This window comes from Saccopteryx bilineata, chromosome 3 (genome assembly GCF_036850765.1).
Source record: "Saccopteryx bilineata isolate mSacBil1 chromosome 3, mSacBil1_pri_phased_curated, whole genome shotgun sequence".
Taxonomy (NCBI): domain Eukaryota; kingdom Metazoa; phylum Chordata; class Mammalia; order Chiroptera; family Emballonuridae; genus Saccopteryx; species Saccopteryx bilineata.
This window is the reverse complement of record NC_089492.1, coordinates 63,678,789-63,747,164: the sequence shown is the minus strand read 5'-3', so window position 1 is coordinate 63,747,164 and position 68,376 is coordinate 63,678,789. Positions and strand designations below refer to the sequence as shown.

Sequence of the window (68,376 nt, the reverse complement as noted above, 5' to 3'; positions counted from 1 at the left end):
GCTCTCTTTTAGTTTTCACTTGCTCTGGCATATGCCAGCCGTCATATTGTGAGCTACCCATTGGAGAGGCCTACCCAGCAAGGAACTGGGGGGGGCCTCTGGCCAATAGCCAACAAAGAACTAAGACCCTATATCCACCAGTCTGTGAGAAATTAAATCCTGCTAGCAACCATGTGAGTGAAGTTGGAAAAAGATCTTCTCCTGTGCCTGACCTGTGGTGGCGCAGCAGGATAAAGCATCAACCTGGAACACTGAGGTCGCTGGTTCGAAACCCTGGGCTTACCGGGCTTACCTGGTCAAGGCACATATGGGAGTTGATGCTTCCTGCTCCCCCCCCCTCTTTCGCCCCCCCTCCTCTCTGAAAAAAAATTGAATAAATAGTCTTTAAAAAAAAAAAAAGCAAGCCTGGAAATGCTGAGGTCGCTGGTTCGAAACCCTGGGCTTGCCTGGTCAAGGCACATGTGGGAGTTGATGCTTCCAGCTCCTCCCCACTTTCTCTCTCTGTCTCTCTCTCCTCTCTCTCTCCCTCTCTGTCTCTCTCTCTCCCTTTCTCTGTCCTCTCTAAAATGAATAAAATTAAAAAAAAAACCCAAAAAAAGATCTTCTCGCACTTGAGCCTTCAAATGACTGCAGCCTGAAAGACACCTTGATGCAGTAGTGTAATAGACCCTGAGCCAATGATATCCAGCTAAACTGAGCACAGATTCCTCACACACAGATTTGAGGTGATAAATGATTGTGGCAAACTACTATGCTTTTTAGTACTTTGTTAGGAAACAATGAATAACTAATATAATTTCTGTCTCTGCCACAAGGTCAATGGTTCTTAAATTTACTTTGGAACATATTTAAAAATACATATGTCCAAGCCCCTTCCCAGAACTATGCTTGTTCTGCATAGTTAACTTTGGAAACTATTGTAGAAAGCTACAGGCAAACCATTTGGGAATTTTAGAAGAAAATATATATTATTTTCTTTTTTGTGTATTTGATCCTGGAGTTCTTTACCTAAATTAATGACTCAGATTTCTTGGCAGAATCCAGGATGGCTGTAACTTAATCTTCTGGTTGGAGTATTTATGAAATAGAAGAGAAGAATTAGAGCTTTCACTCGCTTTGTGGCCTTGGAAAAAACACCTTGACCTTTCCATGCTTCCAATTGCTAACAGGAAATTAAAGAATTATAATGCCATTATTTAAGCAAAATATTCATTCACTATTAAGTGATATTAGGCTGGTATATGAGGTGATCAAGGCCCTTGTGGGTCAGTTTTTTTGTAAAAAGGTCAGGCTCCATTTGTTCATGTTGGTAGACAGTGAAGCATAATTCTGTTGTAGAAAGAATGCGGGCTTCTAAGTCAGACAGACCCATATTCAAAATATGCCTCTGCTACTTACCAGCTCTGTGGCCTTGGGAAAACCAATCAGACTCCCTGGGTCTCAGTTTCGTGATGTGTACAGTGGGGAAAATAGCCACCTCAAAGCGTAGTCTGAGGACTGATATAAAATACTAAAGGCAATGCCTGACTTATATCACAGGTCCCTGTAAATAATAGCCATAGGGAGATACAGTCAGATCATGCGGTTGTGATCCAATGGTAGTAAAGTAGAGGACAGACAAATATCCACAAGTATCCATCAGCCTGTTTCTCATGTTAGGTTTAAGAACAGTCCCACTTGGTAAGATAGGTAATAACCTGCAAGTCTTACACAGTATCTTCCTTGGAAATCCAGACCCTTTCTTTCTAGTTCTGTTTTCCCTTCAGCTCTGATTTCCTGTCTATAGGAAATATAACACACTGGAATGGGCCTCAAGTGGTCCTGAGTTAGAATCCAGGAAATCCTACCTGGTAAAAGACCATTGGGTAGAACAGTAAAGTGCCCATGTGAGGGGTGCTTTAAGACAAGGCATGACTGAATGTGTCTGGGAGAGGTTCAACTACAGGACAACTGGTCAAAACTAATTGGTGGGCCAACTTCATTTCAAATGAAGTGAAAATTCAGAGATGCAGCTAAATGCCTAGTCATTCAGATCCATTGGTTTCAGACTGATCACTATTAAAGGCAGATATTGGGGGAGATAACGTTCAAAATCCTGTTCAAATCTACTTTAGTCATATAAATCTCAGTGCAAATGGATGCTTTTACCGTAGTGCCCAGTGGAAAATTGCTGAGTTATTTTGATTTAATCATACAGTATTGGGTATGTTTGGTTGTTCTGAACGTTGAAACTATTTTTTTTCTTCTCAGATCAGCATACAAAGGGATCTGATGTATATCCAAAAAGATGTATATCCAAATAAGTGAAAATATCAGTGCCTTCCAGCGATTGTGACATTTCTTTCCATAAACCAGTTCTTGGGATATATATACTCTGACTTGCAGAACTCTTTTTTTTTTTAATGCTTTTAAATTAGGTTTTATTAATTTTAATTTATTGTGTTTACATGGATTCAAGTATCCCACTGAATATAACACCCTCACCCCCCGCCTCATGTCCCTATTTATACCCCTTTGCCCCCTCCCCCTAACTCTCTCCCCCTTTTCCTTTGGGATTTGCTGTCCTGTTATCTAAATCTCTGTGTTATGTATCTATATATATAATTTCACTAATCCCTTCACCTTCTCTGATCCAACCCCTCATCCCCCTTCCTTCTGACAGCTGTCCCTCTGCTCCCTGTGACCCTGCCTCTGCCTCTATTCCGTCCCTCAGTTCATTATATTCCATATATAAGTGAGATCATATGATATTTCTCTTTCTCTGCCTGGCTTATTTCACTTAGCATAATAATCTCCAGGTTCATCCATGCTGTCATAAAAGGTAAGATTTCCTTATTTTTCATGGCTGCATAGTATTCCATAGGTTTTATTTTTGAAATTGTAAGTATGGAAAATGTCAAACACACTAAAGTTAAAAAGCATATTCAATGAATCCTTATATATCCATCATACATCTTCAACAATCATTAACTCATAGCTACTGGTTTTATCCATACCCTTTCCAGGCCTCTTTGATTCTCCTTGTTGGTTTTGGAGATGTTGGGGAGTGAACCAAGGGGCCTCATACAGGTAAGCTCTTTGATTCTTTTGAAGCCAATCTCAGGCATGTCATTTCAACCATAAATATTTCAGCGTGTATCACTAAAAGTTAAAGAGTCTTTTAAAAAAAACATAACCATAATGGCATTATCAGGCCTAAAACATTGATTATTATTTCTTAATATCATCAATTCAGAGTTCAAATTTACCTGGTGTCTCATTTGTTTTTTACAGTTGATTTCTTTGAATCAGAATCTTTTTTTTTTTTTTCTTTTTTTTTTTTTTGTATTTTTCTGAAGTTGGAAACGGGGAGGCAGTCAGACAGACTCCTGCATGCGCCTGACCGGGATCCACCCGGCATGCCCATCAGGAGGCGATGCTCTGCCCATCTGGGGCGTCGCTCTGTTGCAACCAGATCCACTCTAGCGCCTGGGGCAGAGGCCAAGGAGCCATCCCCAGCGCCCAGGCCATCTTTTGCTCCAATGGGGCCTTGGCTGCGGGAGGGGAAGAGAGAGACAGAGAGGAAGGAGAGGGGGAGGGGTGGAGAAGCAGATGGGTGCCTCTCCTATGTGCCCTGGCCGGGAATCGAACCTGGGACTTCTGCACGCCAGGCCGACGCTCTACCACTGAGCCAACCGTCCTGGGCTGAATCAGAATCTTTAAAAGAGCCTCATATGACATTCGGTGAATATGTATCTGAAATATATTTAACTCCACATAACCCCCACCCCTACATTTTTGTTTTGTTTTGTTTTGGAGAAGAAACTGAAATTTTTGTCCTGTATAAATTTCTGCTGATTACATTCCTAAAGTGACATTTAACAAATTCCTTTTTCTCCTTTTCTTTTCTGTAAACTGGTAGTTAGATATAAAGTTAGATATTCAGGTTCAATTTCTGACTAGACTACTCCATAGCTAGTGGTATGTGCTTCCCTCAAAAGCTACACAACGTTCATGTATTTCTCTTCTTTGTAACATTAATGGCTATTTGTGATCATTGCCTACATCCATGATTTCATTTAAGGTTTTGCAAAATGGGGACAGTCTATCATTCTTATTAGCTAATTGGTTACCTTTAAGAATATAAAGAAAAGCAGTATGAGGTCTTCTTTTTTAATATATACCAGCTTTCAGAATTATCTCATATCAACTATTTTGTTTCCCTGAAGTGTAGCACATATAAGAAAAATAAGTTTGTTTGGTTTAATTTGTTTTACCAGTTTTCAGGAAGATGAGTTGGTTCCTTCAAATTATCTAAAGATGTTTCTTTTCTTTATTTTCCCCCAGGTTCAGTAAGCACTTATATATTTTAGCATCATAGCCTGGCCAGGCAGTGGTGCAGTGGATAGAGTGTCAGACTGGGACACAGAGGACCAAAGTTCGTAACCCCGAGTTTGCCGACTTGAGTGCAGGCTCACCCAGCTTGAGCATGGGATTATAGACATGAACTCATGGTTGCTGGCTTGAGCAAGGGGTCACTCAATCTGTTGTAGCCCCCCCTCCTGTCAAGGCACATATGAGAAAGCTATCAATGAACAACTAAGGAGCCGCAATGAAGAATTGAGGCTTTCATCTCTTTCCCTTCCTGCCTGTCTGTCCCTATGTGTCCCTCTCTCTGTCTCTCTCACAAAAATAAATAAATAAATTTTAGCATTATAAATTAGCTTTTATCAGCTCTTTCCTGGTAGCAGATTCTTATACAGAGAGACATGGGACTAAATATATATTTATGGACTATCTTCTAGGCACTGGGCTAGGTGCTCTTACACTATTTTATTTTTTTAAATTTCTACAGCAGTCCTGGAAGGCAGGTACCATGGTCTCTTTTTTAGAGGAGACTGAGGTCCTCAGCAGCAAAGTGACTAGTACAGAGTCATACAGCCAGCAGTGGTCAAACTCAGACTTGTCTGACCCACATGGCACCATGTAGCTGTTTTGAATGAGGTCCCACAGACACTGAGTCACTACATAGGGCTCACTGGTTACCCTGCCAGCTTCCTATCTTACCTCTTATCTTATATCCTCTTGGGGCATTACTGTTTCATGACTCCAAGTTTGTCACTCTCATACTTGAAAAGCAGTTCCCTGATCCTGCTAAATACCCCTCTGCCTTATAGCTTAACACATAGATTTTTGTTGAATGAATTTTATTACATTCACATAAATGATTTTACTTAATTTGAATTTATCATATTATGTATAAAACTATATTTATACCACCCAGTAAAGTTAATTTATCTTTAACTTTTCTTTGTGTGGTGAGCTCCTAGTCTCTCAGGTCCTATCCTACACATTCAGGTAATATATGCTGAAAACTTAGAGTGTATCTTTATATATTCCATATTCATACAATCCCATGTAAAGTCATATCCTTACTTAAATTTGTGTAAGATGTGATTTGTTATTGTTTTTAAAAATCAGATCATAACATACCAGTACATACTTTTAAGCACCTTACTTTTATCACTCAACACTGGAAATTCCTCAATGTCTCTTCCTATAGCTCTAATTTCCTTTTCTTTCTTTTTTTCTTTTCTAACAGAGAGAGAGAAGGAGAGAGGGACAGATAGGAACAGACAGGCAGGAAGGAAGAGAGATTAGAAGCATCAATTCTTCATTGTGGCTCCTTAGTCTCCTTAGTTGTTCAGTGATTGCTTTCTCATATGTGCCTTGACCAGAGGGCTGCCAATAGATTAAGTGAACCCTTGCTCAAGCCAGCGACATTGGGCTCAAGCCAAAGACCTTGGACTTCAAGCCAGTAACCTTTGGGCTCAAGCCAGCGACCACTGGGTCATGTTTATGACCTCATGCTCAAGCCAACTACCCTGCACTCAAGCTGGTGAGCCCATGCTCAAGCTGGCGACCTTGGGGTTTTGAACCTGGGTCCTCTGCATTCCAGTCTGATGCTCTATTCATTGGACCACTAACTTCCTTTTCTTAATGGCTTTCTAGTATACTTTTCATAGTGGTCTGTGGCCTCTAGATACATCATCATTTATTAAAACATTCCACTATTGCTATGATTATTTGATGTTGGTTTTTGTTGGGGTTTTTAGTTTGTTTGCCAATATGAAAAATGCTGCAATAAACATCTCTATTCTTATTTTTTATATAAACTGGTGCTTTTTATGTCTATGTTTTAGATGATTGAGAATGGGATTTCTGGGACAAAAGATATATTATTTTTTATAATAGATTTTGCTGGATTTCTAAAAGGTTTAATACTTTACATTTCCTAAGCAATATCTGAGGATTCTCATTCTACTCATTATTTCTGCCAGCAACCTTGTACCATATTGATTTTTGCTAGTCTGATCAGCATCAAGTGATTATTCTCAGTGTTATATTAATTTACATTCCTTATTACAAGTGAGTTTAAGTGTCTTTTCATGTTTATTGGCCATATGGATTTTCTCTTGATTAAATACCAATTTATATTTTTTGCCCAATTTCTATAGGGTTATTTCCTTCTTGATAATTTGTAATTGATTTTTGAATGTTACTTTACCAACAGAGCACAAAGAATAAGGAGGCTTTGGCTAAAAGTAAGTGATAAAGATTTTTTTAAGTGTTTTAGGATTTGCAAATCATAACACAACTAGAAAATACTCAGAATGTTTTGAAGAAGTAAGGAAAGCTGAGAGTTCTTATAATAAAAAGTACATTCTTGAGAAGACTCAGTCCTGCATGCTAAGCCCCTAGATAGGTCTGACATGGAAGACCAGGGGTTTAGTTAATGGATATGAGGCACTCTAGATGTGTAAACATTCTTTCCTATATTCTTTGGAGGATTATCAGAGGGTTATTTATAGGATATATATAAAATCTGCCTAAAGTTAGAATCATTTCCACATGACTCAGTCTATTTGGTTTTAGTAATTTAGCAGGTTGACAATAGTGACTATTTTATTCTTCACTCTTTTCTTCACTTTTTATCTACCCACTGAGTTGCAGATTTACCTCAAACCCACTTTCTTTTTTTTTCAAACCCACTTTCTATTGACATTGCTTCTGCATTTGTTTTGCCATACCTCCCCCCAAAATGCTTTGAAACAAGTCAGATATGCAGATTTATTATTTTTTTAACTTCTGCATTTCCAGTCTTGTTTAAGGTCTCCCCTACTTCTTATAGTGTGTAGTAACCAAGATTTTCTGAAAGGATTTTTCAAAAAAAAATTATTGATTGATATGAGAGAATGAAAGAGAGAAACATCAATTTGTTGTTTCACTTATTTATGCATTCATTGGTTGATTCTTGTATGTGTTCTGACCAGGGATCAAATCTGCAACCTTGGCATATCTGGACATGCTCTAACCCGGTGGTTGGCAAATTCATTAGTTAACAGAGCCAAATATCAATAGTACAACAATTGAAATTTCTTTTGAGAGCCAAAATTTTTAAACTTAAACTATATAGGTATGTATGTACATTGTTATTAACTTAATTAGAGTACTCCTAAACTGGCCTTTGCTAAACAGTCAAAGGGCCAAAGAGTTACATGTGGCTTGCGAACCGTGGTTTGCTGACCAAGGTTCTAACTAACTGAGCTACCTACCTGGCCAGCACTGAAAGGATCTTTTATATTTTATTTTCTACACTTGAGTTTTTAATCCATCTGGAATTTATTTGGTAAATGATGGACATGAATACAATTTTTTCATCCATGTGAATAGCCAGGGCTTCTATTTATAATTATTTCTTGTCCTTTAAAAATTTATATTTTGATGTGTTTTTTTTGTTTTGGTTTGGATTTTTTGTATATTTTGTTTTGTTTTTTTGTATATTTCTGAAGTTGGAAACGGGGAGGCAGTCAGACAGACTCCCGCATGCACCCGACCGGGATCTCCACCCAGTATGCCCACCAGGGGGCAATGCTCTGCCCATCTGGGGCGTTGCTCTGTTTGCGACCAGAGCCATTCTAGCGCCTAAGGCAGAGGCCATGGAGCCATCCTCAGTGCCCAGGCCAATTTTGCTCCAATGGAGCCTCAGCTGCAGGAGGGGAAGCGAGAGACAGAGAGGAAGGAGAGGGGAAGGGTGGAGAAGCAGATGGGCGCTTCTTCTGTGTGCCCTGGCTGGGAATCGAACCCGGGACTCCTGCACACCAGGTCGACAGTCTACCACTGAGCCAACTGGCCAGGGCTTGTGTTTTTAAGTATTAAGATGATGGTATAGGTATAGAGTTTATGAATAAATAAATATATATACATATATCAGAGCTAAATGTGCAAAAATCTTTTACGCTGAAAGTAGTTCCTTTTTTTTTTTTTTTTTTTTCTTTTCTGAAGCTGGAAACGGGGAGAGACAGTCAGACAGACTCTCGCATGCGCCCAACGGGGATCCACCCGGCACACCCACCAGGGGGCGATGCTCTGCCCCTCCGGGGTGTCGCTCTGTTGCGACCAGAGCCACTCTAGCGCCTGGGGCAGAGGCCAAGGAGCCATCCCCAGCGCCCGGGCCATCTTTGCTCCAATGGAGCCTCAGTTGCGGGAGGGGAAGAGAGAGACAGAGAGGAAGGAGAGGGGGAGGGGTGGAGAAGCAGATGGGCGCTTCTCCTGTGTGCCCTGGCCGGGAATCGAACCTGGGACTTCTGCACGCCAGGCTGACGCTCCACCACTGAGCCAACCGGCCAGGGCCTGAAAGTAGTTCTTGATCAAAAAATTTTGGAAATCATTGCATTAGGCCATGAGGGTAGTAATTATGGTTTATCTTATCTTTGAATTCATTGCTAAGACTGTCTCTGGCACATGGTGTTTCAAAAATGGTTGTTAGATAATTGAATGAATGAAACTGCCATTATCTGATTCATGAGTCTTAAGCAACAGTCATTGAAAAACTTGACATTCCAGCTCTGTCCTGTGGCAAGATATATGAGGCTAAGAATGAGCAATGACTCATAATGGCGAGTAGTATAACTTCACTGGTATCAAGTTCATGAAGTTTTAATCTGAGACTATAAATCCTAAAACCTTAAAGACTTCCCTGTGGCTTATAATCCATACATGCTTATGAAACTGGTAATTACTTTTTTGTAACTACATCCCCTGCTTTTTAATGGCAGTCATCTACTCTCTATAATGGCAGTTGGCTAGGAAAAATATCTATACTTTGATGACAGAAGTGTGATTAAATTTTAGATTGTGAGCTTCTAAAAGACAAAAACTCTATTGCACATATATTCTGGACAGTGCCACAAATCTAAGTCATCAATTAGTTGTTGGGAAAATACCAAATGTCTTTTCTCTTTCTAATGTACAAATTAATCTTCACAAAAATAGCAAGTTTACTTTCTTGAGTTAATGAGTTGTTTTCAAGAACAATACTGAATGAACTTTCATTTACTTAATGAAATGGGTTTTGTTTCATCTGACTGTACCCTTTGGACTTGTACTTTTTACAGCTTTCTACACTTATGATTTCCTTTTCCTTTTTTTTTTTTTTTTTTTTTGCAGTTCCAGGAGTTGGTTGTCTGGTTGATTGTTAACAAATGAAGCTGATATTTCTATTGCTGTGTATTATGCATTGTCTCTTTTTTCTTTGTATTTTAGACTCAGTGTTCACTTACAACCACTCCCTCTTGTGATTTTGGGAAACAGAAACCATGCCAGACTTGTTTTTGCTATTGGTCAAATAGTGTAAAATAGACCTTTTCTACCTTATTTTGCTCCTATTTACTTCTCGAGTTTATTAGAAGGGGGAGAAGGATAATCAAGAATTAGGGAAGGCAAGGAAATCTGAGCAAAAATAAATGTATGGGTTTCTTTTAATTGAATTATTGGAGTGACACTAGTTAACAAAATTATACAGGTTTCAGCTACCCAATTGTACACCGTATTGTGTATTCACTGCCCTTCAAGTCAAGTCTTCCACCATCACCATTTATCTCCCATATACTCACCTCGATCTTACACCCCACCCCATTTTTTAAATTCACTTACAGACAAATTAAAGCACTCTGTGGACTTGGCGCTGCTAGGAAGACAGTGGACATTAGCAAGAAATGAACAAAATTCAAGAACTGTCTAATATAGTGCTAATGTTATAGGAAAAAACAAAATTTTTTTAAAGATTATGAATTAAGACTCACAGAAGATGCTTTGGCCTGATAGCTTGGTTTGTTAGAGAATCATCTTGATACACTAAGGTTGTGGGTTGATCCCCAGTCAGGGCACATGCAGGAACAGATCAATGTTTCTGTCTCTCTCTCTCTTTTCCTCTCTCTCAAATCAATAAATAATTAAAAAGAAAAAGACTCACAGAAGTGAATCAGACATTATTAAACTGCTTTATTAGAACTAAAAGTTGCTACCGGGGGGAAGCATTCGATTTGAATTTCTTTTTTTAGGTTTGTACATATTTTATTTTTTATTTATTGAATTTATTGGGGTGACGTTGGTTAATAAAATTATATAGGTATAATTATATAGTACATCGTTGTGTGTGTATATGTGTGTGTGTACATATGACCAACTTTTTTACAATGAAAAAGACAAAAATAGGCCCTGGCCGGTTGGCTCAGTGGTAGAGCGTCGGCCTGGCGTGCAGAGGTCCCGGGTTCGATTCCCCGCCAGGGCACACAGGAGAGGCGCCCATCTGCTTCTCCACCCCTCCCCCTCTCCTTCCTCTCTGTCTCTCTCTTCCCCTCCCGCAGCGAGGCTCCATTGGAGCAAAGATGGCCCGGGCGTTGGGGATGGCTCCTTGGCCTCTGCCCCAGGCGCTGGAGTGGCTCTGGTCGCAAAAGAGCAACGCCCTGGAGGGGCAGAGCATCGCCCCCTGGTGGGCAGAGTGTCGCCTCCTGGTGGGCAGGCCAGGTGGATCCCGGTCGGGCGCATGCGGGAGTCTGTCTGACTGTCTCTCCCCGTTTCCAGCTTCAGAAAAATACAAAAAAAAAAAAAAAGACAAAAATAAATTGAACAATATCGTAAATAAAAGAAACATTTTAATCATTGCAACAATAATGCACTATAATATGATAAATGAATAACAAAAATAATATTTTATATTGTAATTATGCTTACATGCCTATTAATTTTTAATAGTAATTGTAAGAAAAAGTACTCATTTAGATACAAATATGTCACATCACACGCAATGGATAGACTCTGCATCGATGGAATACGGACATTTACAGATTAGTCTGCCAATATAAGAAAGGAGGACACGGCCTGACCAGGCGGTGGTGCAGTGGATAGAGCATCGGACTGGGATGCAGAGGACCCAGGTTCAAGACCCTAAGGTCACCAGCTTCAGCACGGGCTCATCTGGTTTGAGCAAAAGCTCACCAGCTTGAACCCAAGGTCGTTGGCTCGAGCAAGGGGTTACTTGGTCTGCTGTAGCCCCAGGGTCAAGGCACATATGAGAAAGCAATCAATGAACAACTAAGGTGTCACAACGAAAAACTGATGATTGATGCTTCTCATCTCTCTCCATTCCTGTCTGTCTGTCCCTATCTATCCCTCTCTCTGACTCTGTTAAAAAAACAAACAACAAAAAAAGGAGTACACGTAGGACACTTTTCGAGGGAGGACGGAACTTGCAAAAGGACTGTCCTCCCTAAAGGAGGATGATTGGTCACGTTAATATATATATATATATATATATATATATATATATATTTTTTTTTTTTTTTTTTTTTTTTTTTTTTAAATTTATTGATTTTAGAGAGGAAGGGAGAGAGACATTAATCAGTTTCTGTTTGTGCCGTGACGGGGGATAGAACCAGCAACCTTTGCGTTTCCTACCATGCTTTAACAAACAAAGCTATCCGGCCAGGTCCCATCATCTGTATATTTTATTATGTGTTCATCACGCAAAGTCAAGTATCCTTCCGTTGCCATTTATGCCCCCTTACCCTCTTCTGCGTGAATTTCAAGCGGGAAGTTCCTCCAGCACTGGAACTCTGGGAATTGTAGTCGCCAAAGGAGGAAGATTTCTCAGTTGGAATCAACTTTCTTGTGCTTAGCAAAACGAGAGGCGTTTAGTCCCATCCAGGTTCCTGGGTTCTCATTGGATCCTTCCGTTCAACACTTAGAGCATTTCCCTAGGTCACCAATGAACGATTTAATACAAGAAAGCCTTCGCGGATTGGATGTTTTATCCTCGTGTTGCAATGGTATCCAGCCAATCAGAGTACAGTACCGTCAGAGGTGTCAGGGTCATGGGGGTGAATGTGTAGAACCTTTTTCAGCTGGCGCCCTCGCTCTTTGCCTCCGAGAGTAAGGCTGGTGGTTTGCTGTCTCCGAGGCCGCGGCTGCGGTCGGAGGACCTGCTCTGCGCCTCCGGGTCCTTCTGCCTCATCCGTCGACGTGGCCCTGATGGTGCGGCAGGCCCCGGTCTCCTGAAGCTCTGCAGCGGTATGTAGGTCCTGGGGCCGCAGACAAAGCAGTGGAGCCGGGAAGGGCGCCGAGGGCGGACCCTGCACCCAGTCGGCGAATGGGCCTGGGCCGGGGCGCTCTGCTCGCCTTCTTTCCAGTCCCGGTAGTGCGTCCCACCGGACTTATGAAAGTGCTTGCTCCTGTATGCTCTGGAAAAATGTTAGCTTTATTCATTTCCTCTCCGTCCCCCCGCGTGTCCCGATTTTTACGAACCCTTCCATTATTAATTATCTCACTTCATCTCACCAGGTGGTTCTTTGGTAACTTTCTATTAGTTTTGTGCATCTGCATGTCTACCCTAAGCAGAATGACGTGGTTGTGTTTTGTGTCTTTCCAGAGAGACCGGTGTTCACATCTGTGTATTTAAAAAACCGTTCTTGGGGGCATGTGTGCTGTTAGTTAGCAACTCCTTTCGAGGTACTGTACTGATATGTGAGGGTGCTTTCAGGAAATGTCCCCAAATCTGACTGAATAGAAGCCCCCCAGCATCGAGCATTGTTCTTGTTTGGTAGTTGCTGGTACTCTATTACATCATCTTAAGTTTTTATTTTCTTTGACCTATTCTGTGAGGAAGCTGAGGATTGAAGGAGGTAACCCAATTAAAAAAAATTGTTAAAATTTATTGATTGATTTTAGGGAGAGGGAGAGAAACATCGATTTGTTTTTCCACTCAACTATGCATTCATTGGTTGATTCTGGTATGTGCCCTGACCTGGGATGGAACCTGCAACCTTGGCATGTGGGGAGGATGCTCTAATCTGTTGAGCTCTAACCGAGCTAGGGCACCCAATAGTTATTTGGTAGTAAGGGGAAAGCCAGATCTGATCTCTTTATGATGTTTTTTAAAAACTCGCCTAATCGACTAGGTTGTGTGTGTGCCTTCAGTTGTTCTTAGTATATAAGAGCTTAATAATTCTTTGAGTCATACTGTAAATCTTGGCTGAAAGAAAAAAAATCAGAAATCTGCCCGGCTGGCTGGGTAGTGCAGTTGGTTAGCGCATCCTCCAGATACACCAAGGTTGCAGGTTTGACCCCTGGTCAAGGCACATACAGGAGTCAACCAAAGAATGCATAACTAAATGGAACAACAAATCCATGTTTCTTTCTCCCTTCCTCTCCCTCTAATATCAATATATTAAAAAAAAAAATTATCTGCCCAATTACAGGTGTTTCACATCTATCACCTAACTCCTAGCTTCTCGAAGTGTGGTTTCCTGACCAGCATAGCCTTACCCTGGGATTTTGTTGAAAATGCAGTATTTCAGGCCTCACCCCACCTACTAAATCAGAAACTGCTTTTTAACAAAGATCTCTCAGGTGATCAGAGTACTTGTTAAAGTTTGAGGCGTATCCATTGTCTTATAATGATTTGCCCAAATTGAACCAGAAAGCGAAAATAAAGGGTATGCTATATGTCCATTTGTATTCTAATAAGACTGTACTCATAAAGAGTTTCGTTTTGTTTTTACATTTTTATCACTTGCTAGTGAGGATATCATTTAAATTTTTTTAAAAAATTATTGCTTTTAGAGCAAAAGGAAGGGGAAAAAGAGAACGGGAGAAAGAGATTGAAAGAAAGAAACATCAATTTGTTGTTCCACTTTTTTTTTCTTTTGTATTTTTCTGAAATGAGAGACGGGAAGGCAGAGAGACAGACTCTCCTGCATGCGCCCGACCAGGGTCCACCAGGCAAGCCCACTAGGGGGCAATGCCATGCCCATCTGGGGCATTGCTCTGTTGCAACTGGAGCCATTCTAGCGCCTGAGGCGGAGGCCATGGAGCCATCCTCAGCTCCCGGGCCAACTTTGTTGCAGTGGAGCCTTGGCTGTGGGAGGGGAAGAGAGAGATAGAGAGGGTGGAGAAGGGGAAGGGTGGAGAAGCAGATGGGTGCTTCTGTGTGCCCTGGCCAGGAATTGAACCCAGGACTTCCATATGCCAGGCTGATGCTCTAACACTGAGCCAACCAGCCAGGGCTTCCACTTTATTTATTCATTGGTTGACTCTGTATGTGTCCTGACTGTAGATTGAACCCTCAACCTTGGTGTATTGGGACAACACACTAATCAACTGAGCTATCCACCAGGGCAGGATACGATTTTTTTTTTTTTTTTTAAATATGTCTGGGCCTGACCTGTGGTGGCACAGTGGATAAAGCGTCGACCTGGAAATGCTGAGGTCGGCGGTTCGTAACCCTGGGCTTGCCTGGTCAAGGCACATGTGGGAGTTGATGCTTCCAGCTCCTCTCCACCTTTCTCTCTTTCTCTCTCTCTCTCTCTCTCTCTCTCCCTCCCCCTCTCTCCCTTTCTCTCTCCTCTCTAAATGAATAAATTTAAAAAAAATTAAAAAATGTCTGTATTAGCAATTTTAGCTTTGCATCCAGAAATCTTAAAATATACATGAATATTTAAATAGTAATTCAAAACTAACTTGTAAGACACCAGGTGTTGGTCCTAAAGATAAAAAAGCTGAGACAAGAAATGTTAAATACTGCTGCTGACAGTTAAATAAAATTTCAAGAACTTTCTGTTTACCAACACACAATCTATGCATTAATTTCCCACCATAATTTCCACAATTTTGTTTCATTGGTTAAAAGCTTCCAATCAGGGTTTTTTTGGAAGGAGGGGATAGATTTCCTAATGTTGGTGATTTTTCCAGGTTATTTTGGTTATTTGGTAATAAAACCGAAGCCTACTGGACAGAGACTTGACTTGGAGTGAACACAGAATACAGCGTAAATACAGTGTGTAGTAGGTATGTTGTAGGATTGTGCACCTGAAACCTGTATAATTTTGTTAACCAGTGCCATCCCAATAAATTCAATTAAAATAAAAAAAGAAAAGAACTAAGGTATGAAAACTCAGCAATCTATTATCCAATCAAGTATCCAACCAGCGATCTAAGTATCTAAGCCAGAGTTACTTTACAATTATTTTTAACCAGTTTTCCCTCCAATTAGGGAAAAACAAAGAAACAAAATCTAGTTCCAAATTTCCTTATCTTCATATTGCTTAGTAATTAAAATGTCTGTAGAGTTGTTTTTTTTTGTTTGTTTGTTTTTCTGAAGTTGGAAACGGGGAGGCAGTCAGACAGACTCCCGTGTGCGCCCGACCGGGATCCACTCCCGCACGCCCACCAGGGGGTGATGCTCTGCCCATCTGGGGCATTGTTCTGTTGCAACCAGAGCCATTCTAGCGCCTGAGGCAGAGGCCACAGAGCCATCCTCAGCACCCGGGCCATCTTTGCTCCAATGGAGCCTTGGCTGCGGGAGGGGAAGAGAGAGACAGAGAGGAAGGAGAGGGGGAGGGATGGAGAAGCAGATGGGCCCTTCTCCTGTGTGCCCTGGCCGGGAATCGAACCCGGGACTCCTGCACACCAGGCCGACGCTCAACCACCGAGCCAACCGGCCAGGGCCTATCTGTAGAGTTTTAATGTTTGAGTGTTATTCAGATGTTCATAGTGATGAAAAAGATGGCATTTGTGGACCAACATAAAGTTTTTTGGGTTTTTTCCTAGTGAGAGAGAGAGAGACAGACAGACAGGGATAGATAGAGAGGAAGGGAGAGAGATGAGAAGTATCAACTCATAGTTGTGACACCTTAGTTGTTCATTGGTTGCTTTCTCATATGTTCCTTGACCCAGGGGCTCAAGCCAGCGACCATGAGGTCATGTCAATGATCCCTCACTCAAGCTGGAGACCCTGTGCTCAAGCTGGTGGGCCCGCACTTAAGCCGGTGGTGACCTCAGGGCTTTGAACCTGGGTCCTCAGCATCCCAGGTCAACACTCTATCCACTGCGCCCCAACCTGGTCAGGCACACCAAGATAAAGTTTTTAGTATGTCTTATTTGCACCAGGAATCATCTGGTGTGCTTATTAAGATAAGTTTTGGATTGTACCTTTAAAGATTCTTTTTTAGGTCTGAAGTTGGACCTTGAAATCTGTATTTTAATAATCCCAGTTTATTCTGTTGTAGGCTATCCAGGTCAACACCTTGGTGTTCGTCTTTTAGATGAAAAATGTAACTAGGAGGGAAGCTTATTTTCTTTCTTTCTTTCTTTCTTTCTTTCTTTCTTCCTTTCTTTCCTTTTTTTTTTTTTTTTTTGTTAGAACAACTCAGCAAAATAAAATTCCGGTTTATTGTTGAACAACATTGTTTCACACATACATCAAACAGGCCAAAAAAAAAATAAACAGCAACTTCGTAGGAAAAAAAAAACGAAAAAAAAAAAACCCTTTTATCTTTGGCCTTTTTAACCATCTCATACAAACCACCTACTTATAGTACAGCTAAGTACATACACAAAAAGTTACTGGAATGTTCGGAATAAGATTGGTTTTTTTGTTGTTTTTGCTTTTTTTACAAGGTTTTTTTTCTCCTTTGAGATTATAATGAACATGGTCACACCACAAGTAAAGTCGGAAGTAGGACAGACAATGCTCCAAAGGCTGGTTTGGTCATCCCGAGATCATTTAAAATGGCTGACCCCTAACAATATGTACAAAAATATAAAATGTAAATAAAAAATACAAACAAATTTTTCCTTTTTAAAGTACTTTTAAGAAAAAAAGCAGAGCCTTGGAAGTTTTGGTTTTTTCCTCCCCTGTTGCAAATTCACGTTGTGGTTTTGGTTGGGTGGTGGCAAGCGCGTGTCATCTGCGGTGGCGCTGCCCAAGTTGGGTGAGCGGTAGGGCGGGACTCTCTACTCGAAGGTGACCACGTTTAGATTCTGAGACGGGAAGTGGAGGGTGAATAGGTCACGGTGGCCTTTTTTTTTTTTTAAGTTTAACTTTTCCTTTTTTGCTGTCTAGTCATCCTCATCAGTCTTCTGCTTCTTGGTGTCAACATCATTATCCTCATCGTCCTCAGCTGCCCGTTTGCCCGTAGCTGCCTCAGCTTCCTCATCTTCATCGTCATCCTCTTCCTCACCATCACCTTCCTCTTCCTCCTCCTCCTCCTCCTCCCCTCCTTCTTCCTCTTCTTCATCTACCTCATTGTCAGCCTCCTGCTCCCCGTTTTCCTCATTAGCATTCCCATTAGCAGGTGCATCTCTTCCATTCTCTGCCTCCTCCACAACTTCCTTCTTCTCTTTCAAGTCCTTGGTGGTGATTTCGGAGCTGGTGTCCACGGCCGCGTCTGACATGGTGGGGCACGCTGGTGATTCGGTGCAGCGGATTTAAAAAACAAACAAACAAAAAAACAAAAACCAAGAGTTCGAAGACTGGCGAAAAAGCTGCCGGAATTTGCGGCGGCGGAGGAGGCGCGCAGCGAAGGTGGCTGCGGCGAGCAGAGAGGCGGACGCAGGAACAATGCAAAGATGGCTTTTCAGAGCAGCCAGTGGGGCTCTTTCTTTCCTTTTATTATGGTTTATTTGCTATAAAATTGTTTAGTTCAGTGAAGTTATTATTATTTTTTTTAAGTGAAAGGAGAGGAGATAGTGAGACAGACTCTTGTATGCGCCCTGACTGTGATCCAACAGGCAACCCCCATCTGGGGCTGATGCTTGAATCAACTGAGCTATTTTTAGCATCTGAGGCTGCTGGGACCAACTGAGCCATCCTCAATGTCCAGGGCCAATGTAAACCAGTTGAGCCGCTGGTTGCTAGAAGGGAAGAGAGAGAGAAGGGGGAAGGGAGGAAGAGAAGCAGATGGTTGCTTCTCACGTGTGCCCTGACCTGGAGTTGAACCTGGGATGTCCTCACACTGGGCTGTTGTTCTATCCAGTGAGCCAACCAGCCAGCACCAGTTCAGTGAAATTAAAAAAAATGCTTCCATTGATTTGAGAGAGAGCGAAGCATCAATGCATTGTTCTTCTTAGTTATTCCATTTTCTTGTGCACTCATTTGTTGCTTCTCATAGGTGCCCTGACTGGGGCTTGAACTTGTTACCTTAGTACACTAGGTCACTGCTGTATCCACTGACCTAGCCAGGGCCCAGTTAAGTGTTTAGAAGGTTATTTAAAAATTATTTTGAGGTCTGCCAAATTTGGAATAAGAGAGGGTAGGATAGAATGAATGCCAAAATACATTGTTTAAAAACATTTTTTCTCCCTGGCTGGAGTGCTGGGGTTGTTGGCTTGAGCATAGCGTCACTGGCTCAAACCTGGGGTCATCGATCAAACCAAGGGCACCTGCTTGACCCTAAGGTAGCTGGTTGGAGCCCTGGTCAGGTCAAATATGAGAAGTGATCAGTGATACAACTAAGGGGAACAATAGGTTGATGCTTCTCTCTCCCTTCCTCTCTCAAAAAGTGTTTTTTTTTCTATGAAAGGTAACATTTTTATCGGACAACTTGAGTATTTGTATGACATTGATAGAATTAATACAGAATCACTAAGTGTACCTAACACATGAATTGGGATTAAAGTTCTAATTTTTGCATATTTTTTTATTTTCTTGGCTGTTCTGTAGCTGTTTTTTTTTTTTTTTTTAATTTTTTTTTTTTTTTTTTCATTTTAGAGAGGAGAGAGAAAGGAAGAGAGAGAGAGAGAGGGAGAGAGAGAGGAGAGAGAAGGTGGGGAGGAGCTGGAAGCATCAACTCCCATATGTGCCTTGACCAGGCAAGCCCAGGGTTTCGAACTGGCGACCTCAGCATTTCCAGGTCGACGCTTTATCCACTGCACCACCACAGGTCAGGCTGTTCTGTAGCTGTTTTATAAAATCTGCTATGTAAACTGTAGTACACAGAAATTTCACTTAACAGGATTCAGGCAATTCTAACAGTAATGCTATCAAGAATAATAAAATAATAATAATGAACTCTTAACACTGAGAAGTTCTCTTCTGAAGTCATATAAAAACTTGTGTAATTATGAGGAACAAATCCCAGCTCTGTCCGATTATCTTGCCTTCATTTACATGCCATAGGAAATTCAGTGCTTGACCACAGGGTTGGGCCTCTGCTTGTTGTGCTTAGGTAGTTGATGCCTTGTATTCCTGATCTTTTCCTATGCTGTTTCTAATTTGAACTCTCTCATCACTGGGCTTTGAGGATTTGAAGTTTTAATTATTTTGACATGTTCATCTCAAAGGAACATGAAGGCTGTTAGTTTTTCAGAATCCTTCCCATTGAATAATTAATTCTTTAAAGACTCCTTAGATGAGAATGGAACTTTCTAGTTCCAAGGCCAATATTATATATATGCAAAAACCATAACCCATAGTATTTGGTTCTTCAGGGTTTATGTTGATGACAGTGCATAAAACTTAAGGGTAAGCTGGTTTGTAAAAGAGATATTCAGGCTGTTGATAATAGAAGCACCTAAGAGGTGACATGCCCCCAAACCTGTCTTATCCCTGTGTATTCAGTCTATTGTTTTTCTTTAAATCTTTTTTTAAATAGCCCAGTAACTATATTTTCATTTTCAGAAAATTACTTGCCAAATATTGTCTTGATAAAGCCCTGTTTTCTCTGAGTCCATTATTTTGCATTTGCTTGCAGACTTAAGAACAATAAGTGTAATGTATTTTGTCTGAAATATAATTTTTTTTTTTTTTTTTTTGTATTTTTCCGAAGCTGGAAACGGGGAGGCAGTCAGACAGACTCCCGCATGCGCCCGACGGGGATCCACCCGGCACGCCTACCAGGGGGCGATGCTCTGCCCATCCAGGGCATTGCTCTGCCCGGACCAGAGCCACTCTAGTGCCTGGGGCTGAGGCCACGGAGCCATCCCCAGCGTCCAGGCCATCCTTTGCTCCAACGGAGCCTCAGCTGCGGGAGGGGAAGAGAGAGACAGAGAGGAAGGAGAGGGGGAGGGGTGGAGAAGCAGATGGGCACCTCTCCTGTGTGCCCTAGCCGGGAATCGAACCTGGGACTTCTGCACGCCAGACTGACGCTCAACCACTGAGCCAACCGGCCAGGGCTTGAAATATGATTTTTTTTAATGTGGTATGAGTTAAAGATTCTTAGTGGTTTTAAAGTTGCTTAGAAATCATTCCAATTTATTGTATAATCTTAGTGTTTTTCATTGATTTTTGACTCCATGTAGCTTTTAACTAAATCTTTTATTGAGCATTTAACGATGTACCAGGCACCAATCTAAGCCCCTTATATGTATTTTTATTTAATTTGGACAGTACACCATTTGGTAGCTACTTTAGCCCCATTTTACAGATTAAGAGACAGATAAAGAGTTTTAAGTGATTTGCCTAAACTCAGTTACCAAGTGGTATGGCTTGGATCTGACTCTGAGCTTTCTTTCTTTCTTTTTTTAATACATAAATTTTTATTAATTTTAATGGGGTGACATCAATAAGTCAGGGTACATATATTCAAAGAAAACATGTCCAGGTTATCTTGTCATTCAGTTATGTTGCATACCCATCACCCAAAGTCAGATTGTCCTCCATCACCTTCTATCTAGTTTTCTTTGTGCCCCTCCCCCTCCCCCTTCCCCTCTCCCTCCTTCCCTCCCCCTGCCCCCCATAACCACCACACTCTTGTCCATGTCTCTTAGTCTCGTTTTTATGTCCCACCGATGTATGGAATCATGCCGTTCTTGGTTTTTTCTGATTTACTTATTTAACCCTGTATAACGTTATCAAGATCCCACCATTTTGTTGTAGATGATCCGATGTCATCATTTCTTATGGCTGAGTAGTATACCATAGTGTATATGTGCCACATCTTCTTTATCCAGTCATCTCTCTCTCTCTCTCTCTATATATATATATATATATTTCTTTTTTTTTTTTTAACAGTGATTAAAGCCTTTAAACCAACTCTTGGCCAATACAACAAGAATCCATAAAAGAGTATGTGATCTTTCTTTCTTATATTGAATGTTTAAATAGCTTTCCTCAAGTAGTATCTTTATCTCTGTCTACCCCCACCCCAGGCCTGCTGCTTTATTCTTTTTTTTTTTTTTTTAAGATTTTATTTATTGACTTCGGAGAGAGAGAAGAGAAAGACAGAAAGGTGGGGAGAAGCAGGAAGCATCAACTCATAGTAGTTGCTTTAGGTGTGTGCCTTGACTAGGCAAGCTGGCGTTTCAAACAGGCAACCTCAGCGTTCCAGGTCAACGCTTTCTCCACTGTGCCACCACAGGTCAGGACCTCCTGCTTTACTCTTACTGACTGTAAATTTCAATACATGGTAGAGCCAGCTCTACTTTATTACCTTCTTCTCAGCCTTTCTAGAGTTATATTTTTGTTTCCAACATCCTCCCCCAGTTGGCAATGTTATGGAAATTAGCATTAAACTTATTAATTTGTGGGAAGTATTTACACTTTTATATTCTTCCTAATAAGGAGTACATTGTGTAAGTTGGTTAATAGGAAGTTACTATTTTTTTTTTTTTTTTTGTATTTTTCTGAAGCTGGAAACGGGGAGAGACAGTCAGACAGACTCCCGCATGCGCTCGACCGGGATCCACCCGGCACGCCCACCAGGGGCGAGGCTCTGCCCACCAGGGGGCGATGCTCTGCCCCTCCGGGGCATCGCTCTGCCGCGACCAGAGCCACTCTAGCGCCTGGGGCAGAGGCCAAGGAGCCATCCCCAGCGCCCGGACCATCTTTGCTCCAATGGAGCCTTGGCTGCGGGAGGGGAAGAGAGAGACAGAGAGGAAGGAGGAGGTGGGGGTGGAGAAGCAAATGGGCGCTTCTCCTATGTGCCCTGGCCGGGAATCGAACCCGGGTCCCCCGCACGCCAGGCTGACGCTCTACCGCTGAGCCAACCGGCCAGGGCCAGGAAGTTACTATTTTTAACTTTCTGCTTATATGAAGATTATTTTGAAATATTTTGTTCCTTTGGCTTTTGTGTATTTAGCATGTTACATTTCTAAAATACCCTGTTCACTTTTATGGGAAAGGTGTATACTGAATTTACTAAAATTGTATGGGAAATGGAAGGTCTGTTGACCAGTTTGGGAGATAGTAAATTTAACCCCATTCTATACTATACTAACTTTTGTTACCTGGGACAAATTATTTAACTTCTCTGTGATTGTTTACTTATCTGTCAAATGAATCACCCAAATTCTGTTTCATTCTTTTGAAGGTGGCACACTCAGAAACTGACAGGTGTGCTTAGATTTAGTTCAGATTCACTATGACCTCCTAAACTCCACTGACCTGAGGCCCAGGGTGAGAATCCCTTCTTGGTTTCTTTGTTCACAGCCTTCTTTGACTCTTTCCTTTTTTCCTAGGGGATTTTATCTTTTTTTTTTTTTTTTTTTTTTTTAACAGAGAGAGTCAGAGAGGGATAGACAGGGACAGACAGACAGGAACGGAGAGATGAGAAGCATCAATTATTAGTTTTTCGTTGCGCATTGCAACACCTTAGTTGTTCATTGATTGCTTTCTCATATGTGCCTTGACTGCGGGCCTTCAGCGGACGGAGTAACCCCTTGCTCAAGCCAGCGACCTTGGGTCCAAGCTGGTGAGCTTTTGCTCAAACCAGATGAGCCCGTGCTCAAGCTGGCAACCTCGGGGTCTCGAACCTCGGTCCTTCCACATCCCAGTCTGACTCTCTATTGACTGCGCCACCGCCTTGTTAGGCTGATTTTATCTTTTGTAGACTCAGTTGTCTGGGTTTTGTTCTTTGAAAATAAGAAAAAAACCTGTCAGCTAGCCCCGTTTTCCTGAAGTGGGACTTAGGCTCCAGAAATGTCCTAGAGAAAAAAAACCTGACAGTGGTCCAGTTTGAGAATGTAGCAAAGGTTACAAGCTTGACCTATAAAGATCTTGTTCATTGTGGCACTTTAGTGTTAAAATAGGTATTGCTGAAAAGAATTGATTGGCATATTAAAGATGGCATTTGTTCTTTAACCCTTTGAGTAGTATGAACATTCATGTACGTCCTCACTCAAAGCGTTAACAAAAAACTCACTATTCAAAGGATTAAACATTGTGCACAGCCCTGGCCGGTTGGCTCAGTGGTGGAGCGTCGGCCTGATGTGTGGAAGTCCCAGGTTCGATTCCCGGCCAGGGCACATAGGAGGGGCGCCCATCTGCTTCTCCACCCCTCCCCTTCTCCTTCCTCTCTGTCTCTCTCTTCCCCTCCCGCAGCCAAGGCTCCATTGGAGCAAAAGATGGCCCGGGCGCTGGGGATGGCTCCTTGGCCTCTGCCCCGGGCGCTAGAGTGGCTCTGGTCGGGACGCCCCAGATGGGCAGAGCATCGCCCCCTGGTTTGTGTGCCGGGTGGATCCTGGTTGGGCGCAAGTGGGAGTCTGACTGCCTCCGGTTTCCAGCTTCAGAAAAATACAAAAAAATAAATAAATAAAAACATTGTGCACACATAAATAAATTTATTTTTTTTACCTTTTATTGAATTTATTGGAGTGATAATGGTTAGTAAAATTATATAGTTTTCAGTTGTACAATTCTATTTAATTTTTTCTTAGCTTATGTTTATTTTACTTAAACTATGGAATGATCAATTCTTTTTTGTGATTTAGATTCATTCATCTGTTTCTTTCTATTGGTGTTATAGTCTTGATTATTTAACAGATGCCATCATTCATGTACTTCAGTGGCCTAGAACTAATTTTGTAAACTGTTTCTACAGAATTTAAGAAGATTTTGTGTATGTGCATGGCCTAGAAGATGAATTCTTCATCTTCCACTATGAATGAAGAACCTGATGCTCTATCAGTAGTTAACCAGCTACGGGACCTAGCGGCAGATCCATTAAATAGAAGAGCCATTGTCCAGGATCAGGGATGTCTGCCTGGCCTTATTTTATTTATGGACCATCCCAACCCCCCTGTCGTCCACTCAGCTTTACTCGTAAGTTGCCTTTAGTAGTTTCAGTCTTCATGTTCTAATTTTGCAATTGGGAATTTGAAGAAATGTTAGATGACATGATAAAAAATTAAAAGTGACAGTAGAGCAAATAATAGTAAATCTTTATTTCTGTATGTGCATAAACATATATGTATGTGACTTTTCCTTTGACTCAAATGGTAGCATACTATATGTATGCATTATATCAGTGCAGAAAGACAATCAAAAAGGCACTTAATTGTTTTGTAACAGTTTTATTAAGATCTAAATCACACCATACAGTTTACCTATTTAAAGTGTACAATTTAGTAGATTTCAGTATGTTCATAGAGTTGTGTACCCATAACCACAATCAATTTTAGAACATTTTCATCACCTCAGAAAGAAACTCGACTCTACTTGTTCCCCAGGTCCCCACCTTCCTTTCCTAAGTGGCCACTACTTTCTGTCTTCCTGTGTTTGCCTCTTTCAGCAAAAATGCCTATATATATAATATATATATATTTCAGATTTTATTTATTGACTTTAGAGAGAGAAAGGGGTAGGGGTAGGAGAGGGAAACATAAATGCATAGTAGTTGCTTCTTGTCTGTGTCTTGACTAGGCAAGCCCAGGGTTTCAAACTTGCGACCTCATCATTTCAGGTTAATGCGCCATCCATTGCATCACCACAGGTCAGGCAATTCCTTTTTTTAAAAAATATATTTTTTTCCTTTTTTGAGAGAGGAAGGGAGAGAAATGAGAAGCATCAACTCATAGTTGCGACACCTTAGTTGTTCATTGACTGCTTCTCATATGTGCCTTGACTGAGGGTCTCAAGCCGAGCCAGTGACCCCTTGCTCGAGCCAGCGACCTTGGATCATTTCAATGATTCTATGCTCAAGCCGGTGACCCTGTGCTCAGGCTGGTGAGCCTGCACTCAAGCTGGCGACCTTAGGGTTTTGAACCTGGGTGCTCAGTGTCCCAGGTTAATGCACTATCCACTGTGCCACCGCTGATCAGGCAATTCCTATATATTGATATTTTTAGTATAAATTTTTATAATATGTGGTCTTTGTGACTGGTTTCTTTCACTGAGCATAATGTTTTCAAGGTTCGTCTACACTGCAGCATGTATCAGTACTTCTGTTTATGGCTGGATAGTATGTCATTGTAGGGATATGCCGCATTCTGTTGGCATAAATGATGAATAGATATATTCATCTCTAAGATGGGAAGAAAAGTTAAGGAAAGGAGAGGATAAGAAAATTATAAGGATCAGAGCTAATAATACAGAAGGAACTACCATGTTATAAAAAATTTGGGGGCTAGAGAAACATGTTAAAGAACAACACAAGGCAATCAGACAAATCCAGAATGTGATCATTTCTGCAGGACAAATAATCAGGTTCCATAAACAATAGACGGCATTAAAAGGAATGCCAGGTGGGGTAGAGGAGGGGGATAGCAGCAACTACAGTATTAAATATTAAAAAAAAAAAAGAAGATTCAGAGACTTAAGGGACTTATCAGCCCAGTGTAATATGTGGACCTGATTTGGATCCTGATTTGAATAGATCAACTGTAAACATAATTTTAAATTGCTTGAAATAAATATGGATCAGATAGTAGATGATATTAAAGAACCATCAATACTTTTGCAGGTTATAATAGTATAATTATTAAGTTAGTAAAAACCCCATTACCTTCTTAGGTATATACCGATTATTTACAAATGAAATTGTATGTGCATTGCCAAGTGGGTGATAATTGTTGAATCTGAATGATGGCTACATGGAGGTCATCACACATTTTCTCTCTACTATTTTGGCTTCTAAAATTTTCTTTTTTTCCCTTTTTAAAAAAATTTTAGGGAGGAAGAGAGAGAGAGAGAGAGAGAGAGAGAGAGGGAAACATCGATTTGTCGTTACACTCATTTATGCATTCATTGATTGATTCTTGTATGTGCCCTGACTGGGGATCGAACCCACAATCTTGGTGTACCAGGACAATGCTCTAGCCCACTGAGCTACCTGACCAGGGTGTTTTCTTGTGTTATATACCTGGTAATTTTTTTTTTTTAATTGAGGGACAGACAGGAGAGGAAAGAGTTGAGAAGCATCAACTCATAGTTGTGGCACCTTAGTTGTTCAATGATTACTTTCTCCTATGTGCCTTGACTGGGGGCTCCAGCTGAGCCAGTGACCTTGGGCTTTAAGCCAGGGACATTTTGGGCTCAAGCCAGCTACTAGGGGGGTCATGTCTATAATCCTACACTCAAGCTGGCAACTGCACACTCAAGTTGGGTCACTCAAGCCAGATGAGCCATGCTCAAGCCAGTGACCTCTGGGTTTTGAGCGTAGGTCCTCAGCATTCCAGGCCAATACTCTGTCCGTTGCACCACCACCTGGTCAAGTTATACCTACCTGGTCATTTTTAACCAGAGATCAGCCATTACAAATATTATGGTTTTGGATTTTTTTTTTTTTGGTATACCTATAAACATGTACTTTGGTTGCAGTTAAATTACTTGGAATGAGTTTGAGCCTTTCAAGAATTGTTTTGAAGCTTTGTAGAGTGAGTCCAAAGCTGCCTGTATTCAGATATCACCACTACTAAGGAGAGGCTCTTCTGAGAATTTCCTGATTTCTCAATACATGTGAGGTCTTTCACCTCCGGCTGGTGGTATCACAAACTTCCCTGCCAGTGTGAACTTCAGGCATTGTTTGTCCTACTTTCTGGCTGGCTTTTACCCCTAAGCCTGTGCAAGCTAGTATTCTGCTGAAGATTCTTGGAGGTCCCGTCAAGAGATCTTTGGAGCTAGTGCTCTTGCTGTGAAGATCCCTCCTCTCTGTTACTTTGCTTTGCAAATTCTAGCTGCCTGTGGTGTTTTCTGATACCAGCCAATTCTCTGATCTTTTGTGGACTCCAGCTAGGTGGTCAAAAATTTAATTCAATTTAGACACTAACTACCTGGAGCTATTACTCCCAGGTTTAAGGCTCAGTCCCACAAGACTGCCCTCCCTTCAAAGGCCAGTTGCAAGTATCAGGTCACCTGTATTTCTAATTTAGCAGGTATAAATTGGATGTTACAGTGATCCCTCCTCAGGCTTGATAATTTACTAGAATGGCATATAGTACTCAGGAAGCCACTTTCTTACGTTTACTAATTTATTATAAAGAATATACATGAACAGGGAGTAGGTTAAGGTCTGGAGGGTCCTGAGCACAGGAACGTCTGTCCCTGTGGAGTTGGAGTCCGCCACCCTCCTGGCAGGTGGATGTATTCAATTCAGAAACTCTGAATCTCCTTTCTTGTTCAAGAGTTTTTGTAGAGTTCAATCTCCTCTTTATGAATAACAATATACTCCTGCCACCAGAAAATTTCAAGGGTCTTAGGAGCTTTGTGCCAGGAACCATACAGAGATTCGATATTTATTTCTTATTCTATATATTTCACCACCACAACCTCCCCAACTCTGATCTCTGCCTCACTAACTCAGCAAGACCAGTGGGCTCCAGTTGGGTTCCCTGTCCCTGTGCAGAGTCTGGAAACTGCCTCCAAAGCAGTAAGATGGGGCAGTTTTAGGGCTTACTTTGTCATTCCTCTTCCCTTGGGGATTACAGTTCTATGTTGCCTCTTGTCCTGGTTATTCGCTTTTGTAGAGGGGCAGCAGTTCCCAAGGCAGTCAGTCCTTTATGGACAGAAGTGAAAATCAAGGTAGGAGAAGGTGCAGAAAGGACAGGAGATTGCTGTCAGAGAGAGGTTGTTGAATTCGTCCTTCCATAGATGCTGTCATGTTCAGTAAAGACTACGCACTTTGGAAACAGAGTGTAGAGGACCAGTAGAAAGTGTAAGTCAGTGGGCTGCGATGTCAGAGTTTTGGATGGTGTGGTTCACACAGGTATTCTCCTGAAAATCATGCACCAAAGTCGTTGATGAATCTTACAGAGTAGGTCTGCAGAACAGCTCATGAAACCCCTAAAGAGTCAGCATGTGTAGGGAATACTTGCAGAATGTACTTTAAATTTCAAGAGAAAAGCACCCTAGAAAAATTGACTTCAGAAAGTAGAAACTAAAAAAAAAAGAAAGCAGAAATTTGTGAGGTGAGTTTATCTTTTGTTTTTCATTAAAAAAAGTCATTTAAAAGGTGAATTTTTAAACCACAAGCAGTTGATTCCATTAAGGTGGCTTTATGTTTCGTCCTTCTCAGCAGTTTAATTCATATGTGAAAAGCATTAGAGAAATGATGGCTATAAGGACTGCTCCCTGAAATTAATAAATGGAGTAGAGTTCCTTGTATCCTTGACGAGATGAAGTGGTGAAAATAAAACCAGAACAACCTAATTTTGACCTTGCAGAGATAAGTTAGGAGAGGAGAATCAGCTACCTCAGCTCAAAGGATCATTTTCCCTGAGGGGACTGCTCAGATGGTCACATTTACAGGTTTGGTTTTTTTTTTGTTGTTTTTTACAGAGACAGAGAGTGAATCAGAGAGAGGGATAGACAGGGACAGACAGACAGGAACAGAGAGATGAGAAGCATCAATCCTTAGTTTTTCATTGCACGTTGCAACACCTTAGTTGTTCATTGATTGCATTCTCATATGTGCTTGACCGCAGGCCTTCAGCAGACCGAATAACCCCTTGCTGGAGCCAGCGACCTTGGGTTCCAGCTGGTGGGCTTTTGCTCAAACCAGATGAGCCTGCGCTCAAATTGGCAACCTCGGGGTCTCGAATCTGGGTCCTCTGCATCCCAGTCTGACGCTGTATCCACTGCACCACCGCCTGATCAGGCCAGATGATCACATTTAAAGAAGAGTTAGTTCTGAACCAGGGGTCCCCAAACTTTTTACACAAGGGGCCAGTTCACTGTCCCGCAGACCGTTGGAGGGCCGGACTATAAAAAAAAACTATGAACAAATTCCTATGCACACTGCACATATCTTATTTTAAAGTAAAAAAACAAAACGGGAACAAATATATTTAAAATAAAGAACAAGTAAATTTAAATCAACAAACTGACCAGTATTTCAATGGGAACTATGGGCCTGCTTTTGGCTAATGAGATGGTCAATGTGCTCCTCTCACTGACCACCAATGAAAGAGGTGCCCCTTCTGGAATTGTGGCGGGGGCCGAATAAATGGCCTCAAGGGGCTGCATGCGGCCCGCGGGCTGTAGTTTGGGGACCCCTGCTCTAAACACTTCAAAACCAGTTGATTCTAAAAACAAAAAGCTGTTTTCCTCTTGTAGTAAGTTAGTAGTGGGTTTAATTTTGAATAGTCTGGACACGTGCATTAATGTATTACTGTTTCTTTTTGTAGGCTCTTCGGTACTTGGCAGAATGCCGTGCTAACAGAGAAAAGATGAAGGGAGAACTGGGTATGATGTTAAGCTTGCAAAACGTTATACAGAAGTAAGTAGAAAAGTGTCTCCCAGCACAGTAAAAACATGGATCTTCTTGTTAAATGTGTACTGATTGTTTTTTTTTCCTTTCTGATTGTTAATATATATAATTTTACTGAAACTTTTATTTTAATATGGATTATATGTCCAAAAATGTTCTTATGGTCAATATTCTTACTATTCTTAAACATTTAACAATAGTCCTTATGAAAATGTTCAAATTTTATTTAAAATGTCGACTTGTACTTACGAATAGTTTTTAAAAAGAGAAAACCATACCTTATGTGAAGTTTTGCAAATGGGCGCTTCTCCTGTGTGCCCTGGCCGGGAATTGAACCCGTGTCCCCCGCATGGCAGGCTGACACTCTACCACTGAGCCAACCGGCCAGGGCTTATTTACAACTTTTTGATGTAGGTTAGACATACCAGTTTTGTGGGTGAGGAAAATACTGAGAGGCTGTTACTTATATGTGGCCCTTCAGTTGTATTGCCTCTGGGGTGTCTGATTAGCTCCTTTATTAGGCCTTGCTGATTTCTTTGTAGAGGCTAGAAATGGAAGGTTAAGTGTTTTGGTATTTCCTCTGTGTCTTGGAAGGAAAAAGGTAAGCTTTCTGAGTCTTTATCTTAGTGTACTCTGTGTCTTGATCTTATATAAGAGATGACTGCCTTTAAAACTATGATAAGTAATAATTTAGTTTGATTGTTTTAAAAAACTTACCTTGCAGTTTCTTTGGCTTGAGTGATCACAAAGATTCTTTTGTAATTGCCAAATACTACCAGTTAAATTATATCTGAAGAATCATCAAAACTGATCTTCAAGGCAGTGTGTTTTTTTTTCTCTTTGTGTTCTTGACTTCTGAATAAATTTTATTTTATTAATCTCATTTTTTAGGGATTACTTAAGTATTTGTTTTCATGGGGTCAACTACCTGATAGACTAGTTCTTTGGTGCTTTAATCTTTGATAATGATAAGACAGAGACTGAAGATTTTCTTTTATTCAGGTGATCAGTTAGGAATAAATAACAAAATATTGACTGCCATCATTGCTTATGGTTTGAGATCAGTTTCATTAGTAAAAATTTGAATTCTAGTTCTGATTGGAGACAGATAATTCCTTTGTCCATCAGTTTACTCATCTGTGTAAGCCTGAAGTAACATCTACAAAGTAATTGAGAATCTAACGGGATAATATATGTAGAAATGCTTTATAAGTTCTAATTTGTAAAATATAATGTTGTGTTATTCTCATTGTTAGTATGCTTTAATGCCATAGAGTTAACATTTTTTTTTAATTTAGTGAGAGGAGGGGAGGCAGAGACAGACTCCCACATGTGCCCCGACCGGGATCCACCTGGAAAGCCCACTAGGGGGCGATGCTCTGCCCATCTGGGGCCCTTGCTCCATTGCAATTTAAGCCATTTTTTAGTGCCTGGGGCAGAGGCCAAGGAGCCATCCCCAGTGCCCGGGCCATCTTTGTTCCAATGGAGCCTCGGCTGCGGGAGGGGAAGAGAGAGACAGAGAGGAAGGAGAGGGGGAGGGGTGGAGAAGCAGATGGGCGCTTCTCCTGTGTGCCCTGGCCGGGAATCAAACCCGGGACTCCTGCACGCCAGGCCTACGCTCTACCGCTGAGCCAACCGGCCAGGGCCCAGAGTTAACTATTTTTAACGGGCTAAGAATACAGTGAAAGGTTGAAGCATAATATGATGCTTCTGTAGGGGTATTTTATTCATATGGTGAACTTGAAAGATCATGTGTCCCTTTAATAGGTAGAGTTATTGAAGTTGAAAATATGTGATAAAAAAATTTAAAATGTGTAGAAATAAAATGAAAATTAAATGTTGATATTTTAAAATATACTTCATTCCCAATCGGGGAACCAAAAATAAACAAACAAATAAATAAGTAAATAAATAAAATATACTTCAAATTTGCACTTCAGAGATTTAGAGCAGGTGTTGAGCTAGCATGGATTTAACCTATAAAATAACTTCTTAGATTGGTTGGCTAAGGTTGTGGTGTGAGTGTGTATATGTAAGTGAGAGATAACATCTATAAAACAGGAGGGAGCCTACTTGTATCTTTGTGAGAGAAGTGGTGTGTCAGTTCAGGACATGACCGTGGCATGTTGTGTGGGAAGATCCTGAGATGGAGTAAGAAATGGAAGAGGTTTATTTTGGGATAAGGTCTGTAAGATAAAGGAGGATGAAGCAAGGTTGACCAACAGTCTTTAGACTACAGTGCCAGTTAACATCTGTGAAAGGAAGAGGGAGCAGAAACTGAACAGGGCAAGGAGAGTCAGATTGCAATGCAGGTCAGACAGCCAACACAGTGGGGAGCTCCAAAGTAAGGATTAACCCAGGGGTCCCCAAACTTTTTACACAGGGGGCCAGTTCACTGTCCTTCAGACCGTTGGAGGGCCAGACTATAAAAAAAAAACTATGAACAAATCCCTAGGCACACTGCACATATCTTATTTTAAAGTAAAAAAACAAAACGGGAACAAATACAATATTTAAAATAAAGAACAAGTAAATTTAAATCAACAAACTGACCAGTATTTCAATGGGAACTATGCTCCTCTCACTGACCACCAATGAAAGAGGTGCCCCTTCTGGAAATGCGGCGGGGCCGGATAAATGGCCTCAGGGGGCCGCATGTGGCCCGCGGGCTGTAGTTTGGGGACCCCTGGATTAACCTGTAGATGAGTTTTAATTAAGCAGAAATGGCCAGGTTCTGGTGCTCCCCCTGTTCAGTCATTGGTTCGGGCTCACCCTGGAAGAGCCAGGCTTGGAATGGAGGCATGAAAGGTAGGTATGAGGGATCTCAAAGCCATCACAGTTGGAGGCTCTTGACTTCCTGCAGCTGAAAGGCATATTTCTTTGTTAAAGGGGGAGTAGTAATTTTTTTTTTTTTTTTTTTTTTGTAATTTTTCTGAAGTTGGAAATGGGGAGGCAGTCAGACAGACTCCCGCTTGCGCCCGACCGGGATCCACCCGGCACGCCCAACAGGGGGCGTCGCTCTGTTGTGACCAGAGCCATTCTAGTGCCTGAGGCAGAGGCCATGAAGCCTTCCCCAGTGCCCGGGCCATATTTGCTCCAGTGGAGCCTCGGCTGCGGGAGGGGAAGAGAGAGACAGAGAGGAAGGAGAGGGGGAGGGGTGGAGAAGCAGATGGGCGCTTCTCCTGTGTGCCCTGGCCGGGAATTGAACCCGGGACTCCTGCACGCCAGGCTGACACTCTACCACTGAGCAATCCAGCCAGGGCAGTAATAATTCTTATGTACACTTTGCGGCTCATTTGGCTTTTGGCCAAATCTCAGATTTGAAGGTTGCCTTTCAAGCTTTTAAAACGTCACCTCTGGCATTGGCGTCCACCTCCGGTCGGATGCATGCGGGAGTCTGTCTGACTGCCTCCCCGTTTCCAGCTTCAGAAAAATACCAAAAAAAAACCCCCCCCAAAAAGTCACCTCTGTTTACTATAATAATCATCTTAGAAGTCTGTATGTCTGAATGCTAAAAGTGTGTGCTTTGGCTTTTAACAATAAGAATATATTAAAATCAGGCCCTGGCATTCCCCTCCCCCTTTTTTTAAGCAGGAGAGAGAGCGACAGAGATAGATAGGAAGGGAAAAAGATGAGAAGCATCAACTTGGAGTGGTGGCACTTTTGTTGTTTATTGATTACTTCTCATTCGTGCTTTGAATGGTGGGGTGGAGGGCTCCTGCTGAGTCAGTGACCCCTTGCTCAAGTCAGGGACCTTGGGCTCAAGTCAGCGACCGTAGGGTTATGTGTATGATCCGGTACTCAAGCTGGTGAACCTGCATTCAAGCTGGGAACCTTGGGGTTTGAACCTGGGTCCTCAGTGTCCCAAATCAATGCTCTGTCCACTGTGCCACTATCTGGTCAGGCTTTCTTCTTTTTTCTTCTTTTTTTTTCCTTTTTAAGTTTTCATCATTTTAAAAAGATTTTATTAATTGGATTTAGAGAGAGGGGAGGAAAGGGGGAGAGAAGTGGGAAGAATCAACTTGTAGTAGTTGCTTCTCGCCTTGCCCAGGCAAGCCTGGGTTTTTAAACTGGCAGTACTCTGATTTTCTTCTATGTGGCTGTTTCTGACAGCCAGCCAGTCAGGATGGGATTCCTACGTGATTTCTCTATTTAAGAGTACTGAATTAGAGGGAGATAGAACTCTGATTCTAGGGAATGATGCAACTAAGAATGTATAAGAAATCTGTTGTGAAGGGATACTGCTTTGACTGAAGAGAAACTTTCCATCTGACAGTGATCCAAGGGGAAACCAAAGATCAGAAATAGGTAGAGTAGAGGTTATTCTTCATGTGGTAAGCAGAGAAGAGTGTTTGATTGAAAATATGGAAAATTCTGGGCCCTGGCTGGTTGGCTCAGCGGTAGAGCGTCGGCCTAGCGTGCGGAGGACCCGGGTTCGATTCCCAGCCAGGGCACACAAGAGAAGCGCCCATTTGCTTCTCCACCCCTCCGCCGCGCCTTCCTCTCTGTCTCTCTCTTCCCCTCCTGCAGCCAAGGCTCCATTGGAGCAAAGATGGCCCGGGCGCTGGGGATGGCTCTGTGGCCGCTGCCTCAGGCACTAGAGTAGCTCTGGTCGCAACATGGCGCCCCCCCCCCCCCCCCCGGAGGGGCAGAGCATCGCCCCCTGGTGGGCAGAGCGTCGCCCCTGGTGGGCGTGCCGGGTGGATCCCGGTCGGGCGCATGCGGGAGTCTGTCTGACTGTCTCTCCCTGTTTCCAGCTTCAGAAAAATGAAAAAAAAAAAAGAAAATATGGAAAATTCTGCATGTTAAAATTGTTGACCTTGAGACCTGTGGTGGCGCAGTGGATAAAGCGTCAACCTGGAATGCTAAGGTCGCCGGTTCAAAACCCTGGGCTTGCCTGGTCAAGGCACATATGGGAGTTGATGCTTCCTGCTCCTTCCCCACCATCTCTCTCTGTCTCTCTCTCCCCCCTTTCTATAATGAATAAATAAAATCTTTTAAAAAAAATTAAAAAAAAAATGCTCACAAAATTGTTGACCTTTAATCATCACATTATATTTTGCTACAGAATGTGTAGCAGGAATCAAGGGGGACAAAGACGCCCAGATAATTTGATGAAGGAAGTAGGATTTATTAGCTAGCAGAGCAGCGTGACCCCAAAAGGGACATCAAAAAAAAAAGCTCCCCTAAGTTAGATTTCTTACATCTTATATACCTTTACAGCTTTAGCTTTCACATGACAAATACCTGATTTCTATGACTTCTTTGCAGACCTGCGTGACTTCTGTGTCTCTGGGAGGGAGAGCGGGGAGAGGAGGCTGGAAGGTCTGTTCTTGACTATCACTCATTCTCTCTGGAACTGCGAGTTCGTTTCAGGGAACTGTTAACAAGCAAGGACCACAGCTGTGGTTTGTTATGTTTCAAACTTTTCTGTCTGCCCTTGCTCCCTCAGTCCTAAACACTGAGGTCACTGGCTTGAGGGTAAGATCCCAGATATTGCAGGCCCTTCTCTTCTGCATTATTCTGGTTTCTCCTCCCTCAGATTTTTGCTGAGATTTTTAACATATTCTTCAACAGCAGGTTTTACTTGTGTTGAGGTGAAATTGGTGCTTACAGATTAACACTTAGATTGGCTTCAAAGTCACTATTGTGAAGAAAATTTGAAGTTCCTTGTCACTCAGAATGAACCTGGCATTATGTCCTAATTTTAATCTTTTTCATAAATAAAGCCTTGTGTTTAGAGGTAAGAACCTTTTTACATTTTATTTTTAGTTCCGGATTCCTATGTGAAAAGAATTTTCAAGTGTCTACTTAGGAGAACATCGAACCCACTTTAAGACATTTGTTAATTGTCATTTCATTAGTAATACTTCTGATATAAGATGCATTTTATAAAAGTATTTGTGAATATCTAACATGTAGTATATACTATAAGTAATAAAAACTTTAATAAAATATGGTATCGCAACTTTAAAATATCTTATTTCATCTGGAGAACTTCCTAAAATTCTAGATTTTGAAACAGCGCCATAATAAATGGTGGTCTATTCTTGTTAATATCTTGAATGAAAAGTATGTGCTTTCATTTCTTTGTTTTTTTTTTTTTGTATTTTTCTGAAGCTAGAAACTGGGAGAGAGAGTCAGACAGACTCCCGCATGCGCCCGACCGGGATCCACCTGGCACGCCCACCAGGGGGCGACACTCTGCCCACCAGGGGGCAATGCTCTGCCCCTCCGGGGCGTCACTCTGCCACGACTAGAGCCACTCTAGCGCCTGGGGCAGAGGCCAAGGAGCCATCTCCAGCGCCCAGGCCATCTTTGCTCCAATGGAGCCTCGGCTGCGGGAGGGGAAGAAAGAGACAGAGAGGAAGGAGATGGGGAGGGGTGGAGAAGCAAATGGGCGCTTCTCCTGTGTGCCCTGGCCGGGAATCGAACCCGGGACTTCTACACACCAGGCCGATGCTCTACCACTGAACCAACCGGCAGGGCCTGCTTTCATTTCTTTATAACTTTTTTCTGTGTTCTTTTACTTTATAAAATGTCACTTTAAAATCTTATTATAAGTAGGCCCTGACCAGTTGGCTCAGTAGTGGAGCATCAGTTCTGTGTTTGGATGTCCTGGGCGCAATGCCCGGTTAGGGTACACAGGAGAAGTGCCCATCTGCTTCTCCACTCCTCCGTCTCTTGCTTCTCTCTCTCTCTCTCTCTCTCTTTCTCTTTTCTCCTCCCCAATTAGAGCGAGTTGACCTGAACACTGAGGATGGTTCCATGGCCTCCGCCTCAGGCACTAAAAAATGGCTCAGGTTGCAACAGAACAAGGGCCCCAGATGGGCAGAGCATTGCCCTCTAGTGGGCTTGCCATTTGGATCTTGGTCAGGGTGCATGTGAGACTCTTGTCTCTGCCTCCCATCCTCTCACTAAATATATAAAAAAAATCTTATTACAAGTATGCAGCATGTGGTTTATTGGTAAAATAAAAAAATACAAAAAGGAAGAAAATCCATAATGCCATTTTTTTTCATTTACATATATGGTATCAGACTTACAGAAAAATTGTAAAAACAGTACGATACCTAAATACCCTACATCTAGACTCCTCAAATTTTGACATCTTAACATTTGCTTTACCATTAAACTTTATTATTTTCTTTTGATATATGATGTTATTTAGTACATCTATATTCATTATAAATAATTATATATAGTCATATAATAATATATATTCATATATTATATATATATAATCATTGTGAAGTATGTCTTTTAGGATTTAAAGAAATGTCCTTTGTCATGTTTACTGCTTGGATTTGGGGCTGGAATTCTGTTTTGTTTGATATCAGTATACAACCCCTATTCTCATTGTTTCTACATTTGCCCATTTCTTTATTTCTGAATCGCTTTGTTTGAACTGGGTCTTGTTTTGTGAGCCAAATTGAAAATCTTTTTCCTTTAGTTGGTGAGCTAAGTCCATTTATATTTATTGACTGATATATATCATTTTAACCCATATCATTTTAACCCATATCATTTTAACCCATTTCTGTTGTACTAACAATGTATATTGTGTTATAGTAGTTGTCTTTTCTGTGTTTTCTTCTTTTATTTTGAAAATTCCTTTTGATACTTAGATTTATCTTGTTATAGTGGTTGCCTTTATACTTTAAAAATCTTCTCTGTTAACTGTTTTCTTAAACTTACACTGTCTAGCTTGTTAGTTTTTAATTGTAATTTTTTGACTCCCACCTATTGTGTTCCATAGTCATTGAGCTTTTCCTACTTTTCTCTTTCTTCTCCCTTTTGCTTTCTTTTTTTAAGTTGCATTATTTCTATTTTGTCAGAAACTTTGTATATTCTTTCATTCTCTTTCCCACCTTTGTCTTAAACTTAAAGCTATAGTTAAATATACAAAATGTTCATTATCAGTCCCTTTGCTAAAGTCCTCCCATCATTTCTTGGTTGGTTGAAGCTCATTCTCTAGAATATTGCTCAGGAAAGGCTCAAATCTCCATGGTTTCTTTCAAATTTAAAACTCTTTCTATAACCTTGATACTTAAAGGATAACTAGGCTGGTTCTGTGACTTACCTTTTGTTTTCTTGAGATTCTTGAAAATGAATTTCTCTTTTGCCTTGATTTTTACATTTTGAGAATTTTGAAGTCAACCTATCACATAAGAGACAGACCATATGTATGGCCAGGGGATGCCATCATGGCCATTCACATGCAGGTCCTCAATGATTCGGGTAGACGGTAAAGAAATGGCAGAGTCGGAGGATGGTGGGCCATTCTGTTTATTGGTGTCTCACCAAGACAGACAAGCCAAGGGAAAAGCAGAAAACCTGCTCTTCCCATAGAGGGCAAGGGGTCAGGGAGGCCTCTGCAATAGTGACAGCAGGAACCAAGAGCACGAAAATCCCTGATCTGCCCCATTTTATAGTGTAGAAATCAAAACCTTTAAAGCCAATATACAAATAGGAAGTTTCTGATACAAAGCCATTTATCTGAGGCATAAATGGGATTCCTCATAAGAGTGCACCACCTCACATCATGCAACAGTCAAGGGTGTGGGGAAAAGCTTAGTTTTGAGAAGACCTTGGTATTAGAAGGGAAGAAATGCTTAGTCTTAAAACTAAGCCTTAGGCTATAATAACTTTGCCAGCTTACAGCTTGTCTCCCACACCCAAAGCGAGCAAACATATACATCATATTTACAAACTTATTTGACCAACACCATATTAGTACAGTACAGTATTAGTACAGTAAAATTGGTGTAACAACCTTTTTTACCTTAGGCTAATTGATATATTTTAGTAAATGTGCTGCCCAAGCCAGCACAGGCTAACTGATATAAACAAGAGTTAAGTTACTACAGCATCTCACCAACATTATAACAAAACAACATTGAATGAAACACTGTTGTTTGAGGGTGTAAGGCCAGTATCCATGGCTAGCATCACAGCTGCCTGGCCCGTGCAGGTTCGCATTTGATTCAGACAGACAGTAATGAAACAACGGAGCCAAGAACTGGTGGGCCATCATCTTTAATCCTAGCTTGCACCCAGTGGGCAAGAAATACACACAGTGGGAAAACACTTCCCTTCCCATTCAGGGCTCCCAAAGCCACTGACTCTTCCAAGTATTCCTAGAATCAAAGGTTTCCACCTCACCAGCCTTATTCACCTCTGTCCCCCATCTTCTTCTCTCTGCACAAACTGCACAAACTGGCTTCTCCTTCAGCACTCTACCATCTTGGCTGCCTCTCCTCTGCAATGCTGATGGCAGGAACCGAGGGAGAGCGAGAGCCCCCAGTCTGCTTCATTTTATAGTGTAGAAAATTAAAGCCTTTAAGCTAATTACAAATAAGGAAGTCTCTGATACAAAGCCACTTATCTGAGGCATAAATGGGATTCCTCATAAGAGTGCACCACCCCACATCATGCAACAGTCAAGGGTGTTTTGAGAAGATCTTAGAAGGATGTTGAAAAGATCTTAGTATTAAAAGGGTAGGGAAGGCTTAGTCTTAAAACTAAGCCTTAGGTTATGAGGACCCTGCCTGCTTACAGCCTGTCTACCACACCCAGTGCAAACTATAAGCGAGCAAACATATACATCATATTTGTAAACTTACTTGACTAACTGAGGGCTTGCTGTAATTCACATAATATATCAGAAGCTCTCTTCGTATAACCATTTTCTTGCAACATCCTTCTAAATGGCTGCAGTTATATTCCACATCCCTTGTAGTTTTTTTCAATGTCTTTTTTTGGGGGGGTAATTATTTAGAATAGAGGTTGGCAGATGTTTTCTGTAAAAGGGCAGATAGTAAATATTTTTGGCTTTGGTTGGACAGTCTCTGTTGCAACTACTTTGCCCTTGTGGGTCAAAGCAGTCATAGATAATATGTAAATTAATGGGCTTTGGCTCAAGGATCATCATTTCCCTGCCTTGGACTAAATTGTTAGCTAAACAGAGCTGCTGACTTCCTTGAAGAAGCAAGGAGAGGAGCCTAGGCGGGGCTGCTGTCAGCTCACTGAAAAGTCAGAGAAAAGGGGACTTTGGGGACAGGTTCTGGGGATTAGCTTGGGACGAGCTGTCACTGACTATTGCTCCCTGGTTGCAAGTTCGTGGGGACCCTTAGAGTTTAAAGAAAGAAATTCACTTGAAAAGGAAATTTGAGTGGGCATGCCCCAAAGACGTTGCCTGCTGCCTTTGTCTTGAGGGGTTTTATCTGCTTTCCACAGGTGGGGATTTTAGGGGCGGTCTCAGGGTAGATCTCAGTAGCATATTCATCGGCTTTTTCAGAGTCATAGTCTCCATTGATTGGTCGGCACCAAGGAGGTCATTAGTCATTGCAGCTGGTCCTGGTGTGCCTGCCTGGTTTCGCTGCTTTTCTGGGCCTGGAGCTGAAATACCTGAGGCCTGAATGTTACCTGTAGGGAGGAAAGATCAGGGGGCATCTAAACTGCATGGCCAGCCACAATCTAGGGGAGGAAAGTTCACTTTTGTGCGAGGTCCAGCACCAGTTTTGCCAGTTGCTAGGCACCCCAGGCTTTCTGCCCTCGTGACCTGTGTCTGGCTGTAAATTGCTCAGTTTGTTCAGCTTACCTCAGTTTCCCCACTTGTCAAGGAATTTTCCTAGCTGCTTAACTGTCCTGCCTCATCATGAAGTATAGTGTGGGGTAACTGTGTTAGGCTTGCTCACTGGGTTACCAGTTGCAAGCACTTTGCCTGATTGGTACGTGAGTGTGTTACTGTGCCACATGTATATGGCCTATATAAGGCTGTGGGTGCTTGTGCTCAAGAGAGATGGGGGTTGTGGATGCACAGATTGCTTGCCCGCCACTGTGAGGACCATTTTGATGTTGGTTTGCCTGAGAGGTGGTTTCCCCTTCCTGTGTGCTTGTCCACCGTTGTGAGACTTGATTAAACAGAATGGCCCAACTCTTTCTAGCTCTGTAGTTTTTCTGCCATCTGCGCAAATCCAATATGAACCTGCCTGGCCTCGGCCACCAGCATTGCAATATGGAAGGTCTTAACTGCGCTTTATGGGCAATATAAAACATTAGAAGCATCTAGAATTATAATGACTTACTGTTTATCACCAATAAGGAAATATTATACTTACTTGAAATGAAAATTATTTTTGCTATATAATAAGATCAGAGTTCACCTTTTAGTTGCGTTTTAGGAATAATGTTTTGAACCTTTTCAATATAGATAACTAGAAAAAGTGGTGACGAATCAATATACTTCATTATGAAATAGTAAATTACTTTTATTATTTTTTAAAATAATTTTTTATTGATTGATTTTAGAGAGAGGAAGAGAGAAAAGGGGAGGACTGGGAAGCATCAACTCATAGTTGTGCCTCTGGTATGTGCCTTGACAGGCAAGCCTGGGGCCCCGAACCACCGACCTCAGCGTTTCAGGGTGATACTTCATCTGCTGAGCCAGGGTGGAATAATGAATTATTGAGAGCAAAATTCCAATTAGATGAAGGAGACTGTTAAGATAGTCTTTTTTTCTGCTGTCAGATTTTAAAGACTGAACTAAATCCTGGACATTAATCAGCCCTCAATTTTCACTTGCCTAGGAAGAATAGGGCAATTAATACTTGTTTAATTATACATTCTCTCTAACATTTATGGCCAAATGCACCATATAACTCTAGACTTTTTTTCTACTTGAATGTTTTGAATCATAGTATTTGAATAGTAATTTTGGTTTATTTAAATAAAAGTACAAGATAGCTTTTGACTCTATAAATGCTCTTGGATTTTTCTTTTAGGCTTTAGAATCATATTTTTAAAATAAGAAAATAAGGCCCTGGCCGGTTGGCTTGGTGGTAGAGCATCGGCCTGGCGTGCAGGAGTCCTGGGTTCAATTCTCGGCCAAGGCACACAGGAGAAGCGCCCATCTGCTTCTCCACCCTTCCCCCTCTCCTTCCTCTCTGTCTCTCTCTTCCCCTCCCGCAGCCAAGGCTCCATTGGAGCAAAGTTGGCTCGGGCACTGAGGATGACTCTATGGTCTCTGCCTCAGGCGCTAGAGTGGCTCTGGTTGCAACAGAGCAATGCCCCCTGGTGGGCATGCCAGGTGGATCCCAGTCGGGCGTATGTGGGAATCTGTCTGACTGCCTCCCCATTTCCAGCTTCAGAAAAGAAAAAAAGAACAAAAGAAAATAATTATAACTGGTTGATCAGCAATATGCATAGATATTTGTAAGCCTTCATATAGTATGCAGATCGAGAAGTGACTTGGTTTGTAATTCTATTTTGTTAATATCACTTTTTTTTTTTAAATTAAGTGAGAGGCAGGGAGGCAGAGACTCCTGCATGTGCCTGACCAGGATCCACCTGGCAAGCTCTGTACTGGATGATGCTCTGCCCATCTGGGGCTGCTGCTCCGTTGCACAGCAACCAAGCTATTTTAGTGCCAGAAGTGAGGCCATGAAGCCATCCTCAGCGCCTGGGGCCAACTTGCTCCAACTGAGCTGTGGCTACGAGAAGGGAAGAGAGAGATAGAGAGAACAGGAAGGGTGGAGAAGCAGATCGTCACTTCTCCTGTGTGCCCTGACTGTGAATCGAACCTGGGACTTTCACATACCAGGCCTACGCTCTACTGCTGAGCCAACTGGCCAGGGCCTGCTAATACCATTTTGTAAATTTTGTTTTGCCTAGGACAAAACTTTACTTAGTTTTAAGAGAGATCTAGGTCTATAAATAGTTATTTCCTTAACTGTTTCATAGAAATGGTAGCAATAAAATTGAGTCCTATAAGATACTATACCAGACGAACATATTTAAAATAATAAGACCATAATGTTTATTTGATTATGTTATCTGTTAAAATCATTTGGTTTTAATAGATATTGAAAATCTTTTAGAAGGGATTTTATTATTCTATGAAAATGATGAAGCTTTGAAACTGAAATAAGGAAGTTAAAAACTAAAAACGGTGGTGGTGGGAGTATTTATTTTTGCTAATCTCTCCTCTGTAACTTCTGTGTTTATCTAAGTAGGCCTTGCTTGTATGACTCTATAAAATATATTGTTGTGTAAATCCTTAGCTTTCTATTGTAATTTGAAGTTGGTTTGAGTAGCCTCCTTAGCTGCATAGGCAGTCATGAATGCACATGTATCACCTTTACAAATTGTTTTTATTAACAAATGGCATTTTCTCCCCTCACTCTGTTGCTAACACAATGGAAACCACTAGAACAGGTTTTATGAGAGATTTAAGCCCAAAAGCCTAAGGAATACATTAGATGTACAGATACCTTCTTTTCTGTGAATCTGGAATGGTTCTAGCTCTGTACCATCCTTGGGAGAATTGAGAAAATAGTCACTCAGGTAGTTTTTTTCCTCTTAAATTCATGAGTGCCTCTAGCCTTTAACTCTTTACAACTTATAGTTGTCTAATATTTAAAATATCTCGGAACTGCAGTGACACTTTCGTGTAAGTACCGCGTGCTAACCGATTGCACCACTGGAGCCCCTGCAATCACCTTTTCAATAAACTCTAAAACAGCTATCAGAAAAGTGCTGAGGCCTCTCCTAAAATAATAGTCTTTTTCATAGCTTCCTACATTACAGAGCCATAATCATTCAAAGTAATTGATAGCTGTGGTCAGCAGTGGCTCAAAAAGCACAAAGTAAAATAAATATATTGAGGGCCCAGAAAATTGCCAGATTAGCACCTCTGGATTGAAGGTCTTTATAGCTAGAATGTATACAGTCTGTATGTTAGAAAGCTCATTCAATAAACAAATGGATTTCAAAAAAATGTATTAGGCTTTGTGGAAGGTACAGAGAGAATACACCCCCATTCTTAAAGAGGAAGAAATAGAAAATTGAAATCAGTTTAAGTACAAGCAGTACTTTGAAAGCAGAGAAGTATAAAAGGTGTTGGGGCGGGGAGGCTTCATAAAGAAGGTGGTGGTTGAGCTGAGTCTTCAAGGGAGAAATAAGGCTTTGAAGGCTGAGGGAAAGGCATTTATAAAAGGCCACAATGAGCTAGTGTTTGTTGGTAGAGCTCAATTGTTAAAAAGACAGATTTTAAAGGCCTTGAATGTATGTTAAAGAATTTGGACTTAAGCCCATTTATAGGTGAATGAGGATTATTATTATTACTTTTTTTGCAGCTATGTGTACTTACTATTCATTTTAACTAAGAATTATTAGATATACATGGCTCAAAATGGTAGGCACTTGTCACATGTAGCTATTTAAATTTAATTAAAAGTAAATATATCCTGACCTTTGGTGGCGCAGTGGATAAAGCGTAGACCTGGAATGCTGAGATCACCAGTTCAAAACCCTGGGCTTGCCTGGTCAAGGCACATATGGGAGTTGATATTTCCTATTCCTTCTCTCCTTCTCTCTCTCTCTCTTTCTCTCTCCTCTCTAAAAAAAAATAAATAAAATCTTAAAAAAAAAAAAAGTAAATATAATTCATTTTTTACTTGCACTTGAAAGACATCTCAAGTGCTCAATAGCTACATGTGAGTGGATAGTGCAGGTACAGAACATTTCTTCCGTATAGAACGTTCTGTTGGATAGCATGGAACTACATGTTTATGTGAGGAGCTATAACAGAATTAAAAGTTTAAGTATGGGAACTTTTGTCTGAATTGTGGTTTTATGATGCATTCACGCTTTGTCAAAGATCCATAAAAATGCAAATTAAGAAACAGAACCAGTTGGAATTTACTCAGAAATTTCTTGAAATAACTAATATGAATGATTTGTTTTCTCCTTTTGGGTTTTAATGTATTTTCTTGAAGGTCAGGGTACTTTGAAGTTGCGAGTTGAATGTTAGTGTTAATCCAGGGACTTGTTATATCCCAATCTTTTTATTTGATTTCCTACTTAATTAGTGATTTTGATTAAATGTGCTTTTATACCATTGTAGTGATGGGTTTTGAATTTTAATAAACCATGGGTTTAAAATGAAATGAGAAGACTTTATTATAGACTAGATGCTTTTTCTGCATTACCGATTATTCTAGGATTCACAGGTATTATAAAGTTAACAGATCAGAATGAAGAAAACAAAACTTTGCAAACTTGAGGAATAAAATTACAGAATCAGTAGAAGTGACAATACTGATTTATTAATTTACATGTTTCTTTTCAAGGACTACGACTCCAGGAGAAACAAAACTGCTGGCGTCTGAAATCTATGACATTCTTCAGTCTTCCAATGTGGCAGATAGTGATAGTTTCAATGAAATGAATTCACGTCGAAGGAAAGCTCAGTTTTTTCTGGGAACTACAAACAAACGTGCCAAAACAGTGGTTTTGCATATAGATGGTCTTGATGATACGGTAAGATTTTTATAAACACATGGTTGATAAAATGGAAAGGAGAATCATGTTAGCTAAATAGTTTCCTCAGTGTCACTTGCTAACCTTCATTAAAAGGAAGTCCCAATATTAGTATTTTATACCTATAAAGGGGAGCATTTTGTGCTTAAAGAGGCTAGGTCCTTCCTCCCTCGCTCCCTTTCTTCGCTCCGTCCTTCCATTTTATATATCTTCAACTATCACATTCTAGACCCCCAGTGGATGCCTGAAGCCACGAATAGTACTGAACCCTATATATGCTGCGTTTTTTCCTGTGTATACATTCCTTTTCACTTAGAGGAAGCACTTTATGGCTTATCTTTGGCATATCCAAATTGCCACTATTCTTTGCTTTGGGACCATTATTGAATGAAATAAGTGTTACTTGGACATGAGCACTGTGATACTGTAACAGTTGATTTGACAACCAAGAGGACTAGTAAGTAACAGGAAGGTAGTGTTTACAGCATGGGAACACTGGACAAAGGAATGAATTATTTGGGTGTGGGGAGTGAAGGTGCAAAATTACATCACGCTGGTCAGAATGGTTCACAGTTTAAAACTTACGGATTGTTTATTTCTGGAGTTTTCCATTTAATATTTATGGACCACAGTTGACTGGCCAACTGAAATTGCAGAAAGCAATATCACAGATTGGGGTTGGGGAGGTGCTACTCTTATGTCACACAGGTACTGAATAAGGCATGTATAAGACATAACTATACTTTTGTTTCCCTTACCTCTGCCTTTGTGCTACTGTTATGTTTTATTCCTGCATACATTATGTTATAAGCCCCCAAATACATTGTTATTACATTAAATATTCTTAAAAGATATTTTCAATTTTTTTGCTGTTGTAAAATATACATAGCATAAGATTTACCATTTTAACCTTTTTCTTTTAATTTTTTTATTCAGTGAGAGGAGGGGAGTCAGAGACAGACTCCCGCATGCACCCTAACCGGGATCCACCCAGCAAGCCCACTAGTGGGCAATGTTCCGCCCATCTGGGACATTGCTCCATTGCAACCAAGCTCTTAGCTCGTGAAGCAGAGGCCAAGGAGTCATCCTCAGCGCCTGAGGCCAATTCGCTCCAATAGAGCCATGGCTGAAGGCAAAGGAGAGAGAGAAGGGGGAGGGATAGAGAAGCAGATGTGCGCTTCTCCTGTGTGCCCTGACTGGGAATCGAACCTAGGACGTCCACACGCCAGGCTGATGCTCTGTCACTGAGGCAACCGGGCAAGGCTCATTTTAACCATTTTTAAGTGTACATACAGTTCAGTGATATTAAATACATTCGTAATGTTGTGCCACCATCACCGCCATACAACTTTTTATCTTGTAAAACTGAAACTTTGTGCCCATTAAACACTAACTCCCCTGTCTCCCTTCCCTGAAGACCACCACTACTGTACTTTTTGTGAGTTTGAAAGTCAGTCTCTTTTAAAGACATTTAAAAAATAAGAAAAAGTATTTTCTGTCTACCCACATGTTCACCATTTCAGGGCCTCATTATTTTGTACGTAAATCTTGATTTTCATCGATATTTTCCCTCTGCCTGAAGGACTTCCTTTAACATTTTCTCATAGTAATACAAGTCTTCTGGAAATGAATTCTTTCAGGATTTTTTTTAATTGAAAAAGAATTCAGATACTATAAAATTACCATTTTAAAGTATAAAATTCAGTGGTTTTAGTATATTTACAAGGTTGTGCAACTATCACCGTTGTCTATTCCAGAATATTTAATCACCCGAAACGGAAACCTTGTGCTCATTAGCAATCACCCCCTGAGCCCCTGGCAACCACTAGTCTACTTTCTGTCTGTGGATTTGCCTCTTCTGGGCATTTTATATAAATGGAATCCTATAATACGTGACCGTTTATATCTACCTTTCCTTAGCATAATGTTTTCAAAGTTCATTTCTGTTGCATTGTGTATCAGTACATGATTTCTCTAAATATTTCAGTGTATACCATATACCATATTTTGTTTCTCCATTCATCAATTGATAATCAGTGTAAGTTGTTTCAACTTTTTGGCTATTCTGTATAATTCTGCTATGAACATTCATGAACAAGTTTTTGTATGGATATACGTTCTCCGTTTTCTTGTGTCTGTTCCTAGGGGTAGAATTACTGGGTGATACAGCACCTTTATCTTTAGCTTTTGAGAAACTGTTTTCCACAGTGGCTGTACCAGTTTACATTTTCATCAGCAATATATGAGGGATCTGGTTTCTCTATATCCTTGTCTACATTTGTTGTTTTTCATTAAAAAAAAATTTAATAGCTTAGTGCCTGTGAAGTAGTATTTTACTGTGGTTTTGATTGGCATTTTTCTAATGACTAATGATGTTGAATATCTTTTCATGTGGTAATTGGCCATTTTTTAAAATTTTTTTTTTTTTTATACAGAGGCAGAGATAGGGACAGACAGACAGGAATGGAGAGAGATGAGAAGCATCAATCATCAGTTTCTCGTTGCGCGTTGCGACTTCTTAGTTGTTAATTGATTACTTTCTTACATGTGCCTTGACCGCGGGCCTTCAGCAGACCGAGTAACCCCCTGCTGGAGCCAGCGACCTTGGGTCCAAGCTGGTGAGCTCTTTGCTCAAGCCAGATGAGCCAGCGCTCAAGCTGGCGACCTCGGGGTCTCAAACCTGGGTCCTTCCGCATCCCAGTCCGACGCTCTATCCACTGCGCCACCACCTGGTCAGGCAATTGGCCATTTTTTAATAGTTTATTGCATAAAGCTTTATCACGGGTTTTCTCTTTTAGAGAAATGTCTATTCATTCTTTGTTTCTTTTTAAATTGCTTGTTATTTGTGTTTTTATTGTTGAGTTCTATTAATGTTGTGTGAACCATCCTTTCATTCCTAGGGTAAATTTCCATTGGTAATGGTGTATAATCTCTTTAATATGCTTTTGGATTTGGTTTTGCTGATATATTGTAGAGGCATTTTGCATCTGTATTCATACAGAATATTAGTTTGTAGGGTTTTTTTCCTGTGCTTTTTCTGGTTTGGTATCAGGGTAATACTAGCTTCATAAAATGACTTGGGAAGTATCTGGATGAATTTATGAAGGAGTGGTGTTAATTCTTTTCTTCACCAGTGAAGCCATTTGGTTCTTGGCTTTTCCTTGTGGGAAGTTTTCTGATTATTAATTCAGTGTCTTGTTATATATATACACACAACACACACATATAAAAATATATATAAATTTTTTAAGAGAGAGAGAGAAGAAAAAAGAAAGGGAGAGTGAGAAGCATCAAGTCTCAGTAGCCTTCACTTCAGTTGTGCATTTATTGCTTCTCTTATGTGCCTTGACTGTGGATCGGATCTCGGGCTCAAGTTGAGCCAGTGTCCCCTTGCTCAAACCAGTGACCTCTGGGCTCAAGCTGGCAACCTTTGGGATAGTGTGGACAATCCCTCTGCTCAAGCCAACGACCCCTCAAGCCAGTGAACCTACATTCAAGCTGGCAACACTGGGATTTCAAACCGGCTACTTCAGTCAGTACTCAGGGTTGACTCTATCCACTGTGACACAACTGGTCAGGCTATTTATATTTTCTTGAGTCAGTTTTGGTAGTTTTGTCTTTCTAGGAGTTTGTCTGTTTCATTGTATGTTATCATACAATTAATCATAGTGTTAGCTTATAATTCTTTTGTTTTGGTAAGGTTGGTCATAATATGCCCTCTTTTATTCCTGATTTTAGTAATTTGAGTCATCTTTTTTTCTTTGTCAATCTAGCTAAAGTTTATCAATTTTGTGATGTTTTCAAAGAACCTCTTTGTTTCATTGATTTTTCTATTTTTTCCCCCATTCTCTATTTCTTATTATCTCCTTCCTTCTGGTTGCTTTGGGTTTATTTACTCTTCTTGTTGTTTCTTAGAACAGAAAGTTCGATCATTTATTTGAGATTTTCTTCTATTTTATTTATTTTTTTGTGTGACAGAGAGAGTCAGAGAGAGGGACAGATAGGGACAGACAGGAAGGGAGAGAGATGAGAAACATCAATTCTTCGTTGCAGCTCTTTAGTTGTTCATTGATTTCTCATATGTGCCTTGCCTGAGGAAGCTACAGCAGCCGAGTGGCCCCTTGCTTGAGCCAGCAATCTTGGGTCCAAGCTGGTGAGCCTTGCTCAAACCAGATGAGCTCGCACTCAAGCTGGAGACCTTAGGGTCTCGAACCTGGGTCCTCCACATCCCAGTCCAATGCTCTATCCACTGTGCCACTGCCTGATCAGGCTTTTTCTATTTTAATGCAGTTATTACAGCTATAAAACTTTCTCTAAGGGACTGTTTTCTTTGCATCCCATAAAATTTAATATGTGATGTTTTCATGTTATATCAAAGTATTTTTTAATTTTTCTTGTAATCTCTTTTTTGACTCATTATTTAGGAGTTTGTTGATTAATATTCATATATTTCTGAATTTTCCAGAAATTCAGATTTCTAACTTCATTTCGTGTATTGTATGATTTTAACCCTTAAAAAAATTTTTTCCCCCCGAGATATATGGAGAAAGAGAAGCAGAGAAACAAAGAGAGACAGAGACATACAGGAAAGGAAAGAGATGAGAAGCATAACTTGTAGTTGTGGCATGTTAGTTGTTTATTGATTGCTTCTCATACATGTCTTGACTTGAGGGCTCAAGCTGAGCCAGTGATCACTTGCTCAAGCCAGCGACCTTTGGGCTTCAAGCCAGTGACCATGGGGTCATTTCTATGATCTCATGTTCAAGTTGGCAACCTCTGGGTTTTGAACCTGGGTCCTCAGTGTCCCAGGTCTACATTCTACCCACTACCACCACCTGGTCAGTTCCTTCTAAATGTATTGAGGCTTGTTTCAGGCCTAACATTGTCTATTCTGGAGAACATTCAGTGAGCACTTGAGAATGTACCGTACTTCCCATGTATAAGATACACCTTTCCCCCTGAAAAATTTGGGGTCTAAAAACTGGGTTGTAGATTTTTTTTTTTACTTGCATTTCCCACTTGTTTGTGCGGATGAGGATTTGTATGAATTTTATGATGACTAAAACTTGAGTTTAATAACTTTATGTAATACTTTTTTTTTCCTTCAAATTTTGGGCCCCAAAATTAAAGTGCGCCTTATACTTGGGATCATCTTATACACGGGAAATACGGTATATACTGTTGATTGGAGTATTCTATAATGTCTGTTAGGCTTAGTTGGTTTATTGTGTTGTTCAAGGCCTTTTCCTTGCTGTTCTTCAGTCTAGATGTTCTATCCATTTTTGAAAGATACTGAAGTTCTACCTCTTTCAGTTTTATATGTTTAAAAGTGATCTTAAATATTTAATGTATTTTTGAAAGGTATTTTCAGTAGGTACAGAGTTTTAGATAAGTTATTTTTCTTATCATACTTTAAGACATTGTCCCACTATCTTCTTATTTGTATTGTTTCTACTTAGAAGTCTATCAAATTCTTATTTTTGTTCTTTTAAAAGTTGCCCTTTCATCACTGCATTTGGTCAGTTTATTTATGATGTGCCTTGGTATAATTTTCTTCAAGTTTATTTATCTTCTTGGATCTCTGGCTTTACAGTTTGCAGCAAATTTGAAACAATTTGTTTCATTGTTTCTTCAACTACTTTTTCTTTTTCCTTTTCCCCTCAGTCTTTCAGGGATTCCTATTTTAAAAATTCAACATCGTGAAGTTATCCCACAGCTCACTGATGTTCTGTTCACTTCTTTCCTTCCTTTCTCTCTCCCTCCCTTCCTTCCTTCTTTCATTTCTTTTTCTTGAGGAAGGGAGGAGAGAGAGAGATGAGTATCATCTAAGCTCGTAGTTGCATCACTGTTCATTGATTGTTTCATGTATATGCCTTGGCCTGGGGACTCAAGCTGAGCCAGTGACCCCTCGCTCATGCCAGCAATCTTTGGGCTCAATCTAGCGACCTTGGGATCATGTTGATGATCCCTCACTTAAGCTGACAACCTCAGAGTTTCAAACCCTTTACCTCAGTTTTCCAGGTTAATGCTCTATCCACTGCGCCACCACCAGCCAGGCTATTAATTCCTTTTTCAATCTTTTTTTCCTCTCTGTTTTTTTTATTTTGGATAGTTTCTATTGCTGTATTTGCTAAATTTTCTGCAGGTGTGTAGTTTGTTGTTAATTTTATTTGGTGTAGTTTTCACCACAGACATTGTTTTATCTTATCTATAGAGTTTGGTTTGGGTCTTTTTTTATATCTCCTTAACATGTTTACACTTTATCTTTTTGAACATACAGATTATGGTAAGAATAACTGTTTAATGTCCTCGTCTCTACTAATTATCAATGTAGATCGATAATTATAGATTATGTTATCTTGCTGCTTTGCATGCTTGGTAGTTTTTGATTGAATGTTACATGTTGCAGATTTTACATTGTTGGATACAGCATATGTTTGTATGCAAAGCCTTTAAACATTCCCGAGTTTGCTGTGGACCACACTTAATTGCAAACAGTTGGCTCTTCATGAGGCTTGCCTTGAAGCTTGTTAGGCAGGACCATGGCACCCCTTTCGCAGAGGACGGTTTTGCTGCTCTGCTGAGGCAGTACTCTTCAGGGCTCTCTGTCCATACCCATCTATGTCAGAGTGTTGACACTTTTACATATACAAAGTTATACACTCTACATGTAGTATTTAGGGGTGGCAACTGGGGGATTACCTCTTATCTCTCTAGCTGTGCCAGGGAAGTTACATTGGCTTGTCCAGTTTTTCTAGTCATGGTGTTGGGCACTTAGGCTTCAGGATTTAGGGTTCAGTAAGGAGGGATGAGGGGAAGCTATTCCTATGCATATTATTCGTAACATTGCAAATAAATTAACTATCTTATTGAAACTGGGGCCGCAAGATCCTGAAAAGTTTCTAGAATGCAAGTTCTGGTAAATGGAAATTGATTGAATGGAAGATGTTAAGATATATATCACCAATACCATCTGTTTAACTTTTATGAATAAGAATAATACAGTTCATTTTTAAAGCTAGCCCAAACAAAATCTTAAAACCCAGCAAAACACACACAAAAATAAAAGGAATTAGTCTTGGCCAAGTAGTTCCATTGGTTAGGGCATCATCCCCGCGTGCAGAGGTTGCCAGTTTGATTCCCTGGTCAGGACACATGCAGGAATAGATGGGTGTTTCTGTTTCTCTTTTTGTGTCTCCCTTCCCCTCTCTCTCAAATCAATAAATAAAAAAATAAAATAACAGGAAGGTAGATAGGGACTACTAAGGGGTGGGATGGTAGGGTTGCAGTTTTCAATAGGGTGGTTTAGATGAACCTCCTGGAGAAACTGAGATTTCTGCAAAGACAGAGGGTGTGAGCCAGTGGATATCTGGGGAAGAATGCAAGTGCTTGAGAGAGCACCAGAAATGCCAAGGCTGTAATGTCAGCAACCAAGAGTATACCCAACAGTAATACAAGGATGTGTCCTACCAGATCTTAAAATGTGCTGTTTAGTCTCCGTAATTAAAACAATGTGTTCTTGACAAAAAAAATTGAACGTCCTGAAGCAGACCCTAGTATATATTAGACATTACCCTAAAAGGACTCATGAGACACCAGTGGGAAAAGGATAGAGTATTCAATAAATGGTGCTAGAAAACTGACAGTTTTGCAGGAGTGGTAAAGGAAGTGGGGAAGGAATCTTACAGATACTAAAACTATTAAGTGTACTAAAAAGTTAAGTGTAAAAAAACTATCAAGTTATAGTAATTTAAATGAATATTTAACTGATCGTTTTAGGGACTTTTTAAAGCTTAAAGGTGGTAGGAGAAATTGCTTTAGGAAAGCTCTTTAGTTTGACAGTAAAGTTTTTGTTTTATCAAATATAATCTTAAAAGATAAATATAATAAATAAATAAATAAGTTAGAAAATATTTGCAATGAATAAGATTCTCTCAACCTAATATTCACCCTGTATTCCAGTCTAGAGGTTATTTGTCCTTTCTGGCTAATTCTTATTCTTGTTTGCTCTATTGAAGAACTCAGGTTTACCTGGAAATGGCCTATCTCTGAGATCAGATATTGGAATTGAGTTTTCCACCCCTCTTTATCCCCCAGGCTTTGCCTATTGCAAATGTGTTAAAATAAAGATGAATTGGCCTCATGAACCTGGTTTCTCACTGTCACATATAGTTGGAAGTTAGTGTCAGACTCTTGCCAAGACATGGAGACAACCAGAGTATTCTTCAGTAAAGGATTGGATAAAGAAGATGTGATACATATAGACAATGGAACACTACTGAGCCATAAGAAAAGAGGAAATACTGCCATCTGTGACAACATGGATGGACCTTGAGAATGTTATGCTAATAAAATAGTTCTTAGCAGAAAAAGCTAAGAACTATATGGCTCACTCATATGTGGGACATAAAATTGAGACGCATGGACATAGGCAAAAGTGAGTTGGTTACCGGGGTGTGTGAGGAGGTAGTAGGGGTTAAAGGGACCAAGTATATGGTGACAGAGGGTGGTTTGACTTGGGTGATGGGCACACAATGTAGTGTGTAGATCACATGCCACGGAGATGTGCACCTGAAACCTGTGTGATCCTATGGGCCAACAACACCACATTAAATTTAATTTCTAAGTAAAAAAAAATAAAGTTATAAGTAAATACATAATAAAATTGTAAGACTTATGCTCAAAAAATAAAATAAAAGATTTTTTGGATATGGAAAAAATAATAAAAAATATAAAATTAGTAATTGGAGCCCTGGCCAGGTAGCTCAGTGGGTAGAGTGTTGTCCCAGCACACCAAGGTTGCAGGTTCCATCCCCCCTTGGCACACACAAGAATCAACCAGTGAGTGCATAAATAAGTGAACAGCAAATTGATGTTTCTCTCAAATCAATAAATAAAAATTAAAAAATAACGGAATCGGAGTAGACGTGTAGTATTTTAACTTTTATGTTGTACATGCTGTGCAAACTTCTAATTTTACCCAGTGTTGAATATGTGAGAGAGAGAAACATGGACCTTTGGGCACCGGTGCCCTGAAGGGGCTTTACAGAGCCCAGGACTCAGCAGAGCAGAGTCCCGAAACAGTGCTCTAGAGATGAGTCCCTGTGGGTCTGTGCGGTGCTGTGCGCCACTACATCCCAGATCTTTGCCTGATGAGTACTGAAATGTAGCAGGGAGTAGTGAAAAAGTGGTTTAAATAGGGAGATAGCGAGGCTGTGAGTTGTTTTGTAGGATGTGAGAATAAGTTGAAGACTGATTTTATTTAGTGGCAGAGAAGAATGAAATGGGTAATTTGAAAGCAGTGCTTCTCAGGGTGTGATCCAGAGGTTTGGGGTGAATTGCAGATTCCTGTCTCCTCTGAAGTACCAAATCAGAACCTGGTCTCTGTACAGAAATGGAAAAATTAGATGGTGACTTAAAGTGTGTGGGAGTTGGAGGTGGAGGGAGGGATGAGAAGAAACTAGTTACATTTTAATCCATCTTCTCTTTGGATCTTGTGTTTGAAAATGATGACCACTTGATATCTAAGTGGATTATCTGTAGACAAATGAAAATAAAATTATATTGGAATATGCTGTGCTTCTTCATATAAGTGATGAGAAGAATAGTCTACTGAGGGTGTGAAGTAGAAAGAAAACCCCTTAGTTTTAGACACTAGACCTTGGAGATAAGACATGACAGAGTTGGAATAATCAGTGGTGTAAGTAGAAAACCATAGTAGTGTATTACCAGGAGTCAAAGAAGCGTTGAAAGGTGTAGTTCAATTGTGCTTTCAGGAAAATGAGAACCCAAAAGAGGAAATAGATAACCATTGAGAATGCCATTAATAAAGGAAGCAGTGATATTTATAAACACTAAGTGTTTTTAAAAATAATATGTCAAACACAGAATGCTCACTAATTCTTAGTTTATTAGAATTTATCCCTAGAGATTTTTAAGCTACAGCAGGGGTCAGCAAACTCTTCCTTTAAAGGGCCAGAGAGTAAATATATTAGGTTTTGCAGGGCATATGGTCGCTGTTATAATTACTAACTCTGCTATAGAATGAAACTAGCCTCAGACATGTAAACACATGGGTGCAGCTGTGTTGCAGTAAAGCTGTTGACAAAAGCTGCTGGTGGACTGTGCCCACCCTTGAGCAAGAGAAACCGCTGCTTTTCAGCGCTTTTTCTTTTTTATTGTAAGATTTAAATTAACTTTGGCTAACTTCTTGTTAAAATTATTAAAACTAAATATTAGTAATGAAACTTGAAAAAATTTACCAGGGAATACTATATTGATCATACAAAATTTAATAAACATGACAGCGCCACCCTGCCCGCCCTCACATACGAGATGGTGGGACGGAAATAGGCACTTCTGCTCCCGTGGTGTCATGACTAGCTCAGTGTGGTTTCAGTTGATTTGTTCCCTTTTGTTATCTTGCCAATTTTTAATAACAATTTGCTTTTATTTTTTCAGTCTCGGAGAAATCTATGTGAAGAAGCTTTGTTAAAAATTAAAGGTGTTATTAGCTTTACTTTTCAAATGGCTGTTCAAAGATGTGTGGTGCGAATCCGTTCAGATTTGAAAGCAGAGGTTAGTATTTTAATGGCTGAGTATGCTCGAAGTTTCAGGTAACAGTCAGTGTTAAGATTTGTCCCTTTTTATCCTGGCCTAGGCGTTGGCATCAGCAATAGCATCAACCAAGGTGATGAAGGCTCAACAAGTTGTGAAAAGTGAAAGTGGAGAAGAGGTAAAAGCTTTATATAGTTTTCTTTGTACCGGACTCTGGCTTGACTTCATGGGTAGCAGATTGCCATTGGTTCTCGACTACTAGTTGCCGGGTATATAGGAATGTGGTTGGGTCAGATGATCTTTAATGTTTCCTGGTGAACAGTTAACTCTTTAGAAATATATAAAGATCTTTTATGGATTTCAGTCTGTTTTTATATTATATTTTATGAATTTCAGACTCTTTATTTCAGTGGAGATGTCTTGCTGTTATTATATGGAAATAAAAGAAATGTGGTTTCCTTGCATTGGTATTTAAATACTAACCTCAATTAGTTTTGCCAAACTAAAGTTTTAGTTTTTAGTTTCCAAACTAAAGTCCAGTCCTGCCCTTGGGCAAATACAGTGAATACCTTTGCCTCCTGCTACTCTCCACTAGCTTTGTGATATAGTTATGGCTTCAGCTCATTTGAGTTTTCATAGGAAGGAGGTTCAGGGGCCCTCCAGAAGCCCACAGAGCTAGATACATTTGTCTTATTTTGAAATTAAAAAAAAAAATTTAAATTATCATTGGCATATTAGTGTCAGGTGTACAACACAGTGATTCAACATTACTTTACAAAGTGATCCCCACCCTAAGTCTAATAACTATTACCATACATAGTTATTGCAATATTGACTGTATTCCCTACACTTTACATTACTTCCCCATGACTTATTTTGTAACTGGAAGTTTGTACTTCTTAACCCCCTTCTTTTTCGACTAACCCCATCATCTCGAAATAGGGGTTACACTTTTATTCCTGTGAGTTCTGCCTTTCTGTGCCTACACGGTGCTCAGCAAATGGGCCTACTTTCCTATAAGAGGAACATTTTCAAAGGAATATAGCCCCTTAGAATAAATGCTGTGGTGATAAGAATGAGAAGAAAATTGACTTCTGACATACATCTATCAATTACATTGATTTTTTCAGTAACTGTTCACATGTTCTCTGTGCCAGATGCTGGTCCCATTCCAGGATATGGCTGTGGAAGTGGAACAGAACACAGAGCTGCCCGACTACCTGCCTGAGGACGAGAGCCCCATGAAGGAGCAGGACAAAGCAGTGTCCCGGGTCGGCTCCCACCCAGAGGGCGGGGCGAGCTGGCTGAGCACAGCCGCAAACTTTTTATCCAGATCGTTTTACTGGTGATTTCAGTTTGGGGTACAAGGACTGTGTGAATGTACAAGGGGCCAGTTTTCCATTGTTGTGGTGAACTGTCAAGTGCAATTTGCAAGAAGTTATGAAAAGTTTTTCAATTACATGATTGCATATGCTGCATTTTACATTTTATTGGACATTTTGCCCCAATAAGTGGTAAAAAGGACAGAGGTTACACAGGGGCGGTTGCTTTGTTTTTGAAGGTATTTTGGTTTGTCCTTTGTTTAATTGCCTCACTTTTTCAAAAACATGGGTCCACAGTTAAAACCAAACATATATATGTGCAGCTTTACATTTTATTTTACATGAAGCACTTGATTAGGAAAACTTATTTTCTCCTCAAGCCTCAGGACCTATCTGAAGAGAAGTTTTTTTAGTTCAAGTCGTGCATGAATTACTGAACATCTTTCTCTGCTTTTCTTCATGAAAGATACTTGCTTTGGTACTCTTTACTGAAAGTTGAAAACTTTTCTCATCCTCCTTCTGTGCCTTTTTTGTTTTGCCAACCATGTTTATAGAAAGGTCATTACTAATGACATTATGTGAATTAAAATATATTCATTTTTAATGTAGCAGTCCCCTGAAAATAAAATTCTACAAAAACTTTGCAATCTTACTTGTTATAATTTTAACAAGATTAATACAAAATTATTCAAGAAGAGGGAAACATTAGCAAGATGCTATTGAGATTGAATGTGACCAAATGTAGTGATTGTTCTGTTTGGTTTCTATCAGCTCTTGAGAGTTACATCATATTGGGAGCAGTTGTCAGTGGTCTCTAGGCCTTATTTTGAGATTACACACTATCTCCTGGTAGGAAAAATAATAATAAAGAACTGACAAACTTGAAAAAAGAAAACAAAAATTGGATGCCTATCATGCCGTAGTGCCATTTGGTAGAGTCTAACCTTAACACACGTATTGCCTGGCAGGTGCCTCTTCAGTAGATGTTTCCTTGTACAGTATTGCCTTTTGTGAATTTATTAGGAACTGGCAGTCATGGTGAATGAAAAAAGACTCAAATTAATACTTAGGAAGAAATAAAGCCATCATTGGTCTATTAATCTTGTTTCTCATGTCCAGCCCGAAAAAAAGAACTTCAATGAAGGTAAAATAAATAAATATAAATATAAATAGATATATATATTTTTGTAGATAAGAGCTAATTACATATATGTAATGCTTTATTGCATTTCAGAAATATTTGGCAATTAATATTTTCCTTTTGGAAGTCCAAATCAATCCTGATAAATTTTAATGTCAATACAATTAAAAACTAAGAGGAAGAAATTGACGTTGTTTTTCATCTACATTTAGAGCTGCTATTTTACTACTTGGAGAATGTGAAGTGGAAATTGGACCCTGGTGGGTTTTCTTGCTATTTCATCTCTTCTCTTTTAGAGAAAATTAAAAGATCCAGTATTACTGGAGAAAAATTATTGTAAAATGCCTCACCAACAAGAATCTTTTCTTTTCGAACTAAGAAGAGTCTTGAGTTCAGGAGGGAGAGTGTTGAGAATGATACTTTTTTCACATGTCGAGGCTCTGATTCAGGAGACACGCACAAATGAAAATATAAGCTTTCAGGGCATGTATTGCTTTAAATGCATAATACAAATTGCTGCCAGAGCTCAGCGTGTTGAAAAAAGAAAACAAAACCACCTCCTTTCTCTAGCCATTAAAACAAAGTTTACTATTCTGTTTTAACAAGCTTGTGTTTTATTTTGCATTGCCACACATCTGCTTGTTTAAAAAAAAAATCCCTGTGGTAGCAATGGTTCAGTGCAAGTAGGTATTGTAGACTGGTGTTTGTGTGTCCTAATTCTAAGTGTTCTTTTGTTTCCAGGTCTTATAGAGCAGTTAAGGCAACTGTAATGACATTTTTTGAAATATATTGTAAAATAATAAAAGGTAACATAATTAAAATTGTATGGATATTGCATTTTGTATAAGCATTATTCATTAATCTTAAGCCTGTTTGTACCCACACTGCCTGGCACCTTCCAGCTCCCGGCAGATGCGTTACCGACTAATTCCCGTGCGTCTTCCAGTCATCTTCCCAGCACCACACCTGCCTTGCCTGGGCTTTGGATCAGCTACCCCTTTACATATACTCATTGTAGCATTTATCACATTAGATTGAAATGATGTTTACCAGTGTCTTTCCCTACTTAGCTCTTTGAGAACCGAGAGAGTCTGTAGCTGCATTCAAATATCTTTGTAGGAGCCTGACCAGGTGGTGACGCAGTGGATGGAGTGTGGGACTGGGATGCGGAGGACCCAGGTTCGATACCCCGATGTCGCCAGCTTGAGTGCAGGCTCATCTGGCTTGAGCAAAAAACTCACCAGCTTGGACCCAAGGTCGATGGCTCAAGCAAGGGGTTACTCGGTCTGCTGAAGGCCTGCAGCCAAGGCACATATGAGAAAGCAATCAATGAACAACTAAGGTGTCGCAATGAAAAACTGATGATTGATGTTTCTCATCTCTCTCTGTTCCTGTCTGTCTGTCCCTATCTCTCTCTCTCTCTGACTCTCTGTCCCTGTAAAAAAAAAAAAAAAATCTTTGTAGGAGAATGAAGAATTTGTTTTACATCACTAAAAATAAATGGAAGATATTAACGTAGGCACATATGAAAAATGTCAGATTGTACTATTTTTTTTCCTGGGCATGTTTATTTCTGATTTATCCACTTTATTGTTTTACTTTGTCATTTGGCTTTTATTTTTTTAAAAAGTGGCAGAGGGCTACTGCTCCATTGAATGAAAGTTAAGATTAACTTAAAATATCCTGATTCTTATAGAATGGTTGTAAGAGAATATTGTATATAGATAGTGGTGATTTTGATCTCCTATTTTATAATTTGCCTATTTTTATTCTTATGTAATAACTTAATCTCTATAATGTTTTTCTTCATTAGTAAAATGGAGATAATTTTTCTACTCTGTGGGTTATTATTAGAATCCAGTGGGATCATCATAAGTAATTTGAAAGCTAAAAGTTTTCAAGTGTAAGATGGAATTATTATTACTGGAAGTCTAACATGATTCTCATCCTTGATTCTCAGGTGAGACACTGAACCTTTTTAGTCAAACTTTATCTGACTCTTCATCTCTTGATATCTAGTCAGGGACTTATTTTGAGCCTTAGTTTTCAGCTAGCTGATTTTTATCTAAATGTTGTTCCTTGAAGAATTCCTCTGTTGTCAGGATGTCACTTAGCTTTCATTTACCCAACTTCTAGATCTCCGTTGTACCATCCTCATCTTTGATGGCTCCCTTTCCTTTGCTGTATCAAATGTAAAGTCTATGAATTTTTATTTCTCTTAGAACTGAGCTCATGGTAGGCATGCTTATATTAAAAAAAAACAAAACACGCTAAATCTGTACCAGGCACTGTGCGTGCTAAGGGCTTTACAAATATTTACTCATTTATATCCCTAAAACCTATGAGGTAGGTACTTATGTATATCCTATTATATAGTTGGAGACAAATTAAGTAACTTTTTAGTCCTAGACCACAGAGCTAGTCAGTGGTGAAGCTAGAACTCAAGCCCTGGCAGTCTGGCTTTGTTAACTGCACGCTCAGGAGGAGCCTGCATGTCAGGTCCTTTGGGTGCGCTCTACCACCACCATTCCTGTCCAGATCTTTCCGCCAGATCTTAACCAGGCACAGTCTGTTAGCAGTCAAAAACCGTCGACCAGGAAAGTTAGATAACGTGAAAGAAGTCTGGTTTGGCCACAACATAGAAAAACACATGGAAAGTACCTGGCCTATTGACAGAGGGAAACTGCCTTTTCCTCGCATGGAGTGGGCTCTTCACAATGTGGAGCGTCTGGACTTTGTGGCTGTTCCAGACCCCAGTTCACTACCCGAGCCACATAAAACATGCCTATGGGCCAGAAATTGGCTGCTATTCTAGGGTAGACCCATTTTAATCTCTCAAATTAATCTTAATAGTAATTTTGTCAATTTCTGCTCTAATATCAACAGAGGCATTTGGATTAGGTTGGACTGGTTTGTCTAGCACCAGAAATGTGAGCACTTAGCCCACAACCTAGTCCTTCATACATTCTGTAGCATTATTATAAACTTTGGATGTGACACAACCATATATGTCATTTTTGCCAAAAGTGTGCTTCTTTAGCTTGTCTGTTTACTGGCTTAAACATTCTGTATTCATCCCACCCTCCAATCTTTGCTTGTATTCTTTCTTACCTGGAATTTCCTTCTTTACATTCTTATCTCCTTTATTAAAATAAGCACAGTATTATAGAAATGTATAAAGTATGTTACCTGTCATCCTACAACAGACTATCCATAACTAAACATTTTAATTCAGTTCTCAATTAAAAATTTTTCCTTTGCATTGGTAAGAAGCATACACGAGATTTTTAACATGTTGGTATACACTGAACCTTACTCAGCTGGTCATCCTCACCAGGGACAGCCTTTGTTACTAGTTTTTTTGTTTTGTTTTGTTTTGTTTTTTGTATTTTTCTGAAGCTGGAAACGGGGAGAGACAGTCAGACTCCCGCATGCGCCCAACCGGGATCCACCCGGCACGCCCACCAGGGGGCGATGCTCTGCCCACCAGGGGGAGATGTTCTGCCCCTCCAGGGCGTCGCTCTGCCGCGACCAGAGCCACTCTAGCGCCTGGGGCAGAGGCCAAGGAGCCATCCCCAGTGCCCGGGCCATCTTTGCTCCAATGGAGCCTCGGCTGCGGGAGGGGAAGAGAGAGACAGAGAGGAAGGAGAGGAGGAGGGGTGGAGAAGCAGATGGACGCTTCTCCTGTGTGCCCTGGCTGGGAATCGAACCTGGGACTTCTGCACGCCAGGCCAACACTCTACCACTGAGCCAACCGGCCAGGGCCCTTTGTTACTAGTTTTGTGTGCCCATCCAGAATAACGTCCTGGTCACTGAGCTGTTAGTTATAATCCAGGATGGCGAGGCAGAGCAGCCTTTTCCCTTTGGTATATGATTTCTTAGTGATGTTTTATTGTTACCTCCACACAAAAGTTAGGCTACCAATACAACTTTTATATTAGGAAATCTATATTAGAAATTTAAAAAATGAAAGCATTTTCCATCCTTTTTGTGTTATAGCATTTCTAGTTGGTGAAATGCAAGGTAATCAAAGTGATAGAGGAATGCCAACATTATTAACTCATGTTGAGAGTCACAGGCTTCTATCAGTGTAGCTCTTAAGGGTGTTTTTCAGTTGCATCATTATAGTCAGTTACTAAATGTTTAAAAACCTATATTGTCACAGTCATGGTGTTAATTGGTGGAATTATAGACATAATCCTTCACTGGACTCAGTCTAGTGGGAAGGAAGATCTTAGAACAGATAATTATAAATGTGATGTATCAGGAACTAGTATAGGAGGTTTAGGAGACCTGATGTTCGTTGAGAACAGGGTTCAGGGAGTAAGGGTAGGCTTCTTGGAGAAATTAAAGATTAAACTACAACTTGAATGATGAGCAGGAGTTAGCTGGCCAAGTGAGACAAGCAGAATAGTCCAGGCAAAGGAAATAGGTTTGTGTAAGGCAGGTGTGTTGAGTCTGAAAAGAGACTGGAATGTTGTGGAGGCCAGATAAGACTCTGTAGGCCCTTTGATTTAGTCCCTGAATGTTCTGTTATTTCTTTTCCTAAACAAGTATTAAGTATTTGTACACTAATCAACTGATAGCCTGACCAGCTGGTGGCACAGTGGATAGAGCACCAATCTGGGATGCTGAGGTCCCAGGTGTGAAACCTCGAGGTTGCCGGCTTGAGCATGGGCTTGTCGGCTTGAGTGCAGGTTTGCCTGCTTGTATATGAGGTCACTAACTTGAGCATGGGATCACGTCAATGATTATTGTCAATGGGTCATTGGTTTGAGCTCAAAGGTTACTGGGTATGAAGCCCAAGGTCTCTGGCTTGAACCCAAAGGTTGCTGGCTTCAGCAGGTGTCACGGGCTCTGCTTGAACAACTGGCCCCCAACCCCACCCCATCAAGGCACATTCGAGAAACAATCAATTAACTAAAGTGAAGCAACTACAAGTTGATGCTTCTCACTTTCTCCTCCCTCTCTCTCTCCAAAAAATAAAAAATAAAAATAAACTGATAACAGCTACCATTTATTATGCATCACAGCTGCTAATTACTTTACATATAAAAAAACCTTAAGCATGGATTTTATAATTTGCCTAAGGGACTATTATTTAGGCTATAATGTGGAGGATGGACCTGGGAGGAGAAAAGTGGAACTAAGGATACCAGGTTACACATTAGGCTCTTCCTATACTTTTATTACAGGGGCATAGGTGGCTTGGACTCAGGTAAGCAGCAGTGGGCATGGAGAGGGGTAAAATGTTTGAGAGTTTTTTAGGCACTATCATAGAACCTGCTGATCATTCTGAGGGGAGACTCCCAGGATTCTTAGTTAGGAGCTGGACACTGAGCTAGGGGACACTGAAAGAACAGGATTGTGGGCAAGGATGTCGATGTGGGATCCAGCGTTGGGTGTTTTACGATCGGAGAAACTGAAATGTTTAAATGTTAGTGGGATGGATCTAAGAAAGAGACAAGATATAGAAAAAGGAACATTTAATATAGAATGAGGTTCAGAAGCAAGTGGAATCCAGAGTAGGGGTGGAAGGACTTTGATAGATGAACTCTTCTGGGTCCTTCCCTAAGGATGAATGAAGACGTGCTGGATTAAGCCATTAGGAAATTTCTTATATTACTATTCTTAAATTCCTAATGAATTAAGGCAAATTGAATTAGATTTATGTTAAGGCTATTAAAATTAACCAAAAAGAGAATGTGCTCAGTTTTAATAAGTTAGCCATTCACACTTTTTTATATTAGCACGGTGAGTTTATTTTCATGAGTGATTGTCAGACTCCTATCCTAGATTACCAACTGCTTTCTCTGATCCTTGGCATCTAATTTCGTGGGTCTCAACTAAATAGTATTGAGCATGGTGCCACCTATTTGATGGCAAATATTCTTTATAGATTTGGAGTTTCTTAACTTTGAAATTCTTTATTTTAGCCTCAAATAGTATACCTATTCTAAAAATACTTTGATAGCACATACACCCCAATATGTTTGGATTTTCCAGGTATCAAGAATATAGACCATAATCAAAGTAAAAATATACCAAAATAGGCAAGAATATAGTTCAAAATTTTCTGAAGGCACTGGTAAGCAGAAAGTTTAAATGCAAGTAATTGAATAATTAAAATGAATATAAAAATATTAGAGCTAGCAGCTATTCAAAAGCATAAATGTTTTAGGATGAAGAAGCCTTTGCTAGTTGTAATAAGCTTGCACTGTTATTTGATATCTGTTATATAATTACAGTTTCTGCTATTACATAAACACGGAGTTGGTCTGTGAGTCTTTTTAAATGGCTGTCACATATCTCCTGTATATTTATAAATTCTCTAGATTAAAAATATTTACCCAAAACTCTAGAAGAAAAAATGTCATCAGTAGAAAGCTATTTTACATGACTTTTCAGCAAGTTATGACTGTTATAAGTGTTTGTGTTTATGTATAACATACCTATTAGTGCTTACGGTAGAGGAATGATATTGACTATTTAATTTCAGTTGCCTACATTTTCAAAACAATGAAGACATATCACTGACCATAAAATAGAAATAGCGCCATTCAAAATAGTTGAACATTATTGGATCATTTACCCTACAGTGGCAATCTCATTATTAAAATAAATATAGCCAGTTTATGTGCAGGTGCAGGGGTCTATTGTGTATGTTACAATTTGTAACTATCAAATGCAGAAATGTAATGGGTATTTTTGTTTATTTTCAATACACACTTACATAATACAGATTCTGTATCTGTGTGCCCTCTAAGTAGTGGTTTTGATTTCAACTGAAGATTTGAAAGTTTTTATTTTCATGAAACTTTACTCTTCCTCCCCTCTTCTGGCAAATGAACCTTTGAAGAAAAAGTATGAAAGGAGAGTGATTCTGTACTCAATTTTGAGATTTCAGACTTATATTCATTTTAGTAGTTGCCTCTATGTAGTCTTATTCGGTTCAAGTTTTCTGGTTTGAGGTTCTTACATATAATTGTGCAAGGGCTCTGTAGTGTTAATATTTTTGTGCTATGTATAGGCAGTTTTCCAGAAGTAAACCTAAAACTAGAAATTAAGTGTGCTCTATAAAATCAATATCAATAAATCTGAATTGGTCTAAAAAAACTTGCATGTTATGTGAAATTTATAAAGATACCCTCATTTTCCATTGTGTTTTGTTCTTTCAAGTTAAAGAGAGGTTCATCTGGTATGGTGATTGGAGGTGGTAGAGGACATGGTAGGGACAGAGGAAGGTATAATTCCTAGATGTATATGGTTCAGATTCAGAACCCTTCTTCAACTTAATGAACAAAATTATCCATTAGAATATTCAATGTTCATTATACAAAATTAATATCATGTGGATGCATTACTCTAAAATTAAACCCAGCTGGAGTGACGTCACGGAAATGGCGCCATGAGCAGCGCGTCCGACAGATCTCCCCTAAATCACAACAAATTTATCAACTAGAAACAGAAAAATTTATCCTCGGAGCATTCCGGAGTTCCACACAAACTGAAAGCGAAAGGACTGTTATCACTTGAATCTGAGAGACGAGGGTGTGGAGGAAGCTACCGCAGCGACATTCATTCAAGCTGCGAGGGAGTGCGCCTGTGGTGAGTCAGCCCACGCTCGGGAGCCGCGAGCAGCCGCGGGCGCGCACCCGGTCCGGTTGCAGAGCAAACACCGCTAACGTTCCCAGCGGCCGGCGCACTGTGAGTGAGAGTCGCCAGCCACCGGTGCCCGGAGCACCCCATTCGCGCGCGTGCCCTGGGCATTCCACACGCCCAGAGCGCTTAACTGGCCCGCACACCCAGGGTGCCCCATTATCCTGCGCCTGGTGGGATTGAGCCGCCAGTGGCAGGGCGAGCGGGAGAGGCACCAGGGTGGTCTTCTACTTGGGAGATTCTCTCCGTGGGCGGGGCACCTCACCCAGCCATTCAAGCTAACAATCAAGCGTTGGGGGAGGGGCGCGCGCAGGCAGCCTAAAATACCTTCGGGAGCACAGCTGCGACCCAATCACTGAAATTAGCTTAACCCATGAAATCTGCGCACCCTTGGTTCTAATTGATAAGATCTCTCTCAGTTCAGCAACCCAAGACAAGAGGCGTGATATTTTTTAGTGCCTCTCGCTAAAGGGGCGGGGGCAACTTCTGATTGATAGAGCCTCCATATTCAGGGATAAACGCTAACAAAAGGGACTTGGCAGATAATAAGATCTATACTACACTAGTCGCAAGCAGAGACTAGTGCCTCTTCTTCCCAGCAAAAACAGGCTACAAAGTGTGGAAAGCCTGGGTTGAGAGGTCCAACTGAATGCTAGGCGCTGAACAGTCACCTTGACAACAATTGACTCCCACCCCCGCCTGATTACACTGGAGGCCCTGACTGCCAGAGCCTTTCCCAAAGCCTTGCACTGAGTGGGGATAGAGTGGGGATTTCCCAGCTCTTTGAGCCTCTTACTCCCCAGGCAGAAGCAGTTGCAGCCTTATAGCTGGATCACCAGGCTGCTAATTCAGGAAGGGGGGATTAGGAGAGAGAATCCAGGAAAGCAAACTCTCTCATCGTTGGACCCTGCAAACGCCAACAAGCCTTGACTACCAGCAAGAGTAAAGCCAATTATATGACATTGCGATAGAATCCCATCAACTGCAAATCCCTACCTAAGTGTGACACAGGGGCAGAGCCTGGGGTACAGAGTCACCGACCAGGAAGAGGGAGAGAAAAGAAAAAGGAAGAAGTTAACCTCTCAAAATCAAGAAAAATCCACAGACTTTACAACTTGTTCCACTAATTTTTTTTTTGTTGTTGTTTGTTTCTTCTATCTTATTGCCTTTATTTCCTCCACCTCGGTCCTTCTATTCTCTGCCCATCTTATGCTTCCCTTTTCTTGAACTACACTACCCATAACTGTTACATTTTATTTCTCTTCTTCATCCTCACCCTCCTTTAAGGTTATACTCCAAAACACTTAACTCTCACTCTCTCCTCTTTTGTTTTTTTTTTTGATTTGCTTTATTTTGTTTTTTTCTCTTCCTTTTTTATTTCTTCCTTCGTTTTTCTCTTTTTCTTATTTTTTCCTTTCTATTCATTTTTTCTTTTCTCGTTTTACTTTCCTCCCATTTAATCCTCAATCACGAAGAAATTAGTTCATTTGGGACTCAAGGCTTTTTTTGGCTTTATTTTTCTTTTTTGCTTTTGTTTTTGTTTTTTTTTTCTTGTTTGTTTATTTTTGTGGCATTTTGGGTCCTCCCAACCCAAGGTCTCCATTGTATTTAGTCTTCGCTCCACTTAATACAACAGATTTTTACTTATTATTTTTATTTTTTTCTTCTTTATTATTCTTTTTTTGGTCCTTTTTTCTGGTTCCCTCTTATCCCTCTCATTATATCTCTTAGTTGACCATCACTTACAAGCAAATCATCTTATGCTTGTCTAAAATTTTCTTCCTTCTTTTTTTTTTTTTTTGCATTTAGTAGGTCCCTACTCCCTTTTTTTGCCCCTTGAACTCTTCACCCCAAATCAGGCCCTCCATTATAGGCACGATATTTCCCTGAGGAGGGGAGAGGAGGGAAAGAGAAGAAAGAAAAAAAGGGGGAAATAATAAATTATTACTGTTTTTTTTTGTGGGGTGTTTTACCTTTTTTTTTTTTTTTTACTTTTTACTCTTTATTAATTCTAATTAGTGCTATCAATAAGACCACCCTCAGATGCCAATAAGAAAGAGGAAATCGAATATTATGGATACAAAAGAAAGAGAGGTAACACAAATAGATGTGGAAAAATCTATGGAGAAAAGACTTAACATATTGGAAGCCTTGGAGCTAAATGAAGAGAATTTAAAATAGAAATCTTAAAAATACTCAGAGATATACAAGAAAACACAGAAAGGCAATATAGGGAGATCAGAAAACAACTCAATGAACACAAAGAATATATTACCAAGGAAATTGAAACTATTAAAACAAATCAAACAGAAATGAAAAACTCAATTCACGAGCTGAAAAACGAGGTAACAAGCTTAGCTAACAGAACAGCCCAGATTGAGGATAGGATTAGTGAAATAGAAGACAAACAACTTGAGGCACAACAGAGAGAAGAAGAAAGAGACTCAAAAATAATAAAAAATGAGAAAGCCCTACAGGAATTGTCTGACTCCATCAGAAAGAATAACATAAGAATAATAGGTATATCAGAGGGAGAAGAGAAAGAAAATGGAATGGAGAATATACTCAAACAAATAATAGACGAGAACTTCCCAAGCCTGTGGAAAGAACTAAAGCCTCAAATTCAAGAAGCAAACAGAACACCGAGTTTTCTTAACCCCAACAAACCCACTCCAAGGCACATCATAATAAAGATGACACAAACCAATGACAAAGAAAAAATTCTCAAGGCAGCCAGGGAAAAGAAGAGTACAACATATAAAGGAAGGCCTATTAGATTATCATCAGACTTCTCAGCAGAAACTCTACAAGCTAGAAGAGAGTGGATCCCAATATTTAAAGCCCTGAAAGAGAG

General features: G+C 40.3%; 2 protein-coding genes across 3 annotated transcripts; one reads left to right on the top strand and one right to left on the bottom strand.

The window, feature by feature from the left end:
• The first annotated feature begins 12,193 nt into the window (after positions 1-12,193).
• ARMC1 (armadillo repeat containing 1) lies at positions 12,194-58,684 on the top strand. 2 transcript variants are annotated; one of them, XM_066266222.1, is made up of 8 exons: positions 12,194-12,390; positions 18,869-19,040; positions 23,916-24,136; positions 29,437-29,528; positions 44,654-44,843; positions 55,305-55,421; positions 55,504-55,578; positions 56,558-58,684. In XM_066266222.1, the coding sequence occupies exons 3-8, from the start codon at positions 23,954-23,956 to the stop codon at positions 56,747-56,749; spliced, it is 849 nt and encodes a 282-aa protein (XP_066122319.1). In that variant the 5' UTR covers positions 12,194-12,390; positions 18,869-19,040; positions 23,916-23,953; the 3' UTR covers positions 56,750-58,684. The 2 variants fall into 2 exon arrangements, with proteins under 2 accessions (XP_066122319.1, XP_066122318.1); XM_066266221.1 differs by lacking the exon at positions 18,869-19,040.
• On the bottom strand, positions 17,017-17,747 carry LOC136328529 (prothymosin alpha-like). The gene has a single exon (XM_066264666.1). The coding sequence runs from the start codon at positions 17,551-17,553 to the stop codon at positions 17,218-17,220; it is 336 nt and encodes a 111-aa protein (XP_066120763.1). The 5' UTR covers positions 17,554-17,747; the 3' UTR covers positions 17,017-17,217.
• Positions 58,685-68,376: the final 9,692 nt, after the last annotated feature.

Bases quoted from the DNA above. Each gene is read 5' to 3' on its own strand.
- LOC136328529 (XM_066264666.1), bottom strand. From the start codon at position 17,553: ATGTCAGACGCGGCCGTGGACACCAGCTCCGAAATCACCACCAAGGAC.
- ARMC1 (XM_066266221.1), top strand. From the start codon at position 23,954: ATGAATTCTTCATCTTCCACTATGAATGAAGAACCTGATGCTCTATCA. The intron at 24,137-29,436 runs GTAAGTTGCCTT...TTCTTTTTGTAG, and splicing joins TCGTCCACTCAGCTTTACTC to GCTCTTCGGTACTTGGCAGA. The intron at 29,529-44,653 runs GTAAGTAGAAAA...TTTCTTTTCAAG, and splicing joins TTGCAAAACGTTATACAGAA to GACTACGACTCCAGGAGAAA.